General features: G+C 37.7%; 1 protein-coding gene across 1 annotated transcript; it reads left to right on the forward strand.

Annotated features, from left to right (window-relative positions):
* Nucleotides 1-16,322: 16,322 nt before the first annotated feature.
* PCMTD1 (protein-L-isoaspartate (D-aspartate) O-methyltransferase domain containing 1) lies at nucleotides 16,323-41,559 on the forward strand. The gene is made up of 5 exons (XM_010193748.1): nucleotides 16,323-16,751; nucleotides 20,764-20,866; nucleotides 32,143-32,314; nucleotides 33,886-34,009; nucleotides 38,872-41,559. The coding sequence occupies exons 1-5, from the start codon at nucleotides 16,445-16,447 to the stop codon at nucleotides 39,240-39,242; spliced, it is 1,077 nt and encodes a 358-aa protein (XP_010192050.1). The 5' UTR covers nucleotides 16,323-16,444; the 3' UTR covers nucleotides 39,243-41,559.
* Nucleotides 41,560-52,025: the final 10,466 nt, after the last annotated feature.

Genomic DNA, 52,025 nt, shown 5'->3' on the forward strand with positions numbered 1-52,025 from the left:
CTGGAAGTGATGCTCTGTAGCTGATCATTAATTAGCTTTCTGTTTAAGAAAAGTGCTTTGAAGTCAACAGCACTTGGCACTCTTGAATGCAAACGTCTTTGGTTATTATCTCATCTATTTTACCTACTTAGAATGCAAACTCCTCATTGCAAAACTCGGAAGAATGTATATACCATCTTGTTTTGCAAATGAATGATCAGGTATGCGGCATTTATTCAGGTAAAGACATTCTATGAATCTTCCAGTAGGGTCACAAGTTGATCTGTATGGTTCATCTTCTCCAACCAATGAGCGTGGATTTTTTTTGGTAAAGAATTATTTTAATGTATCTGTTTTGCAGAAGTCTTTGACACTTACCCACTTTTTTCTTTTATGGAGTTCTAGAGAGTAGAATGAAGTAGTTTATATTAAATATTATGTGTATAATTACAATAAAATATCAAGAAATAACTACTGTGCTCCAGTTTTTTTGGGACTTATTTGTGTGCACTGTATGTTAACAAGAGTCTTTGGGCCTGCTTAATGCAAGCTCTTAAAGCAGTTGTTGCTGCTATGTTGTTTAAGAAAATTGAGCTGGACTTCTGAGCCCTGAAGAAAGGCTAGAACCTGTGGCATCTTAGGAAGCTGAATGTCATCTTTTGCAGGACTGAAAGATTAGCTGGCTGTCATTTAGAACAGTAGTGTCAGTTCTCTGTCCTTTTTGTCCTGGTACATCGTGCCAACTTCATGTTTCAGAGTTGGTGTTGTTACTGCAAAGTTGGCAGTGATGTTAATCACAAAGAGCTTGAAATCCTGATGTGTGTATATGTGAAATGTTCTTCTGATCCAAAGCTTATTGGAATCATTGAAAATAAGTAAAGTAAAAGTAAAGTGAAAGTAAGGATGTCTTTGAAAATGGCAGTTAGTCCTAAGAAACGTATTTCTAAAAGCAAGAAATATTGCAAGTTGTATCTAGGAGCAACTGTGGTGCCCATCACTTGTATGTTGTGACTGCAATTGGTGTGTGACTGACTTCTCAATAAATTTTATCAGTCCTTTAAATTGAAGCACAAAAATATAGATTGTCCTTCATTGTGAGGAGAAAACAAGTGGTTTAGAAGTCATCATAGAGCAGTTTAAAAAAAAACCCAAAAAACCACAAAACACAAATCCAACAAACAAAACAAAAACCCAAACAAAAAAAGGCAAAAAAAAAGTCCAAAAAAGCCCCAAAAAACCAAACAACACCAAAACCCCAAACTCCACAGCCCTAAAATAGTTGAGAGGTGACATCAGGAGTCACCATGGTAACTCTTAGGCTGCAGATTCTGTTATGTTCTCATGTGGGGGACTTCTAGAGTGGGGAGGTGACCATGGAGCAGGGGTAAACTGCTCCTCTGGTTACAGGGCTGTCTTGTGGCAGGAAAAAACTCATCTTGCAAGCAGTGTACTCTAATTTTGGAACCCTGGCTTTTTATATAGTGTTTAGCAACAAAAGGACATAAAGATCTAGTTTGTTACAAGTGCAGAACATTGAGCTCTGTGAGTTGCATGCAGTTGGAGATTTATGATATTACGATTGTTATTAAGGTGATGTAAAATATTTAGACCTAGAATTTCTTTAAAGTATTGCTTTTCACTCCAGATTGTCTCAAAGTAGTATTTGCTCAGCACACAGTTGCGAAATGAAAGCTGAATTTGCATTTGCAGTGCTTCTAGGATGTAAAAGAAGACAAATGGAATTAATGTTTAAAAACTTGTTTCAGGAAACGATCCATCACTTGCCTACAAAAACTTAAGATTAGGTTTAAAAGCTACTTAGAACAACTAGTAGTCTTGGAGTCAGTTGTTTGATAGCAACAAGGGATGTTTGGAAACCTGGGAGAAGGACATCAGAATTGTCAGCATAGAGCTGTTAGATATGAGATAGGTTTTACTGAAGGCCTACATTTTTCTGAAGTTTGTAAAGAGGGAAAAAAACTAGGAGGTAGCTGAGCAGTTATAGAACGGACAGCCTTTGTCTTGGTTGCTGACATATGTGCTTTACTGGAGGCTGTGTGTTTACAGACACATGCACAAAGAATATGTGCATAACCAACCAGTTGCACGGCATTGTAGTGACTGAATGAGATCTTTAGAACCTGGTGATGACAAACTGCATGTTCTGCTCTGGTTACAAGTCAGAGGGTCTTCAGGTTTGTTCTTTTGGTTTCTTGTTGTTGTTTGTTTTTTAGGAGTCTTTTGTTCGATGATGCCTTAATTTTCATCAGGTTGTTTTTCCAGTCCCAGCTGTTGTCTTCCTTTCAAAAGATGCATCCCTCAGCTTTATGGTGTTTGCTTTCTGTCTAGGAGTCTTAATCACACAGCAGCAGCAGCTCTTCTCACTTATTTGCCGGAAGCAAGGACAGGATGTGGGCAGAGGAGTTTTCTGTTGTGTTACTTAACACTAATTGTTGCCATATTGTAGGCCAAGTAGCCTATAGTTAGCATGAGCATTTAAAACAGCACTGGAGGTCTGTAGTGCACAAGGTCTGTTTAAGCACCTGAATCACATACAAGTATCAAAGGCTTGCTGTTGTTATTACAAAAACTTTTTATTTGCATGATTTCTAAATGGATAATGCTTATTAAAGCTGTCAGTAATCATGATTATGCCTGCCTTTTTTTAACAATTGACTTGTTAAAGTCCTAAATGATAGGTGCGTATTTCTAATGACAAATTAAGTATTTCTGAGAACTTGTTTTCAGGATGAATTGCAACAACTTTGTGATACTGGATAATGTTCCACCAGGAAGCATCCATTGTGGGGAAGATTTTTTAGTTCCATCCAGCTGATGTCTACAAATTTTTTTATAGATTTAGTGATATAAGCTAGAGTTAAATCAGAGTTTTTATACAATAGTAGTTTAAGTTGTAGTGAAAAGCAGTATGCAGTAATACAGTAGACACAAAATACTTGTGCTTCTGAATGTAGCTATTCAAAGTATGTGTATTGGTACTATCGTTCAAGCAAAACAAATAGCATTTGCTATTAGTTCCTTTTCAGGAGTGAAAGGGAACTAAATTTCAAAGACAACACCTCAGAGGTGACATACCTTACTTAGATATTTAATATTTAAAAAAAAAAGTCAAAAAAGTTGCTTTTCCAAAAGAGATACCTGCATCAATGTATGGCTTCTGTAAGTGAAGTGATAAAGTCGTTAGAATTTTGTATGGTAATAGCTAGTGAATCACATCCAGCAGTCGATATTCCTGTGGTATCCCTGTCCCAGATGAAAGGCTTGATTCCTCTAAATGTATGTTTTAACAGTGAAAGAAGAATTTGAACCATGTGGTTGGGAGAAAACGAGAAGTGGTTACTATTCTGAGAACTTACTTGTGTTATTTCTGTAGCAAATGTTTTTAGCGGATATTCAGGAATTACCATGTGGTTTTCTTGACAAGTATTTGAAAGAAAAAGCCAAGTAATACTCCTCAACCCTATGTAATAGTCTATATATTGAAGTTAAAAAAGAGAAGAGAGTTGGAGTCACTATCCTAGAGATTGTATTTTCAACACAATTGTTTCTGCTTGATAGATACAGCTAAAATGTGTGCAAGGTAGCATTGCTGAAAGAATGAACTCTAAAGTTCAATAAAGGAGATCCTTAATTTCAGCAAACAAAGTAAGAGGTTAATATTCCTGCAGTACTAATAATTTCAATGATCAGGAATGCTGTGAGTGTTTTAGGACATCAGTTTGCCATTAAAGGATTTGATTTCTGACCAAAAATCTTTGCCTGAGACCCACTTGTTCTTGTTTACTCTTGTTATTCATGTTGGATTCTGGCAGGTCAGGTTTGTTGGCTCTTCTGCTGGGGCATGTGACCCTGCTGTTTATTTGCAAAACTGTCCCCTTTACCCTTTTGAGGATGAACTCTGGTTTTGTTGCCATTCAGTGTAGTCACCTGCTGTCCAGTTTCTTAAGCCTTGCTGTATTCTTCCTTTAGCAGTCTTTAAGTTGGGCATTATTGCTGTCCAAGAGGCCAGTGGAACTGGAAGGACACAGGAAACTGGAGTTGCTGAGTTTCTTTATAACTTCTGCTGAGCTGATAGTTGCAGCATTATAAATCCCATAAGTCTTCATTTCGCTTATTTACTTCAGTTAATTATGTATTCATTACAAGTAAGACTCATTACTGCTGAATTTCCTGAGATCTTGTGATGTTTTCTGGAGTAACTAGGTTGTCAGAAAAAGTCAATGTAGGATTTGACTTCTCCAGTCTGGGATGCTCTGGATAAACTGGAGTCGTTCAGGTTATAACTAAAACAGGTTATGTGATTGTAGCAGCCTCTTGTGTTATATCTGTAAATTACACTTCTCTCAGGTGATAACCTTGTGCTTTGTGTGACTGAAAAAAGCTTGATGGGGTAGGATTATGGGGATAAAGTTAAAAACACTCTGCAAGCGCACAGCTGCTGCATCAAGCAATGATAGGTTCCATTTCTTGGTGAAATAGTTGGATGATTATCTTGAAATGGTCACTGAAGCTTCCCCAAATGCTCCAAATCCCCTTCAAATCACACCTACTGTTGTTTGTACTGTAAGTAAATCACAACTTCAGAGTCAGATTTGCAATAGTCCTTGATTCATACCTGGAGACAAAGAGAAGCAATAGTGCATAAACGCTTTCCAGTTAGAAAATGTGTGTACATATTTTGGTCCTGCCTTTTAAAAAGGCCTATAAGGGATTTTGTTCAAGAATTTTTACTTCTTAGTTTAGGCATGCGTGGCCTGAGGTCCAGGCAGTAGCGAAGCTAAGCATATTCTCAGTAACACACAAACGTATGTATTCAGCATCTATGCCTATTAATAGGTAGTTTTGACCACCACATCAACACAGAAAAAACAGCACTAATGCAAGCACAAACAGCACCAGTGGCCTTATCCTGTTCCCCTTTCTGGATGGTCAAGCTAAATGTCTGCTAGTGACCAACACATACACATATATGGTATGAGTCCTTCCAGTGAATCATGTGTTTAGACACCCATTCTACCCTCGAACTGCCCCTTGGTTCCATTTATTCCCCATTGCTTCTTGCACAAACACACTCATGTTCAGCCATTCCCACCAAACACCACAGATTCTCCAGCACCTCACTTGGACCCTCCTTTTCCGCCAGCAGCCAACTCCTTCAGTTGCCTCACTGGGACAGTCTGCCCCATCCCTCGCTCCTGGGCTGTGCATGCTGAGCAGAACCCCACAAAAAGAGTCACAAAAGGAGATTAATGGACAGACAGTCGTGATTTGGGGGGGTGGCACAGCTAGACATGTACTGAACTGCAACCTGTTCACATATGACTCATCACTCTTGCCACTACCTGGTTTTCCCATGCTTGTTCCTCCCCAAATCACTTTGATCCCTCCTTTTCCCCACCTTTGGTTCCTCCCCTAAACACCCCATAACAGGACTTGTGCAGTCTGCAAATGCTTTTCCCGCGGTAAATCTGATAGCCCTGTAAGCAGTTGCACCTCTCAGTCTGAAAAGTGACCTGGAGAGGCCTTGTGGGATGGTGTGGGGTGTGTGGAGAGAGCTGATGGTTCTGTGACAGTTCTGGGAGGAGCTGGGCAGGGTATTTTAGGTGGGTTCCCTCACCTTCAAGTGCACCTCTCTGCTCCTCTGTGTGAAGAATAGCTATACATCACATAGCCTAACAGATAACTCTGATATGTGTTAGCGAATAATCTGTTTGTTTGCAAGCACGGTTGAAAATTTATGGTAGAAGTTTCTGGCAGGCCGCAGAGAGGTGTGAATTAAAGTGATACTGTTACAAAAGCAATGCTTTGAAATGTTACCTTACAGTAGGGTGTTTTAATAGTGACAGAGAGAATGCCAGAATGATTGCATGGCAGTTTGTGGAACAAGCTTTGGTAACAGTACTAATGCTGTAACCCTTTAAATGGTAAAAAAAAAGTTGGTTTTTTTTATTTTGACAACTTGCATTTATGTAGCAGCTAAAAATAGATTTATTTCATACTCGATTTGTATGTTTTAAAAGTTTTGGTAAAATACCACTTTCCTTTGGTAAGAACCATGAAGGGATAGTTAATCTTTGTTATATGTAAAGTCAGCATTGGACATCTTAAGAAATAGGGATTTATGGATGAGGTCACATATTTTACAGTATGCTGTTTATGGATTTGTGGTATGTCTGTAGAATGAGGCATGTTGTGACGTGGGCCTTCAAGTGTGGGGTGCTTGGAGATAAGCAGGATTTGGGGATTAAAAAATAAAGTTAAGAGCAAGTAGATATCCATCACTTTTTGATGAGATAAAAGTAACAGCGTGCATGTGTTTTAGTGAACAAGTTACATTTGAAGAAAAATAGGTGAATCCAGTGTGATGCTCCTGGAAGATTGCATCAGTGAAAGAATTTTGTATCATGATTCTGAGGAAGAGAAGCAGGAAACAGGAGTAGGCCTTACTCATTCTTCCCTCTTGAGGATTACAGGCCTAAGTAATAAAGTAACTTCTCAAAACATACTGTTTTATTGCACTGGACTATTTAAAAATCAAGTAAATAGGATCAGGTCTTGATTTTTTTTTTAACTTTTACTAGCATCTCATAAGAAGAGGACACATAAAAGTTAATTTTCTGAGGCTGTGAAAGTAAACATTTTGAAATACAATATGAAAAGTTGTTTATACTCAGATTCTTGTATGATGTTTTACTGCTTTTAGTTAAATTCCTGAAGATCAGAAAACCCAAAGGTTTTAGTGCACTTTTGGCTTGATAAAGTTGATTTTTTAAAAAAATTATTTTATTTTTTTTTTGGGCCTGTGTTTTTTTTGTAGAGACTGCAGTAAATGCATAGCTCTAAGATGAGGTTTCAAGTGTCAGGAATGTAACCATCTTCTATTTTTACACTTGACCTCATTTCTATTTTCTTTTGCTAAAGGCAACAGGCGTATGTTGTTCTGTTGCTGCTCGAAGTGATTTATTTAAATAACTTAGTGTTTATGTGCAATAAGCTTTTGAACTTTAGCACTGGCTGAAATAGTGAATATTTTGTCATGGTCCGCATTTCGCCTACCCAAAATTATGTGAACTGTGACTTGATCTGCTTAAGAACTATTAACTGCAGAAACTACATTTGTGGTAAAATGTTAGGAAAATATGTTTCAGTTGTTGTACTAAACCTGCTTTGTATTTAATTATAAAAGAGGATTCTCCCTTACCCTGCCCCCATGCCACCAACCTGTTATTGGTCCTCTCTGAAGATGAGACTGAAAGTGAAGGAGCATCACACTTTACTGTGGTTTTGTTACCTTCAGGTCACCACAAACTAAATTATTAAGCATTTCCTTCCACGAAGAGAACAGGTTTTGTTTTAAAAAAGTTGAGTATTTGGTTTGTCCTTTATGTCAAGGTGTCTTAGTTGGTTTATGATCAAGATAATGTTAAAATTTGAAGAAATGTTTGTCACTTGTATGCCTTTTGCGTTTTCAGACTAAACAGGTATTCCAAAAGTGAGTTTTTTTACATCTATCTCTACGAGTCTTCTAATCCTTAATATTTGACTGTTATGGCTTATATAAACCTGCTTGAAATGAATATTCTCTGTTAAATACCCATGTACAAAGCTGTGTATTGTGGCAATGAGTTTTGCAGCCTGGTCACTCTGTAGCTCACTAATTCCTGTGAAATTTGTGCACAGACAGTGGTTTCTCTTCTGAAAAAGAGGTGCAATGATACAGACTCAGTGACCATCAGACAACTGTATGTATTAATCATCACTGATTCATATCTGTCTTCTGAATTCATGATACTTTAGTCTTGCCAGTGCCAGGCGCTATTACCTGGTACCTCCTGTTTCTGTGGGACTGTTAGGCCCCCTAGAGAAGCTTCTCATCTTTCTCCTTTCTCCCAGCCAGTCTGTGATAAAGCAGTGCTCTTTGACTAGTTTATACTGGACAGACTTAAAATAGTGGTAGCCTGGGGATAGGCAGAGCTGTAGGCATAGCTCTCAGGAGCCGAGACCTTTAAAAAGAGTGTGCTGGAGGACTGCCAAGTTCTTCCATGGACACTGCTGTGAGAGGAAGGATAGGAGATCTTCTCTATGTTGAGCATTGGGTTAAGATGACATCCTTTGCTTATGATATCTTTTAGTGGAACTTTTGATAGGTCACTAGGCCATCTTGGGTTTCCCAGAGATAAGACCATTTTATGGACTATCTTACAAACACCACCAAATGTTTTGGACTGGTGTAAGTGGAGAAGCAGTGTGAATTGTTTTGAAATCTACAGTTGATGAGATGCTATAGGGTACACAGAATTGGGGCAGAGCTACTGTTCATTCCCTTATAAAGGTATGCATGCAGCCTCTTGAGATGTAATCACTAGTTTGCATATAGCTGAATTCTCATGGTAAGCAACAGACTGACAATTACTATTTTGTTCACATCTTATCACTGTGTACTGTCAGAAAAGCATGGCATGCTACTCTCATCAAGTGCTATTACCAGGAATTCTCTACTTCCACCACTCAAGCTGCTGTAATATGCTGCCATATACATCAGTTCTTGTCATTGTCAGTCAGGTATTCAGATTTTTGTTAGCAGTTAATGCTTCTCTCTGAAATTACTGAAATAAATTAGATTTTTTTTTTAAATCTTGTAGACAGTATCACTAGACTGACACATTAACAATTTTGTTCTTTGTTATTTTCTGATGATACTAGCTAACAGCGTCTTGCTGCTTTGGCAAATGATTTTCAGAGTGCTTCAGAGGTGATTTTCTTAGCGGCACTTCCTTCATCTGCTTCAGAATATGAGGAGAAGCTGGTTCTGGGGACTGAGCAGCAATGGATTGTTAATACTGGCCATCAGTAGTGAACAAACTCTTTATGCCTGACAGGCTGATGTCTTCTGCACAGGTAATAATGTCAGGTGCTTAAAATCTCAGATTTTCACAAAGATGGGCTAACCAGAGTATTCCTGAGCTGTTTATCATCTCACTGGCCTCTCATCCATGGGGACTTTTTTACTTTACAAATAAGAGCATTTCTTAACAAGTGCTTTATGGCTGATACTCACTAAATTAAAACTTACTGTGAAATTAGATCCTAGCAAATACTTTTAAGAGAAGGGAGTGTTTCTCTGCCTGTTCCCAATTTAAAGCTCTTTGTAATATGAATGACTTGATTCTAAAGGGTTGTGGATATGTAAATCCCAATGATCTCCTGTATTTGAGGTGGGAAGCGAAGGGAAAATAATTTTGTGCAGATGACCAACAGATAGTCTTTACTAGCAATTGAGTCACTAAACTAGCACAGTGAGACAGCTTTCCTGTCTCTCAGTAGGGAGTTTTTGCAGGACATAATTAAGAAAGGTCATTTAGTGGCCCAGAGGGCATTTTAGGATGTGAACATAGAAGCTGGGTCTGTGGTGACTGCAGTGACAGCTACTGGAGACAATAAGCACAGCCCTAAATAGCTAAAGAGCACAGCTGAGGACTTGCTCTCTGAGGGTATAGGGCTGTTGTAGTACTAGCTGGGTATAGATCTACACCTTTAAATTTCAGAAATTACCCCATGCTCTAGGTTTCAGCACAGTATTGCAAACTACACTGCTAGCTATCTCGAGTGAAAATGGTGAGCTCTTATTTCTTTGCTTTGAAGTAGGCATTCAGAACATGTTTATGTGGTGTCACAGGTGGGAGATGTTTGAAGAAGAAACTGCTTCTGAAGCCTGGGAGGCTCAGCTTTGCAAACATTTTTTGGTTGCCCAGATTTGAAGCAGTAAGTCAGGATGTGGTGTTAAACTACACATTAAATGTTCCATCCAGGAAATACATAGGATTCTTTGCGTTGTAATAAAAGTTAATGAATTTCAAGGTCTTTTATCAACATACCTGAAAACAGATTTGGCATATAGAACTGGTATATAGAAAATGTTCCTTTTGGCATTCAGTCCTTACCGTCATGGAAGAGGGTAGATAGAATTTCAGATGAGAAAAACAAATCCAGTACAGAAGAAAACATAGACTGAGAAAGGAATGTGTCCGAGGCCAAAGAAGGAGGAAAAAATAAAGTGAGGGGTTTCTTTTTTCTGTGTGGAGAACAAGCAAAATTCTGTGCTGTTCTATTATTTTTTACTTCAAGTACCTGTGAACTGTGTTTAAAAAAATAAAAAAAAAGTTTCAGGAGACATTCAGCAAGGTTGATCCAAAAGTTATGCCCTTGTGTAACTACCAAGGTTAAGGTCATTTGACCATGAAATCTGTGCCGATGTGCTTGTCATTGCTCATACATTTGTGGAGTGCTGTAAGCCTCAGTGCATCTCCTGAGAGGAATGCAGGACTGTGTGTGCTGCTTGATATGTTTAGGTGGCTGGGAGTGGAGGTAGAGTGAGAGCAAGCACACACCTGGAATCCTGTATAAACAGCTGTTGGAGGCCTAAACAGGAGGATCAAGGTTTAAGCTTACATCAGACTTGACAAACATTTTCTGCCCAAGTAGGTCAATGCAATTCAGGTTAAGTGAGTAGTTGTAGCTGTTTACATTCATTTGGCTTAACTTTAATCCTGTGGTCTGTTCCTTGTTCCATTGCTATATTACAGAGCACCCTGAAGTATACGCTTTGTGGAGTGCGTTGCGTTGGAGGGCTGACTACTTGTTTTTGTACTTGTTTCTGTTTAACTTAAAAAGCTTCTTGAAGTGATCCACTGAACAGTAGGTTAGGAGTGAATGTTTTTCAGTGAGATGAGTCTGGATTACAGACTTCAAAAACGTGCAGTGTTTCCAGTAGAGTTTTCCTTAATGCACCAAGTAGTATGTTGGTGTATCCCCAAAATAAGTTTTCCTTCTTGCTAAACTATTTGGAGTGGCAGGATAAATAGCTGTGGCAGTTGAGAAAGCAGTTCAAGTAGCACCTATTTTTCCAAAGCATTTAGACTTCTTGTTTCCCTTAGTAGTAGTTTAGCAGCAAGGCATATGTATAAAAGTTTTTAAAAAAGTTTTTGTGAAGGCTTCATTTTGAAATACCTTCGCCCCACAGTTTATTGTGATTCTTCTAGTCACCTACTACAATTGCCTCCAACACACAGTTTATATTTTGGTTTACTCCAGCTTTTGCCTGGAGAAGCTAATGTTACAATTTCTGTTTTTCCTTTGAGATAGTAACTAATCATTCTGCTTTTCAAAAGGTGCTTCTGAAATCTTACATGCAGCTCTACAGTTGGAGTTTAATTTCCTCTTGTGCAGCACTGTTACGATACTTGGGAGGAAAGGGGAAGCTAAACTAAAAATGAAGTCCTTTTGTTGTAGGAGTTGCTGGACGGGATGAGAACAGGCAAAATGGGATCTTGAGTTGATTACAGCTGCAGGAGTGGCACAAATTGACTCTTAACAGAAGTAGGTCTAACACTCAGTTGGTGGCCTGGGAAACTTTAAACCTCTGAGAGTGGTGATTCTCACTTCTGCCGTGACTAAATGGAAACTGCTCAATGGACTGAAGTGTTTCAGGCCTTTGGGTGCATTTGTCCCTCCTGTCGCCAGTCTCAGAATATTCCTTTCTGGGGAAACTTAGCAGCTGACTCCTATGTCTGTATTAATAAGTAGCCCAGTGGTTTATTATTGTCTCTTCCCCCTTCTGGGTAAGGGAGAAGGTTCACATAGCAATTTCTTATGTCATCTATGAGTTAAAAGTAATATATCAAAGTCTTGATTCAGTGTGGTGTGGTGTGCTCCAAGCTGATATCTTGGTGAAAATAGTTCTGAGGAGGAGACTTAAAATATTACTGATACCATTTATTATATTTTTCTCTTCTGTTTTTCATCCTTTGAAATAAAATGAGTCAAGTTAGTAGGCTCAAATAACGTGTATTTTTAAGGACTATGGTAAGTATGTAGAGTCAGGATGTATCAGTATCACAACATACTGAATTTGTAAGATATTTGATATTGTATGGGTTTAGCAAAGGCAGAGTTTTTTCTGTCAAATTAACTGGATACCTTGCCAGCATGGTATTTACTCTGTATTTAAGAGAGCATGCCGTCCTTAGTAACCTAAGAAATTAACTTGAAGTGCAAATGTATTTGTAAAAGTTCTGAAATGGGCAGAACTTGTGTCCCTTTGAGAGCTGGCAAACAAACCTTGGCAAACCTTACACCTGGTTACTAACTTCTCAGAGAAGAATTTTGCATTGCTTGTAGAATGGTGAAGAATTAAAATGCACTCAATCTGTCAGCACTTCTTAGATTCACATAGCCAGAGAACACCTGCTCAATCAATGTGACAATATTAATTAAAAAAATCAGAAATCATTTATGATCAGGAATTCCAGTAAATTGGGTTACAGGTTGTGATAGCTGTGTGGATTTTTACAGAAATCTGGAAGTGTGTTGACTTTTCATTTTTACTTTGAATATGAGAAGAAACTTAGAGTTCCTACTTCTACAAATGAATTTGCGAATAGTGTAGATTGAGAAAATTTGCTAATTATAGTTGGTTGTAATGAGTGAATGAACTTTTTTATTCAAGACTATAGTGAAATTTTAACACTTAAGCTACAATTTGTTGGCTTTTGTATTCTGAAGATTGCTAAGGCTAAAGGCAATTTGCTGCATTTTGTTAACGTTATGCACCCTTCCTTTCTTCTGAAATTTTTATGCATGTCTTGGTGTAATAGGCATCAGAAAGCTGCATATGTTCTTTGTAAACTGCATGAATTTCAATTTAGGTATCAGTGAGCTTCACAGGATGCTTTCTGTGAGCTTTGCAGCTATGTAAATAGTATTTATGTAGTATGCTCTGCTGTCTTTATCTTTGTGCTGGATCAGCTGTCACAAGGAAGCTCTGATTAACTTGCTGTTCTTTTCCAGCTCTGCTAAGATAGCTTGTGGAGTGGGTTTTTTTTGTGTGTTTAAAATAGTAGAAAGTGTGTCTGACTTCTCACATCTGTTTCCTCTGTTAGAAGCAAGTAACTTTGCTTTCATAAGGTAAAAATCTTACAAACGGAAAAAGCATTGGAGGAAAATAAAATACCAAAAATATTTTCAGAACAAGAGATTACTTTTCATAAGAAGATATTTCTTTAACTTCCTAGGGTGTTTTTTTGGTGTGTGGTTTTTTTTCCCCAACAAAAATATTTTCCACTTGAGTAGCATTTTTGCATACTTGTTGCTGTGGAGTCCAGAGTAGAACACCACTATTGATTAAAGCAAACCAAAACCAAGATACCTAAAAAGTTAGCAATATCACTATCTCTGTCTTAATGTCACCTTTTTCAACTGGAGCAGTGTATCCAGAATAAGATGCAATCTTCAGCCACACTTCCAACTAGTCACTGTTCTGCTGTGTAAGTGTCCTATCCTTGAAGGGGAGGCTCTCTGCTTGTTTTCTCCCCCACTTCCCATAATGTTGTGCTGTGAACCAGACATATGAATAAATTAATTCTGTTTTAATGTAGTGTCTATATTGAAATTAGGAAATTTTATTAATGGGAAATAGATTTTATGTGAACCTAGTAAAGACATTTTTTAATAGAAAAGATAAAGTTTTAAGTTGGAAGAATTGCCCTTTTCTATCGGAGCGGTTCGTGTGTTTGCCTGCTCAGCAGCCGGTGCGGATCCTTGGTGAAGTTCTCCATCTGCTGGTGCGAGGTGGTGAATGCACCCTGCAGGTGGGGCTGGAAGTGGTGCTTCTGGTTCTCAAGCAGCTGCTTTAGTCTTAAAGAAACTCTGACCTTAACATTTACTTTTTCGTTAAAATTTTTTCCAAACGTATCTCAAGACAGTCATGATTTTTCAGGATGAAGGAATGGCAAAAACGATTGTTTCAGTCATTGTAGATTATTTAACTTGCTAACTTTTGTTTGGTTCAGTAGTTCATTCAGCTTTTAGGTGTGATGCAAGTGCAGGCAAGTGATCAGGGCTGGAATATTTTTAGTTTAATTAAAAAATGATCCTTTCTCAAGTTCCACATTTCCTGTCTAAATTGTCCCTTAGTTTTTTCACAAACAGAAAGGGATGTTCCTGTTCGATTGAACACAGAGGCCTACTTATTAACCTCTGGATGTTGAGAAGTGCAGTTTTTCTACGTTTACCTAAGGTTTTCCTGCTTGTTAATAATTGTGCCTGGTAACTTTTTACCTCTTCCCAGCCCAGTCAGTGAGAATTTGTTTTGGTTCAGGGAGAAGCACACAGCTGAGTGGTGAACAGTCATCATTTTACCCATGATTTTAACCAGGGCTCTAGCAGTCCTGAGGATTACACATACCCCCACCCCCTCTCCCCGCTTTCAGTATGTTTGTCGTTAAGGAGAAGCACTGTGGCTGTATGATCTGGTAAATCTGAGCCTGTGGGCTTAAAATTTTAAACCTAGCTGTGCGTCTTAGCACTGGTACTATATGGCTATTCATCTTTATTAGTGACTTGGTGTTTTATGTAAAGTAATGCAAGTCAGGTATAACGAAGTACTGCTGTCTGTCAGAATTACAAATAGAGGTGAAGTTTCCTTTGTTGGAAGGCTGTTTTGTGATGGCCATTTAGACAGGGGAGGGATAAGAATTGTACAACTTTGGTGTTGAATACTGTAGAAAGTTTTTTTTAAAGCAAGAAGAAAATAGCAAGCCAAAACAAATTTCAAAGTTTAATGGTAGTTTTCCCTTATTTAGGATTATGTGGATTTTATATATGCCCTTTCTTCTCAGAACTGATCTTTAATAGTTCTATTACTATTTTGGTTCTGACTGTGGTGTTTCAGAAAAGTACATTTGCTCATTGGACTACAGTCCAGCAGGTGAGCACATTTTTTGCATTTGCAAAGAAGTTACAGTGCTCTACTTTAGAATCATTGCAGTTTGCAGTTTAATCCTTTTAGAAAGTGGTTCAAACTCTGAAAGTCTTTGTATAATGTTGCGATGGGAGGGTGTAGGGGGAGAATCTACCACATTTGAAGTTGCTTGTAGCTTCTGGAAGTTTTCATTTGGTATTATCAAAAAGGTTTATTAGTACTGATTTGATAGAGACCTGTTAAACATGTGGAAAAGGATTCGTTAGTGTTAAAAGAAGGTTCTTAATTTAAAGCATTTAACCATAAAAATTGTGTTGTGGTGATCCCCACAATGTAAACTCAGGAACCAGCTTCATTCTGATAACTTAAATAACCTCGTGCGTCTGGATTGTTTGTGAATTCCTGACTCACGATTTTGCGCAAATAGGCACTTACAAAACAGGAATTTGCTGAATTACATTGGAGTATTAAAAGATTACATTCATAGTTTTAAAAAGAGTGCTTAGTGAAATATGCTTGTTTGAAGAGGCAGGTGGAATTTTTTTAAAGGTGATACTTGCCAATGCAGTTCATGAGTCAGGGTTGAGTAGGGGTTTTTTGTCCTTTTTTTTTTTCTTTTCTTCCTTTGCTAACTAGGTTATCTAGAATGTGCACCAAGATTCACAAGGATCATCTTTTGGCTTTCTAAACTGACTTTGTAGTGAATGTTAAGAACTACCTCACTATGGATGCTCTATTCATCTCTAAGTGGTGGATTAAACTTTCTTGTTTTCCTTTCTTCTCGTCTTCTGTTGCTATTTTACTGGTAAGTCATGCAGCAATAAAAATGTTAGCATATGGATTTCTAATTTAGTGAGTAATAATGTAATAAATACAGATCTGAAGGAATTATTTTGAAGTGAATATACTGTGTAGAATTCATGAAACTTGCTAGTCACTTAGGAGCTGGCAAGCTGTTGAAAACTTCCAGGTACTTAAGGAATTCATAGTCTTCTAGTGAGTATGGCAGGCAGCAGGAGGAGCTCAGATACTTGTGAGGAGTTTCCTGTGCTGAATCCAGAACAGAACAGTGTGTAGGTGTGTCTGCACTGGTATTCTGGTTCAGCTCAAAAGTGGACATCACCACTTACCTGGCTTGGTCTTCCCCTGTGAAGCAACTTCAGAGCGTATCAACCCAGTTCCATTCAAATGTGACTAAGTTGGTACATGTTTCAGCTGCTGTAGGACATTTAGTTCTCAGTGTAGAACTAGGGGTAGTCCAAAGACAGTTGCTATCCCCTCTAAATATATATAATATGGGTAGTGAGTTCTTAGCACTTTTTTCAGTGTCTGTGTAAACTCTTACACTGCATTGCTTGCTAATGTTGACATATTAAAGCTAAGATGAAAAACATTAGACTGAGTTAAAATCTGAAGGGTGGAATTTTGATTAAATACCATCTATCCTGACTCCTAATGGTTCTGCTTCTTAAAGTGATCCAATACTAACAACATTTCAGTCACCTTCCAATATTTGATTTGTTTCTATTTTAAAACTGAAGCTATGTAAACATATCTATTTTCCAGGAGACATTTGTGATGTGCTTCTGAAAGAAGACCTGAGAATCCATTACGTGCTTATCCTTCTGGGGAAGCATTCCTCCTCATGTATTTTGCAAACTAATTGAATTACCATAGCAATTCAGCATGGGAGGAGCTGTGAGTGCTGGAGAAGACAACGATGACTTAATCGATAACTTGAAAGAAGCTCAGTACATTCGCACTGAGAGTGTGGAGCAAGCCTTCAGAGCAATTGATCGTGGTGATTATTATCTGGAAGGATACAGGGACAATGCTTATAAAGACTTGGCCTGGAAACATGGAAATATACACTTGTCAGCACCTTGCATTTATTCTGAAGTCATGGAAGCACTGAAGCTTCAGCCTGGATTATCTTTTTTAAATCTGGGTAGTGGAACCGGATACTTGAGTACAATGGTGGGATTAATATTAGGTAACTTTAACATTTTTGTTTTAATATAGTGTTTCTGTGTATTTTTAGAAGGTTATACAACCACTGTAAAACTTTACTTTAAAAATGGCAGTGCTATACTTAAGACTGGCTGTTTAAAATAAGTTGTTAAAATACTGTGTATTCTCTACAAGCTGTTTACTGACACTACTGTTCAGTGTTATTTCATGGGATGTTTTGGAAGAGAAGCAGTTGTTCCTGCTTGCCTTTCTATAGCCTAAAATTTTCATTTGAAAGGAAACAGTCCTTTTGTTGCTTAAAAGGAAAAGGTATAGGGGAACGATTTTTGAGGGCTGAGATTTCAGTCTGTACTTGCACCATGCTTACCCCCTTTACTCTGTAGGTTATTGTTTTGATCTTCAGTTTATGAAAAGAAAAATCCAAATGATAAAGGCTAGTGACTTGAAGAAACTTAATTGAAAAATAAATCTCTAAGTGTGCAAACAATTCTTTTAAAATGCATTTATTTAACAGCTTGCTTAGTGAGAAAGTTTTGGGATGTAGTCTGATAAGACTGTTTAAGCACTTCAGGTCTGTAGGTTTTAAAACCTATTTTAAAAGATCAGCACTTTGTGTTTTCTTCTGTTTTCAAGTACATTTCCTGTATGGAAAAAAGATGAAATTTAATATTGCTGTCTAAATATAAAAACGTACCTTAGAGAGAAAAATGCTTTAATCTTCTCCCTTTCCCCACCCCCATTTAGAATCTAAATCATGTATACCAACACTTATTTTAAAAAATAAATTAATTTCATTACATGAAATAACTCCATTTATCATAGTTTGTAGTATTCATAGATGTAACTTGGATTGTGTTACATGGAATTTTTGGTTCCTTGGTTGCAGAAAACTTGCTGACAGGTAATGTAGAGGTTTTGCATATATTTACATATATACACAACTAAACTGCAGGGAGTTGGTTTGTTAATTTTCAATTAGTTTAGTTACTTTCTGTTGTCTGCTCTTAGTGATGAAAGAGTAGAGTTATCCCTGATAGTACATAACAAACTTCATTTGTTGTCATCTCTAGCAGTGTTTTTATTCCAGCTAATAAGCTCAGTAGGTAGTATACTGTTCTTTTGCGGAAACAGGAATTATGTTCATTCACAGGTTAAAAAAAAATCTACTCAAATAGTGTTGATTTGCCCTTTTCAAGAGTTTCTGCTTAAGAGAGTATTTTTAATTGTAATATTTTAAGTTCAGAATTCTATTTCAATATTAGAACAATTAGTAACTATGGTACTGCATTTTTTTTCGATAATGTGTGCTCAGGGTAGTGAGTAATGGTATTCATTTATTTCTCTGCCTTGTGGAAAGCTTTATTTCATTAGTCTTTCTTAATTGTGATGTTTAAAAAAGAAATTGTGGTTCATGCAATTGTATCTGTGTATTTATCTAACCTGTTCCGAGTGTCTCTTGGTTGGCTGTTGAATGCTCCTGGGTTTGACCTCTCCTTATAAGCAGAATTCCTGTCCTTCAGAATATTATATACAGAGTTGAAGAAACTAAACAGGAAAAGAGTTGTCTTCTGCAGAGGGCGAGCTTGGCTGACAGCCCCCGAGAAGCGCAGACGGTCCCACAGAGCCAGCTCAGGTGCTGATACTTCTCCAGCAGCACTGAGGAGCCTGGAGCAGCAGCTGCCCAGCTCCTTCCAGAAGCAGACTTGCCGTGTTTCTGGAGTGCTGGACCCACTCTCCAAAGTCTGCTTGGTGTTGTAATGTGATTTGAGTGCTAGGCTGAGGCATGGAAAGTATAAATACAATTTGTGTGCCTTTATTTTCTTACTCTGCTCCCTGTGATAAAATTACTAGTTGCATATAATCATTCTTCTTTATTTTAGTGCTTGTTTTAAGCCAGGGAACAGCTGCTTTAACAAAGAAAAATAAATAGATATAGTTTTATGACAAATAAGCCATATGTATTTTTAAAAGTTCCTTTTTAAAAAATCCTATTTCGGTGTGCACTGCAATTAGTAACAGAGGACTGTGTTTTTTGACAGTAGTTGGGTGTCTTTCAATTTGACAATGTAGTGAGTATTTCTGCCACATTGGCAGTGTCAAAATTACTACATTAAATTAGCAAATAATCTGAAGCTAGTGAATGCTTGTAAGTATAGCAACATCATAAACTCCACCAGTCCACAGAGATTAAATTAACTCTTGTTGATACTGTTAAATGTAAATGTAGTTCAGACTAGATGGTGGAAGTGCTGGCTCATGTTGCTGAAAGAAGCCAGTTGACTTTGGAGAGTAGCAGAGAAGTGAGTTTTACATTTTTAGATAGGCTGACTCTCTGCTTAAATGTACAGCTGTGACTTTCCTGATGAAAAAGAAACATGTTCATCATATTTCTGTTCAAATTACAAGTACTGTGGTGTATCGTGATGTGGTGGTGTCTTGCATTAGTAGGTTTAATTTCAAGCTGTTCTGGCAACTGACATTTACAGGAATTTTTAGTTTTGTTTTTCAAATCTGAGTATCGAAAGGAATGTATATGTGAATTTTGGCACAAATGATGTTGATGCATTTTTAATTTACTTTAAATTATAAGGTTAAAGGAATGGTGATTAATTTTCAATTAAAGGAAGCATAACCTTGGATACTGCTGCATGCTGTAGAACTGTAACTACACTGGTGAGAAACATCGTAGCCTATTACTGTGCAAAGGAACATTAAATAATTAAGCAGCCAGGAAGGAACTGTGTATGCTAATGCTTCTCTTAATATGATAATAAACTAAATTTACAGTAGGTAAGAGTGTCAGGAGAGTAGGAGGTACATGTTTTCATGTAAATTCTAAGAACATCCTTTGCATGATCTACCTACTCTTGCCTGCCATAGGAAAGGTCTTATGAGCACTGCATATGGCAACCTACTGGATTGATTTTATTTTACCTTGTAGAAAATGTTTAAACTATGTTAAGAATTGCAGTTATTAATCAGCTTTGTGGCATATACTGTTGTGGTTTTTTTTTTCTTGAAGTAAAATGAAACCTTTCTCAGTAACCCAAGGTCTGTTTTGTGTCCTAGAAAAGACAAATTGAATTCTGTTTCATTGGAGTAACATCTTTGAGCTAAATATTTAGGAAAGATTTAGACTCCAGTAGAGGATATAAATATAAGTTTTGTCTAATCTTATTGATGTTTACTTTCCCTCCTTCCCCTTCCCTCTCCCTTTTCCAATTCTGTGCTCCAATGATTAAAGTCCCTGGGCTATGAGCGCATGTTAAATATAGAATCCCCACAGCAAATGTGACTATCTGATTCAGAGTCCTTTCTGATGTGGATAATCCTCATAATACTGTCTCATGATTTCTTCTTGTTGCTAAAAAATAGCATTAACTTTTGGCATACAAATTGACTTGGAAATATGCTTGGATTTGATTGCAGGAAAGCAGTGTTGCAATTGTGATGGGATTGTGATGAGTGAATGTAACATAGTCAATTTCAATCTTCTAGATGGAAATTAATTATCAGTAAATCAGGAACAGACTTCTGATTTTGAAACCTGCAAAATAGAAGAGCAGATGTGGCTAAGGAATTTAATACCTGATCTCTGAATTGTTAAAAACTGAATTTTTTTTCCTAACATAAACCTCATCAAAATTTGCATATCAAAATACAGACTAAATTATAACTTGAAATTGTTGTCTTTCAGCTGAATAGTGTTAAAAAGGAAGTTGCTTAGGCTGAGTTAAGTGTAGCCAAATTGATTTTCTTTCTGCATGCTTACTCATTCTATAAAATTGCTTTGCCACAGTTCTGTCTCTTTTCTTTCACTGATCCTTTGTCCTTTTACCTTCTTCTTAAGCACTGGTAATGCAGATGCAAAAAATAACTTGGTCTAGCAGTGTTGGGAGATTTTATGTTTTACGTGATGTTAGTGCTTTTACAGATCAAAGACATAATGCTGTTCCATGCAGTTGTGCTGTGCATAAAGAAAAAAAAAACAAACCACAAGCAAACAAAAAGCACCCTGCTGTTTTTATTTACAGGACCTTTTGGGATAAATCATGGAATAGAGCTTCATTCAGATGTGGTAGAATATGCCAAGGAAAAATTGGAGAGCTTCATAAAATACAGTGATAGCTTTGATAAGTAAGTATTTAATTTGTCAAGTTCACTTTGCAGCAACATTTTTGTTTTGAAACTAAGTGCGTCATTGCCTACAAGTTTAGGGAGGGGAGAAGAATGATACCACACAGCCAAAACAAAGCTTGCTGCTTGTGACACTAGTTCATGAGGTAAGTTAAGGCTTAAGAAAGTACTCTTTAGAAGTGTGGGAGTATGCATGGTGTATAATACTTAAAAAAATTGATTTCTCTACATTTTGGAGGTGTGTATGTGTACACTGTGTATAGAGTAATTTTGTATCCATTGTCAGTTTTATTACATAACTGTATATCATCTTTCTGTACGATGTTAACTTTTTTCTAATCTACCACTGTTGATCTAGACATGAGTAAATTTATCTAATTGTCTTTATGTTTATAACCTGAAGAGATGAACTTGAGAGTATTCGTCTATGCTCATACACCACTCATTTTTACTGGTATACTTCTGGGTTACAGAGCTTTGAACCTTACTTGTTAAGCAATGCTTTATGAGCAGTTTTAAGTTGGCCCATAAGAACCTGGATCTTGTGCCTCTCTGCCTCTGTGAAAGGGAAAACAAGGTTGTAATTAGGGCACTTTTCTGTAAAGACTTCTTCCCTTACAAACAGCAAGTTCCCAACAGTGATTATAAAGTAACTTCTGGAAATGCAGAAGACTTTTGAACTGTAGGAGTAGCCTAAGAATTGCACTTCTTGCACCTCTTATCCAGTGGGCAGCAGCAAAAAATCTTTATATCCCTTTACCTTTGTTGTAATGTGCTTTATAAACTACCATGCTGTTGGTTATGTTGGCTGAAGCTCAGTCTGCTTTTTTCCATAGCCTAAACTTCAGGAGCTGTGGTCTAACCGCAGGGTATTCTTCCTTATACTTCTAAGTAACGGAAGGCTCTTACTTTAAACTGTAACTTTATCCTCTAATTATCGTCCTAGTGTTAACTGTATTTGAATTCAATTTGGTACTTCTGGTATTTGGCTAGATAATTTTAGTACTGTGTTCCCCCATTACAATACATAAAACTACACAACAGAAAATACATGTTTCATTACTGCTGTTTAAATTTTAGTACAAGCACTTAAGTTCGCCGAGGTTAATGTATACAGAAGCCAAAACAAATAAAAATTAATTCAGTCAAGAACTTCATGTTGCACTTCACATAATCTGTCTTGAAAAAAAGTGTGAAATGTGGTCACTTGTGATCATTAATAGTTTTCATTAGTGACCCTACTAAGTTAAGCGTACCTGCCAGCTAATCAATTCTTCAGCATACCTGTACTCCTGCATTCCTGTAGGTATTTGTAGTCAGACTTACAAAAAGCTGGTTTTGATTGAAATGCCTTTCCAATCTGGTGATACATCTGTGTACAAAAATTAAGAGAAATTCAGTTAAGGGATAGCAAGAAAATGTTATCATTTAAACAAAACCTGAATAGGATACTTATGTAAACTAATATCAGAACACTGGGGTTTATGCTTTAAAACATGCAAAAACTGGAAAAAAAACCCCAAAGTTGCTAAGGTTGTTGTGAATGTCAGTATAGTATGTATATTGTGTTTGAAGGAAATAAGTGATTGTACGTAGTAAATGATATACATATCCTTAAAAGACAAGATGTATATTTTCTCATACTTCAGCGAAGATCTGCCTGGGGGACAGTGTTATAAATGGTATGTGCTATTTACAGTGATGGTTAAATTGTTTTTTAGTTATACAGAGTTATTCTGGTGCGGGAGAAGTCAGCAGGTTGGTGAATGTGATCTAAACTTTATCACTAATTTGTGTATTATCTTGGTATATGCTGTTTAACAGTCCACTGTTTCCTCACAACAGTAGAATACTAAGGAATGGCTACAGAAACACCCTTCTGACTGACCTAACAAAAACTATACTTCTGTGAAAGTACTTTTACCAAGTAGATTTGTACCATATAGCTGTATTGCAGCTGACGTGATACTGATTGGCTGGTTGGATTTTGTGTGTTGTGGGGGGATTTGTAACTTGTCTGCATACCTGATTCTGGCTAATTGCTTTCTTTGTAAATAATTTGTATTCTAATGTAGTTAATTAAGATAGTGTGTGAGTTTTCCTGTAATGAGTTCCTTTGATACTCTTTTTTTTTTTTAAATATAGGCAAATTTATACAGCATGTCTTTAATTTTAATCTGCCTCTCAAAGTAATGTGCTCTGGGTCAGTAAGTCTGGTTTTGATTCTTGTTTCTGTAACTTTTTCCTGCATCTTCATGTATAAGAGAGATATTTACCCAAAATTTTGCAGACTGTGGCATCTGAACTTAAATAATGATTTGGTCAGCTTATTATCTGGACAAAAGACCACGCAAGGAAAAGGTCTGCCATGTCTGTCTACAGTTAAACACGGGTGTATACCTAGCAGGCATCATTACTGTTTGAAAATAGATTTTATGTGGCAGACTGGTATGAATAAAGTGAATTGTCTGAGTGGATGTGTATGAGTGATGGGGGAAAAATACCTTACACTTGCCAGCAGCCTCTAACAAGGCACATGTGGGTCAGAAGAAGCACAGAGATGACAAACCATTTTCCTGGTGGTGACGGAGTTATACAGATGGAGAATTCTGTAAAGCTTTGCATTGCCACTTGCCTGTGTTCATTCTTTAGTATATGTTCTTCGGTCTGGTCTGAATATTTCAAGCAGTCTCCTTTTGAAACAAAAATACCAGAGGTTTAACCTTATGGGTAGGTACTCGGAGAGCTTCAACCTAGATCCTAAAGAAATACTTCCTGGTGTTTGCTTGCTTGGATCAATAGGCCATGGTCTTTGCATCTGACTTCTGTGTGGAGCTGGGTCATGATTAGGTGGGTTTGTGCCTGATAAAGCAAGATTAAATACTGCTTTGATGCTATTTTTATGGAGGAATGATCCAGTGTTGTGTGGTACAATACAATCTTTTTCTATGATTTGGGTAAGTGCTTGCCCAAAGACTGGAAGCAATGTAAAAGTAGCATGTCCAGAAGGATCTGAGATACTCTCTGCCTAAAGGGAGGGTTGTCTGCCTTTGGTAGTTGGGCTTCTCCCAATTTTGGACTCCTGAACTGTTCGTTGAAGGAAAAACTTTTCAGGTACCAGTTTCAGAAAGACAAATAATTCCAGTAGTCACTTGTATCTGTATCCATATCTCACCAATCTATAAAAACAGTTTTCCTCTAAATGGAGGTGCAGTTGTTCAATCTGAGCAGTAAAATACTGCCTTGATTTTACTTGACAATGTATATTTACCAGTAGAAGCAAAGGAGAAGTGCTGTCTGAAAGCGTCATCATGGTTGAGGTACAAAGATTTTAGGTATAGACTGAAGAAAGGTTTCTGAGTTTGAAATACATGTAAGGCTCTCTGTCATTCTTAAAATCTTCACAGAATGCATGCCAATGAAGGGGAAAAAAAAATCATTCCTTGAGAAGGCTCTATCTAAAACACATGTGCAAGTACCAGGCCCCGCTTCACCTGTTTATTGAAGGGGAATGTGTTGTCTTTTCTGCTCCCAGTCAACTTCTAGACCTAGAATATCCAGCTCGGAGGGAGAGCCACAGGGCAAGGCTAGGTTGCCCATCTTCTAGCATCCTATCAAAAACCAAACGTGGGTAAGCTGGTGAAGTCCCTGCTGTGAAAGAAAATCACCAACCCTTCTCAGGATCTAAAGAAACCACTTCAATGGTAAGTGATGAGAACCCTAGTACTACTTCTGGCATAATTGTTATGGGTGAAACTTCTTTCTGAAGTCTTGTCGTAGATTGTGTTGGCATTGAAAAATAGTAAGCTTAATCTTCCAACAGAATACTTGTCTTCCTTGAAATCCGGGGCTCCTGCTAGGACTCTGCAGGCTTACTGTCTTTTCATTAAAGCAGATTTGAAACTGAAAGTTCCTTGTAAACACACTAAGAAAATAAAGCTCCTTCCTGCCTGTGCAGCTGGTTAATGATTGCAGTAAAAATCTAAGCAGGAAAAGTAAATTGTCTCCAAAACTCACTGGTGGCTTTCTCAGTTTACGTCTTACTGATAACTTAGTCTTAATTTCAAAAAATGTAAAAGATGGATTTTTTTTTTATTGGCAAGTGAATTCTTGTTGAGGTTTAGTCTTAGCAGAAAAAGGGACTACAAGAATTCCAGGGGGATTCTTTGGTGCCAAAGCTTTATGATAAAATGGAAAAGAAAACAGGCTTTTGGAATATACCTTTTTCATTTAGAGATAATAAAGAGAAGTTCTATTTCTCATCCTACACCTTGTAAACCAGATGGCTCCAAAAATGACAGTTGAATCTACTCTTATCTAGAAAGGAACTAAACCTGCATTTTTTGAGTATTTGATAGTTGCAGAAGTACATATTCTTACCCTCTCAGAACCACACATAAAATATCTTTGAGAAATAAATCAATCTCATGTTGGATACTGCCTTTCTCAGGAAGTCTCTCATTGCTACAAGTTTTGATAGTATTTAGAACATTTGTTAGATTAAAGCAAATTATGACAACACTTAGTGCATAATTCCTATAAAATATATTGCTTCATGAAATCCTGTAGTATAAAAGTGCCAGTTTCAACCTATAAAACCATTTTTCTCTGTCAGTAAAAAAAAGAAAGCAATTACTCTTCTGTTTCTGAAAACAGAGAAGTTGTTTTCCAGACTTCTATCCATGGATGTGTTAGGGCCCTGACAATAAACGGAAGTGGCAGAATTTTTTTTCTTGCCTCCCTCTTCCTGTCCACCTATCTTAAAATTCACTGTGAAATTGATAAAAAATACTCCTTCAATATAGTTCTTTATTTTACCAAAGTAGTACATAATGAAGTTTAAATTTTGTAAACAAATGTTGACAGGAGAGGGAGAAGTTAGTCATGAGTAGTTTTAAGAACCAGTGTTTGGATTTTTCTTCAGAGATAGTGTGTTTTGGACCACTTCATTGAAACTGCTGAGATGAATATCAGAAGTTACAAACAATATATCTGAGGTGATACAGTAGAAGAACCAAGACAATTTTATTCAGAAATGGAGATGACAAATAAAAGTAGTAATACAGGTTTCCCACAGCATTGTCTGGAAGCTGAAAAATACATTTAGGACAAAAATCACTGAATAGAAATTTTACCAGCAACACTTTTGGCTGCTAGTGTAATGCTGATTAAAATAACTATTACTGTAATTGGATGGAAGGGACTTAAAACTTCTTGTTGTAGATTTTGCACTGAAAGGTTTAATACTTTTGTGTTTCTGTTTATTCTGTTTGTAGTGTACATGCAGAAGGACTCACAAATAGCAGTAATACTAATAGGTAAAATGTGTGTAACTTTTCAACAAAACACGGTAACAATCTATGAGTATGTTATCCATGAACCAAAGACTTGTTCAAATATCTTGGAAAAAATGTTCAAAGGAGATGGAGAGAACAGTGAAGGAGAAAAGAAAAATTAAAAAGGTGGAAGGAACTTCCCATCTTGCCTTGCCATTGTCCTGCTTAATTGGAAAAGAATTAGCACACTTTAAAAATTGTTTTCCCATACTAACTGTTGCAGGTTTTAAGTTTCCTGGCTAGTGATGAAATATTTAATGGATATCACTGACAGGATATAACATGGGAAGTATATATTGAGAAACAAATGGGAAAACCTTTTCCTGCAGTATATAAGCACCACCTTTGAATCTGATTGATACTAGCTCTAAAGCCCTTTTGCAGTTGAGTAAAATGACAGGCTAGTGAGGCATAGAAATCAGAAAGTTTTTCTTTATTCTGTTGCACACTAGTGGCATGCTGTAACATGCAAAGCCATGTGAGTGTGATCCTTCATTTGTGGTTTCCAAAGAAGTTAAGTTTTGTGTCAGTTTAAAACCTGCAAAAGGACTAAATGATCTCAAAGCTTCTTCAGAGTTTTTCAGTAAATGCACTTGTGTTTAGACAGGTTCTAGGAATACTTGAAGTAAGATTACTGATTTATGAAATTCTCATTTGACATAGGAGAAGCTCTGAGAGTATTGCCTTTTTCATGCAAATGGACAAAGGAGCCAGAACTTCCTGGATTAAATTACTCCTAGCTTTTCAGTCCGTGTCCACAGGAAACACTTTTTTTCTTTTCAGCTGCTGTAGCTGTTCTTTAAAAAGATAGGCCAATTTTGTTGGTGAAAAGAGTAAGAAACTTATAAACCAATCTGCCAGAACTCAGTTTTTTATTTTCCCTCCCTTCTTCCCGCATCCTGAGGGGTCCTTTTGCTGAAAATATGGTCAGCAGTGTATTAGTATAGGGCAAAAGTAAGTAGTATTTCCTTGTCACAGTAGCAAAAACAGTTTAATATTTTATAATGTGTTTTCAGAGTCTCTGCATTTTACAGAATTGTTTCAATGTCTGGTCATTAACGTACTTGATGGTTTAAGAGAAGTTTGATATATAGCTAATTTCATGAGTTCATGTGCTCAATTTAGTACTCTGTTATGGAATATGTATTCAAATGTGGGGTGTTTTTGTCTTGATGTTTTGGGGGTTTTTTCCCCCATAAAGGGTTATGCATGAAATTTTCCCTGCAATGCTTTTGAATTCTTTGCTCCAATGTAGTGTCATTGTAGTTCAAATGGCAAGTGTTAACAACTTGCCAGCCTTTTCTTATACACCATTAAAGCTAAAGAGTAGTCCTTTATGCCCTCGATTTAAATAAATTTCCTATTAGAAGGAAATTACTTGGAGCAACTTGATGGTACTGAATGAAATCTTAGACTTTTTGGAGGATTTGAGTTGACTGACTAAAGGAAATGAGTGAGGTTGGGGAAACAGTATGCTAAATTCATACTGAAATGGGTTTTCTTTCTGTAAGGGATGTGAGCAACAAGCTGAGATATGGCTGTGGTTAATAAATACAGGATTAGACAGAAGTGTACTATTAGATGATATTGTGGTATGAATGTAGCAGTTCTGTAAAATGTAGCTGGAGTGATGGTAGTTTTAAGAACTAATTAGTTTTTCTCTTAGGAAAAGACAGGTGTAAGTAGTTTAAGTGGTTCCTCAGTATTGCTTTTCTTTAAGCATCTTGTAAGATGTTTTGCTGTTTCCTTCAAACACAAGTCCATGGATATTAAAAGTTGTTTTTCCATCAAAGTACTTGATTTTTGTCTGCAGTTTTCTTGACCTTGTTCCTTTTTAAAGGCTCGAGTATGTATTTTACATAAAAGACAGTTCATGCCTACTTGCACCTAGTTTTATCTTCTAAAGACATCAGGGTAACATCCTGCATTTATGAAGGTTGTATATATGAGAGTTTAGCCCAAGAAGCATCCTGCATATCCTCAGAGTTAGAGGTAATTAAAGGGCAGGTTCTGTGGGTGTATGCATCCCCTTCTAAAAACAAAAACAAAGAAAACCCCAAACAAACAATCAAAAACCCAAACCAAAACCCCTTCTATTAGGGTACGTTATTGTGCTATGTACTCTTACTTTTTAAAAATTAATATCTTGTTATCACGCAAATACTAGATTGGTGGATATGGATACAAGAGCAATAAACTTTAATCTTAGTTCTTTGCTATAAATGTTTTTGTTGGGTTTTTTCAAGTGAATGTTCATTTTATTACAATAATAATACTTCATTGTGTTGATATCTATGGGGTATGTTACTTAAAAGGACATGGGCAGTAACAATCTATTACTTGATGATTTTCATAAGTTGCTGCAGCAAAGACAGAAATGCATTTAAAATTCTGCAGAGAATTTTTGGCATTTAGCTAGAAGCAAAGTCCTGTGGTGATGAGGACGAACTTGAAACACCCATCCTTGAAGGATAGATTACAAAAATCTAGAAGATGGAAGGGCAGAATTGTGTCAACAGATGTTTTATGTTCTTGAAACTGCTTGATTATCTTGGACCATTGCTAAACATGATCTTAAGTTAATTTTATGCTACGGCTAGCTTTTGTTTAATATTTTCTATTGCTATTTTATCTATAATGGGAACTCTTAATTTCTGTTGTGTTGGCTGTGGGTTCTCCAGTAATAAAGATAGCAGATTCAGCTGAAGAATCTAATGTGATTTAAACTTATCCAGATTGTTCCAGCACTTCATTTTTGCTTTTTTTTGGCATCTGAGATATGAAATGACATAAGTGAAATATTACCTCATGCAATGGTACATGCATTTATCTGCTCTTTCTGATTCAGAGATCTGTGTATCTTTTTTGTGAAAATGGAACCATCTGAAGATTTGGGAAGCAGATCTCGTTGCATCACTGATGAGGCTTATTTTACATGGGAGTGTGGAGGAGTAAAGCTGTGTACAACTTAACTAGGTTTGAGAAGTCCATAATGCTCTACTAAGTATGAGCTTTTTATATCTTTATCTCTGGTATTTTCTCACTGTTCATACCATAGCACATGAAGCAGTTGGTTTTGTGGGCAGTATGAATGATGAGGGTTGGCTTTTTTGACCTTGCTTGTTACCATGACCAGGCACTGTTTATAACCTTTTCTTTCCATTTCTTCTACCTAGTTTTATTTAGCTTTCTGGGTAACAGGAAGCTACCTATGGCAGTTCTTGAACTGAGTATGTTTGAGAGGGCAGCTGGCAGCGCAGTGCAGGTCAGCAGGGTATCACCTTTGCAACACCCAGGCGAGCTGAGTAGAACCTCTTGTTTTTCATCTGACATGGACTGAAGAGATGTCTATCCTGTACATGTAATTCCTGTAGGCCCATACAGTGTTTAGGTTTGCTGTGGGAAGTTAGTCTTTTGGGAGACTCCTGCTGTTGACAAAGCTGAAGCTGTGTTGGGGAAGAAGGTATTTTTTGAAGTAAATGGACTAAAAAATAACTGACTGTTTACCCCATGCTAATAATGTGGAGCACAGTCAAGCCAATTTAAAGAGGGGATGCTGTAGACAGAGTTGGTCTCTAGTGCTTAGCCCATGTCATTTTTGTATGTGTAGCAGAAAGTTGCTTCTGTGTCTTTTGAGCCCTTCTGGTTGCAAGCTATGGAGCTAAATGATAAATTCTCTTCAGCTTTTACTGTATTTATAAAGACATTTATTTTCATGCACAGCTCACATAGAGTATTTTGCATCTGAGAAATGTTTTGTGGGCTTTTTTGTCTTGTATTTTTTGCTTCCTTGGAGTTTGGTGTTCCTGCTTGTTTTAAGAGGGTGTGACCAGTGGCTTCATGAGGTTTAGGGTGGTTTCTAGTAGAGGAAGCAGTTCAGGAGTATCTGGTGATAAGCTCGTCAGCTTTTAGAGGAGTGTTCTGAGAAGATCAGAAGTTGTGAAAGTTGCCAGGTTAGGCAGACAGGCGGTCTTTATTTTTCTAAAACTAGCCAGGGACTGTCTCAAGATTGAAAACTGCATTTTTAGAAAAGTACCATATTCTGACTTCCTGCCCTCCCACCGCCTTCCTCTTGTACTTTGGAAACCCACAAAGGTACTTTGCTCAAACTTTCAAATTAAATTGATGTGGTAATGCTTGATTTAAACTGCAGGAAACCTGGAATTAAAAATATAGCTTGAACTGCCTGATTGAACTTTACTGAATATAGAAAAATACATGATAGTCCAAGTGCTCATGGAATGACGTAGCTTCTTCAGCAAAGTGATCATAGCCTTGTTTCGTTTTCTTTCCAGCATTTACCCTTGCTAATGTATTTATAAATCTTTCCGTGTTACTCTGAAATTATTTCAACCACAGTTCATGCTGGCGTAGCTACCAGTTGTGTGCACTAAGGCAGTCGTTCCCCCACTCCCCCTCCCTCTCCCTTTTTTCTTTTTGATCTACCAAATTACAGTTTTTCCTCTGGATTTGGATGAGGAAACAACATAAGGGACTGTTGGCCACATATAGCACACGAGAGCTAGGCAGGAGTTGGTAAAGGATTCTGGGGTCTGTCTGACTAGTCAAAGAAGGAAGCATTGCATTTTTTTCAAGACCAAGCATCCCATCTTGAGGGAAAAAATATCCTTCAAGCAGAAACTTCAGTTTAATAGAATTCTGATTTGTTAATGGCAGTGCAGTAGATAGGAAGGTCAGCCAAGCCTTGCGAGCAGCATCCCCAAGCAGTGAAAGCTGCCAAGCTTCGCTGTAACTGAAGAAATATTGATTTCAGTGTTGTCAGGTGTTGCACTGGGATTTGCTACTGCTAGCCAAGTAAAAAAAAAAAATCTTCTCCAATGACAGTCAGCTGCAAAGTTCATAAAATGGCTACATGTAGTTGTAGAAATTTTTAAAAAAATTAATTCCTTCTGGGTGAAGTTTGAGATGCACTGTCTTTTCATACTGCCAAGTGAAGTTTACAAACTACTTCATGCAGCAATGAGGTGTTAGGTTTTACTTCCCCCCACACAAAGAAAACCATAAATCCTTTCTATGAGCAACTGTGTAACCTCACTTCTTAATTTTAAAGTGCTTGGGAAAAAAAAGTTTTATTTGCTGAAGGAGTTTTTTACAGAGAAGTAAATTACATTCATTATGGCATTAACAGCTGGAGCAGTAAGGTGCTGCGGAGATCTGAAAACTGTGAGAAATATCAGCATAATGGAGACTATTTGCAGCTTTGACAATAAAACTTTATCCTGTATATCTTTCCTTCAGTATTTTATGCGGTGACAAAGAGTACTTACAGTCCTTGCAACTTCTGTTATAAACTTAGGTTCACTTAAATCAGTTGTATAGCTTCATTTGCTGATGGAAATCATAACAGATGTTTCTGAGAATTTTATTTTCTTTGCTTTGTGTGTGGTCAAAGCATGACAGACTTTTCCATTAAATTTGTTTTTAGGGAAAAGTGGATTGGGCTCAACATGGAAAATTGGAAAATACAGGAAAACTAGTCTTCTAAAAGCCTACTTTTATTTTTTTTTAATGGAGGAGGTGGCTATTAGGAAATGAACTGTTTCAATATTTATTCAACAACCTGGATATTACACATTGTTGATAAATGTATTATTTTAAAGACACTTGTACGGCTTGTAAGATTATTTAGCAATTAGATTTGTGTTGCAGTTAGGAAGTCTGATGCTTTGAGACCTTTTATATAATACTTGCATATAGCTTCTTAAGAAGTTTTTCTTTGGTGGTCCTTTATATGGCAGAAAAAGCCAGATTATTTTCAGAATAGTATTGCTGTAATACAAGCTCTTAAAGTCTGTGTGCTAATCTTTTTTCATTACATAAGGGAAGATAAAATGTTTTTCTGTCTTTATCTGGACTGGCTTTTCTTAAAAGTCCTAGTTTGAAATGTGTCCGCTCTTTGTTTTGTTTTTTTCCCCTTAGGTTTGAGTTCTGTGAACCTGCCTTTGTGGTTGGTAATTGTTTGGAAATAGCCTCAGACAGTCATCAGTATGACCGGATTTACTGTGGAGCTGGAGTCCAGAAAGACCATGAAAACTACATGAAAATTTTATTGAAAGTTGGAGGCATTTTAGTAATGCCTATAGAAGATCAGGTGACTTAGTGACAATTTCCCCTTTTTACATTTCTCTTTCAGTATGAGAAAAATGTAATTTAAGGAATGCTTTTAAATGTTTATTTGACTAAATTAATGTTCAACTAATGAGATTTTGATTCAGTGTATTGCTGCAGTTAAGCAGATAATAGTCTTTAATGAAGTCTTGAACTTTTTTCCCTTAAACTTGTAGGAAAGCTTCCATATCCTTCTTCCAACACTGGCAAAACTGTGTCTTCAGTGAACCTAGAACACTATTTTCAGTGTATTAAACCAGTCCCAGAACTGCTTTAAAATCTCCCTGCCACACAGACATTTTCAGTCAGTACTTCAAAACAGAGAAACCACAATCGAAGCCAAGAGAGTTTATTTCAGAGAATTATAAAAATCTGTGATAAGTGGGATATTGTAAGGGGAAGAAAAAAAATGAAGGAAAAATATTAATTATTTCCAGCAGATTTCAGTTTTGCTTTTCCATTTTAGATTAGAGTTTTTTCAGACAGGTTTATTATTTTAATAATACTTCGCACTTTTATCACTTTCATCCTTAGATCTCAAAAAGCTTTACAAAGGTAAGTATTATTCTCCCTGTTTTACTGATAGGGAAGACACATTGTGATTTAAGATGATGTCCTACTAAATTCAGCTAGTTACTAAAATGCTTGTTGATAATCATACTAGTTATGTTATCTTCTGGAAAGAATTATCACATTATGTATCTGCTTGCTTAAAATACCAAAGTGATATAAACATAGCCTACATAGTTCAGATCATGAATGCTCTTTTAGTATTTATTGGACTAAGATACTGTCAGTTGAAGTTGATTAAAAGTAGTCATGATTTGAAAGCAAAATTAAAACTGAATATTTCTACCATTATATACAAATGGTTAGGGGGCTAGACAATGTGAAAAATACAAAGAGCAGCTGAAAGATCTGTGTTAATTTACACTGGAAAAAAAAGACCTAAGAGATCATTAAATTCCTGATGTGGCTTACTAAAGGACTGGAGAATTTACCTAGTAGACAGAAGTCCAGTTATCCTCACAAGTGCACAGCAAACTGAAAGAAGAATGTTAGAAATGGCAGCAAGGGGGCATTCTGCCTGCATATATAAGAAAAGCAATTTTTCATAGTGAGTGGTTGAACACTACAGCTGGTTGCCTAGACAGGTTGAGGAATCTCATTCCTAGGAGATATTTTTTTAACTTAATTGGAAAAGCTTCTCAGTTGCCTGATTTAACTGTGAAGTTGATCTTGTTCAAGCAGGAGGCAGCACTCCAGAGGTTGCTTCCAATCTAAAGTATTCTGTAATCTTTTGGAAAAATCAGAAAAAGGAAAACTTACCTTGTGCCTTAATTTTCCAGCTGCATCTCTTCCCATTGCCAAAGAGCTTTATTTAGTACTCTAGTGACCAAATGATATTTCAAGGAATATGAAAGTCCTTTCTGTTCATAAAACAGCCTCTGTAAATTAATTGTGAAGTAAATCAAAATAGCAGTGTGTTTGAACAGCAGTCAGAATAGTATTGAGTATGATAAAACTGTAACCGCTGATTTTGTTTTTATGCAGCTAACACAGATTTTGAGAACGGGACAGAACACGTGGGAAAGTAAAAATATCCTTGCTGTTTCATTTGCTCCTCTAGTGCAACCAAACAGAAATGACAACGGCAAACATGACACTGTGGGACTGCGTAAGTGTCATTTGTGCTTGCTCCTATTCGCACGATGGGTTGCTACAGTGCTGTAATAGTCATATAGTGATATACTCACACTTGACTGTTCTTTAGTAGTCACTGGGGTTGGGTTTCTAGCTGCAATGCTTTGAATTAGGTTAGTAAAGGTATTGAGAAAGTCTCTGAAAGTACATCTGTTGCCGAGGTGATAACATAGCATGATAGGGGGAAGGGGAAGAAAGTGGCAGGAAAAAGGTGTGTAGGGTTGAAATTTTCTGTCAGAGTAGTCAGGGCTAGGATTAGAGTAATACACAGAGCTTCAGTAACGTGTGGGAACTTAAACCCAACAAAGGGCCTAAAAGATAACAGCTTTTCTCTCCTGTTTTGTTCTTTTAATGTAGGACCAATGGGAACTAACCCTGTTCTCTTCACATTTCTTGCCTCCATGCACATTTTTTAACTGTGAAACAGGTATAAACCCTTCAGGAGTCCAGGATGTCCTATCAGGTTGCATTGCCTGTAACTACTGATCAGGCTATTAATTCTAAGAGTGTGTGAGCTTGTCAAGGATAGTTCCTTATTATAGTTGCCTTTACCTTTTTTATTCAAACTATAGATGATCCTTTCCTTTATATAATCAGTTCTTTTGCAGAAATAATAAATTTTGGTTGTTTTAATGCTTGCTTTTTGAGACCTTGGAGGTTATTTCCTGAAATTAACTTATAATCATAGACTAGTTTGTGCTGGAAGGGATCCTTAAAGGTCATCTAGTCCACCCCTCTGCAATGAACAGGCACACCTTCCACTACATCCAGTTGCTCAGAGCTGCTGTGCAGTCTGAGCTTGAATGTTTTGAGGGATGGGACATCTACCACCTCTCTAGGAAACCTGTTCCAGTGTTCCATCACACTCACTGTAAAAAAAAAAAATAATTTCTTCTTTCCAGTCTAAATCTACTCTCTTTTAATTTAAAACTGTTACCCCTCATCCTATTGCAACAGGCTCTGCTAAAAAGTCTGTTCCCAACTTTCTTATAAGTACTGGAAGGCTTCTATAACATCTCTCCAGAGCCTTCTCAGGCTAAACAACCCCAGCTCTCTCAACCTGTCCTCACAGGAGAGGTGCTCCAGCCACCTGATTTTCATGGCCCTCCTCTGGACTCACGTGAGCAGATCCATGTCCTTCTTAGGTTGTGGGCCCCAGCGCTGAATGCAATACTCCAGGTGGGGGTCTCAGCAGACTAGAAGAGCAGAATCACTTCCCTTTTGACCACCCTTCTTTTGATGCAGCCCAGACTGTGTTTGGCTTTCTGGGCTGTGAGTACACATTGCTAGCTTGTGTCCAGCTTTTCATCCACCAGTGCCCCCAAGTGCTTCTCTGCAGGGCTGCTCTTAGCCCTTTATCCCCTGGTCTGTATTAATACTGGGGGTTGCCCTGACCCAGGTGCAGGACCTTGCACTTGGCCTTGTTAAACCCCATAAGGTTCATGTGGGCTGGCTTTTTGAACTTGTCCAGGTCCCTCTGGATGGCATCTCATCCCTCAGGTGTGTCAACTGCACTGCTCAGCTTGGTATCATCTTCAAATTTGTTGAGGGTGCACTCAATCCCACTGTCCAGTACTGGTCCCAATACAGACCCCTGAGGGGCATCACTTGTCACTGATCTTAATATGGACATTGAGTTGCTGACTGCTATCCTCTAGATGCAAACATCCACCCAATAGTCTATCAAATCCATCTCTCTCCAATTTAGAGAAGGATGTTGTGGAGACTATGTCAAAGACCTTACAGGATTCCAGATAGATGACAGCTGTAGTTCTTCTCTTGTCCACTGATGCAGTCACTCCATCATAGAAAGCCAGTAGGTTGGTGAGGCAAGACTTGCCCTTGGTGAAGCCATGCTGGCTGTCTCGAATCACCCCCCTGTTCTCCATGTGCCTTAACATAGCTTCCAGGCCTTGTTAATACGAGATTATTCTATTTTCTTTGAACTTTGCTTTAGATGTAATCCATAATAAACAGACTATATCAAGACTATACAAAGGTGGCTTGAGACTTTCTGGTCTGATTTTATACACTCTTAATGCTCTAGAAGACAGAGAACACTTGAAAATCCTTCTCTGTCACAGTGTATAGTGACAGAGTCTATGTCAAACCCACATACCTGTAAATAACCTTAAAAGTTCAAAGTAGTCTAGTAAATGTGATTGTTCTTTAAACTTTATTCAGAAATTGCAGATGTCGCTAACTAAACATGGAGTTTGTGCCCTACTTCAGACAACCCTTGAATGTCTTCTGATACATATGTAATGTTATATATGGACTACAGTTATAACTCTCATATATACATAAGGCTTAGTAAAATATCTGTCAGCCAGTTATTCTCAAAGCAGAGTCTTTTTCTCATGGAAAACTACAGAGGTGTTGGTAAAAGGATCATTTTACCAACTTAGTTACTGGTTAGGACACAATTCACTGCTTCTAGACAATTGGAACGAAGCAGACATTAAACATCGAAAGATTGCATCACATTCCCCTCATTTAAAAAGAAAATATTCTTAATGTGAATAGTTTGATTATTGCTTTTAGTCGAGAAGCTATGACAGATTGGAAGTAAACCACATCCAGATTCTAGTGTAATGTGTAAATTATTTAAGATCGTTTATTCAGCACCACAGTGATTACACCTGTGTGGCATGTTGCAAGCAAGGATGAACTTTGGGTAGACTGTAAGCTGTGATAAAGGTCAAGCACCACTAGCATTGGTAAAGTAAATATTCAGCATCTCAACAAAGTTCTACATTTGAGCAGGATGTTAATGTGATCACGTATCTTCATGCTTTACTTAGTATGGGAAGTGAACTTGGGTTGACCTACAGTATACCGTATGCACTAAAAGCTTTGTCTGATCATGAGACCAGTACATCACTGATAAGTCACAATGATCGATTTTTAAAGTCTTATTTTTCTTTATTTAATTATAATGAAGGAGTGAAGGTGAAATTTCATAGATTCAGTTAAGTTTTACTATAGTTTGGTTACCTTCAGATGTAATTTTTAAACATCAAGCAAGGTTGAGAAGATCACTTATCAAAACAAAAGTGAGTTGTATTTTTTTCTCAATTTGGCTTAAATCCATTAATATCAGTGGAACCTAAGGCTACTTCTGTTATTTGAAATCTTCCCTAGGTGTTCTCCTGAGTAGTTCTGTATTCAAACAGATCTTAAATTACCTGCTTAAGAAAGCTTTCTGGCTGTCTCACTGTAGGGCTTCTTAACGATCCTTCCTACCTATCAGGCATGTATTACTTTTTTTTTTAATAGAGCAAGTCTAAAGCTTTCTAAAAGCTCATTTCCTTTGTTACCTGTGTGTCTGTGATTTCTGAACACAAGTGCAGGAGCTTTAAGACCTTGAACTCCTTTATGTAGTATGAATTGCTGGTAGTTTCCAGTTATGGTTTTATGATCTGGTGTATGACTGTGAGAAGCTTACTTTGTCTTTAAACCTTTTTAGATGCTGTTGTCTTCAAAATCAAATAGAGTATAATCAGTTGTAACTAGCGCTAAAAGTAATATGGTTGTTATGTATTATCTTACAGGATAAGAAAGCTGAGAGGTTACTGCTTTTACATCTTTTTCAAGACGCAGTGTTTCAAAATATTGTTGCGTCTTCTTTTGAAGGAAATACCTTTTTTCCTTCTGATTTTATAAAGTCTCTCTTACACAGTTCTGTATATGGGACAAATGCCTGCTAGTCAATTACTTGAACTTTATATACCTTGTGCTTTTATTTACTATGATTGCCATATAACGTGCAGTCACGACTTGTTTAGCCTGATCTTATAAATGTGTTTTGGATGGCTAGATGGAGTTTTGTTCTTGAATTTTAAGTTGGTTTTATATTAAACAAGTGTGGCTTGGGTTTTTTTCCTGTTTCTCTTAGGATTAGCTGAATTCAGTATTGCCAGTCATAAACATCCTTTTTGTCTGAAATATGAGTAACTACGATGCAACTGAAGTCAGTGTATGAAACAATAGGTTTTGTTTTAAATATTTTGAATGTTTTTTAAGCAGAATGCAATATTGGAAGTGTAATTATCAAAATTTTTTTCTTCACTAACTTCTTCCTTGATGTAGTTTCCATTAATGTTATGCTACTTTGTATAGGAAAAAGACAAACAAAAAAGTTGAACAGGCTGCAGTTTTGGTTGGTGTGCTTTTTTGTTTGTTTTCCTTGGAATTAGCCAGCCATAGCTCATCTAGGGCAGGCATCCACCAGCCCAGCAATACTTGGTCATCACCTGCCTGTCTGTCATTGGAAAATACGTGGCTTTTTCACTTTTTGTTACTTGGGGTTTTTTTCAGGACTTCAGTAATTTTGATTCCGTTTTTGCTGCAAAGATACGGGTGGCTTACCTGGTTGGTCAGCTGTGAAGTTGACATGGCCCTCCCTCATCAGGTGGATTTAGTAAGAAGTAAGGAAGAGCATAGTGAGTGGAAGAGGGAGGCAGAAGGTGCTTGCCTAAACGTGTCATAGCACTAGAAACTCTTTTCCAGCAGCAGGATCTTAAAGCAGGGCCAGCAGTAGGTCCCAAAACTTGCCAAGTGCTAAAAGATGACAGTATTTGTTGTATGCTTTCTTAAACTTGTTTTAATAATCTGTTCTACTTTCTACTTGCACATCCGTCAAAAGGTCTCTTAATTTCTTGGACTGTGCCACGGGGTTTGTTAAGGTTTCTCTATCTGCCTTTGTCTCCTTTGCATATTGTATAATGTACAAAAATGTCAATTGTTCTTAAACATTAATTTGACTGCCTTGCAGCTAATATTTTTTGCTAGAGGGAAATTTCACTTAATGTAACTTCTTCTGTTTCATTTTAGCTCCGTGTGCTGTTAGGAATCTACAGGACCTAGCTCGAATATATATCAGACGCACCCTTAGAAACTTCATAAATGAGGAGATGAAAGCCAAGGGTATTGCTCAGAAGGCTCCTCCAAAACGAAAACGCAGGAGATGTCGTAGACGCAGGATTAACACCTATGTGTTTGTTGGTAATCAGCTCATTCCTCAGCCTCTAGATAGTGAAGAAGATGAAAGAATGGAAGACGATAACAAAGAGGAGGAGGATAAAGATCACAATGAGGCCTTGAAGCCCGAAGAGCCTCCTCGAAATCTGTTGAGAGAAAAAATTATGAGTCTACCATTACCTGAATCTTTAAAAGCATACTTGACGTATTACAGAGAGAAATAACTTGTTTTAAGTAGAAATAATGCCTACTGATAGTTCCTTTATTCTTGAAAATGTAGCATTTATTAAGAAGTAGGTGGACAAATTATTATTAGTCTTTCATCAAGACTGAAGTACAGCGATAAATCATAACTTGTCTCTATCTTGTCTTTGCTACAAGGAAGACTTGCATTCAACAGTAGAATCCCTTTTTAAGAATCTATTTTTCTTTAAATTTTGAAAATGCTGTTTTAACTCTGATAGAAATATATATTCCATTATGCAGCACTAATCAATATTTTGCATGGTAAGTCTTTTTTGATCCCTAACAGATTTGTATTGATAAAAGGATGAGTGAAATTTTATATATACTAAATAATTGTTAAACATGTGCATCTGACTTGATGAGCAATTTGTCTGTATTTATTATTATTAGGGGAACATTTTAAACATGCAGACGCTTATCCTTTAATGTCAAAATCAGACCCTTTTAAAGTTTATTTTACTATGGCTTTGTTGCAATCATTATTCCTATGTTGGTATAGATGTATTCCAACAATACAAGTGCAATAAATGTATACAGACACTGAATGCGCTGGCTTTAATGAAATACGAAAATACAAGTTCTGAAACATCAGATGACCCTGCTACTTCTGCATTTATATCTTTTGCCAAAAGATCTTGAGAAAAGTAACAGCTTCTCTCAGAGCCTTAAAGATACACCATATTGAACAAGAAGCAAAGCAATGCTTACTTCAGCTCTGCTTATATTTAACTCCATTCTACACTTGCAGTATTTCTGACTAGAGGCACTTCTCATTTGTGGGAAGTTTAGGACAGTACGTTCTGTTTATTTCTACAGTTCACAACATTGAGTCAAAATGTTTGGTAATATAAGATTGTAATTTAGACTTCAGTCATCTATATTTACTGCTTTTAAGTAGAGGTAGAATTTCAACAAAGTTTAGTTTGTATTGCTTATTGGGATAGCTATGATAGTAGAAGTTAAAGTTTGTTCCGCAAATGCACTTTAGTAGGTGAGTTTTATACTTAACATGCATCTCCAAGAAGGTAGACTTGTGCTAGCCTATATTTTGTTTCTGAGCATGGCTCTTAGCACAAAAATATTTATAAAATCATACGTATCTTCTGGAAACCTAAGAGTAGCAGTGCAACTGTGGGGACCCACAATAGTGCTGATTTAAATCCTCTTATGATTTTTTTTTTCCCCTCTTCTAGTTGTGAAGTTACTTGCAGTTCTCATTTTTAACTTTGTTTGCTTTTACCGTCATAATTTCTTCATTCTCTGTTGTAACATAACCATGAGGGAAAACACTGTTTATTAAGAACTTGGCATGATACACATTAAAAGCCTCAGTCGTTGGAAACATCTGCCTGTTGGACCCAGTGAAAAACATTCCTCTTGAAATATCCTGCATGTTACATTTTATAATATTGGTAACATTTATTTGGATGTAATAACCATAAAAATTATAACGTCTTTCTGAAAAGGTAAATGTTCCATGTCCAGATATTTATTAACTAGACAATATTCATGTGGTCTAACATTCAAATACTGACTCCAAATTATATAAGCATTTTGTTGCATCTGAGAAGGAAGATAATATGTAAACCCACGACACTGACACTTTATAGTGCATTTCATGCTGTAGTCCTTATTTTTTTAAGGTACACCGTAGTAATGTTTAAATGGAACTTCATGAAGGCCTGTTGTACCAGCATGTGGAGTTACTTTCCGCAATATATTTACAGTATAGGTAAACAAAACTATTTGACATAGGTATTCTGACGTTATTTGAAAAGCAGGAAAAACTAATAAGTAGTTTTCCAAAATAATGATACTAATACAGTAATTGTGATGCTTCAGCTATAAGAATTGAACATAATCGTGTTTTAAATGAATTCTTTTAGATGGAGTTTAATTAATCTGAAGTTTGAGATGTTTTTTGTCTCTCCTTTTCTTGGAATCTACATCCTTAAGCTTGAGAGTATGAGATTACTAAATATAACTTAAATACTTTAAGGACTTTATAAGAATGCTTTTGGAGAATAAATTTCTGCATTCTTTCATGCCTGTATACTTGGAAAAGTGAGCAGCGGGTGGCTTGTCATGATTCTTCAGTATGTAAGGTTTTTTTTGGAGTCGATGAAAGAGAATGTTTCTTGTGTTTTATATGTGGTTTTATTTTACACTCTTGAATTTATATTTACATAAATAAAAAGGTAGAAATGCAAAATGAATTAAAACTTAATTTTTGCCATCTCAGTTGATGATGGGGACACTGTTGCAATAAAATGGATTTTTTTGGTGGTTTCTGCTTGCTTGAATTTCTGTGTTTCTGTGCAAGTATTTTCAGTTATTTGGAAATTCAAATACCAGTTCAGTAACTTTATTTAAAAGTCATTAGAAAGGCTGTTCTTGAATTTCAGAAATACAGTAATACACAGTCTTGCTAAATTTTGATTTTTTTTTTTTGCAAAGGTTGGAAGATGGTATGTTACTCATGACACAGAAAAGCTGTTTGGAGCCCAGCACTACTTTTGAAGTACTGGTAGAGTTAGTTTCTGGGCTCTCCAGAACAAACTGTGCTCATGAACAGTTTTATGGCTTGTTTAGATTTTTTTCTTCTAAATATTTAGGTTATTTTCACCCTCAACAGAGCAACTGTCTAAGTCTAAATAAGACTTTGAGGTAAGAATAGCAAGGGTGGTGAGTGACAAGCAAGTCACACTTCCTGTTGAAACTTCCTGTTGATGCTGTGTTATTTTCTTAGCAGTTAGAGGAAAAAAACAAGGTGGGTAGGCTAAGCTGACTAGCAATACTGTAATTGTGGTCACTGTAGGGAAGGATGTGGTGGATTGGAACTTCCAGAGGTTTTGATCTTCTTTGGTCTGGAGGAAAACGTGAGACCAGTGCAGTCTTCAGAAGATCTGGAGTTTTTAGTCCGGTATTGGTCAAGAAAAGCTGAACATCTGCTTCCCAGACACTTAGGAAACAGTTTTCGTTGAAATGAACCTGAACAGCTCTGTTCAGCTGAGCACTGCCTCTTCCTTGTTCAGGTGCTGGCAACTTAGTCTTTTCTTTTTTTCAAATCCTTCAACTTTTTCTCTGAACTGCTTTGTAAAATGCATCTTTACCTCTCAGTTTGAAAACTAGGGAGTGTAATCTAATGTGCTATGTTCTGATTAAAGCAGTTTTAACTCATTAAATAATAATCCATATCTTCTCGAGAGTGTCTCCTGTCATTCATGTAATTGGATAACACTGGAGGCTTTTACCTTTGTTTGATTCACTGATCATTTATAAAGAATAAGGGAGTTCCCTGCTCCGTTCTTGGAGGTGTACACACAACTCCTTAATGAGCTGCTAATTATTTTGATGACACTTGAATCATGTATGAGGTCCTTTCTATAAAGCTGTTTTGAGAAGATCATTGTAGTGTAACTGGAGCAGTAAGGCTTTAAAGTTGTGTGTTTCTAGATACCCTTCAGTAAAATTAATTTCAGTAAAATCTGGCTGGCACCTTTGATAAATGACTGTCTCTTTGCCTTCTCTAGCTTCACAGTGTATGTGTCAGCTTGTTGAATTACTCTGTTCAAGGAAAGCTGATTTGTTTAGCCACTGGCTTGCACCATGTTTATAGTCAGTATGGAACCAAGAATCTAACGCTAATTCATCAGAGCTTTCTAACACAATGGTAACTTTTTCTTTCTAGAGTCTTCCAATTGCCATCCTTTGTATTTTGTGATGCTTTAAAGGGGTTTGTCAGGGGATCTGAGGGAACTTATACCTCCCTGTTTTAGCACTGTCTTCTACTCTGAACTAGGAATCTGTGTAATACCTTGCCAGGATATTTAACAAAATACTTCAGTGCTGGAGAGAAGCAAAAGCATTGCAGAGAACACTGAATTCTCTCCCTCTTCCTTTATGCATTTACAAGCAGCCATGATGATCATAGGCTGAAAGGAGAGAAAACAGAGGGCAAAAGTGCATCCATGCATGCTAAAAGCTGGTTTTTATGAGCATTTGTGTCATTTTGCTAGGCTTTTCCTACTGACTGAAAAAACAATGAAAAATAATTCATTAGAGTTTCCTCCTGCACAACTGTTTGAATGCCCTACTTCAGACATCTTCAGTACACATGGATGATCTCATGGAATCACAGAATGGTTTGGGTTGGAAGGGACCTTAAAGATCATCCAGTCTAACTCCCCTGCCATGGACAGGAACACCTCCCACTAGACCAGGCTGCTCAAAGCCTCATCCAACCTGGCTTTGAACATTTCCAGGGAGGGGGGATCCACAACTTTCCTGGGCCACCTGTGTCAATGTCTCACAGTAAAGAATTTCTTCCTAGTACCTGGTCTAAATCTACCCTCTTCCAGTTTAAAACCGTTCCCTCTCATTCTATCGCTACCTGCCCTTGTATTCCTTGCAGAGAAATAGACCTACAGGGCTTTTTGTTGATACGCACTTTGCTAAGTCTTTTCTCAGACACCCTTTTGAGATTTTGCACCGTTATATTCAATTTGATCAGGTTTCTGTATGCTTTCATTTTGAATCCTAGTGGCTTCTATTGATATCATGTTTCTGAAAATAGGCTATTTAAGTAAGGAAACTAACTAGTTCAGGAGCCTTACTTTATACTCCTGAAATTGTGTTGGTAAATTCCAGATCTTTATTACAGATCTAGATGACAACCTCTGTGTGCAAGATCTTTATATCCTCTGATATAAAGAGCCATGACTGAAGTGGTCATTTTTACTAACGCTTTCACCTGATTTCTGGTAGAGATCTGGAGACTCCCTAATCTCTGATTCCTAGAAAGGGGTAGGTAGTTTTTCTCTTTGCAAGGTTTTCCACTCAAAATCATAGCTTTAGCCATAGGGTTCTACAGCCATGCGCATGCTCTTACACTCATATTAACAGTCCAATTTAAAAGAATCATGGTTAGTCTAGATACATTAGAAAAAAGTAGTAAAGTTAGAAAGATTCCCCTGTGAGAAAATCACAGTAATAAAGTAATAAAATTATAGCATGTGCATGTCTTTGTTTCTTTTCCTTCTCTTGGAGCTATGGTCATCCGCTTTCCCCAAGTGTTAAATCCACAGCTTGCAACTGCTGGAGACTGTAGCAGTTTTGTGCTTCTGCGGTCCTTCATGGGAGGAATGTTGTCTTGCTGTTGCTGGTTCCTTCTTACACTTCTGCGTTCAGTCTGGGAGTCATTTGTATGTTGAATATTGTGCTTTTGCATCTCTTTTACTGTTCTGTACCTCCAGCTTGTATCCAAATTTTATACATATATGGTAATCTGTCTATGTTATATACTATATTTTGTTACTACTACTAGTTTTGTCAAGATTTGGGTCTGCATTTTTTTTAATTGCCTGCTGCAGACCTGTACACAGCTGTGGGATCTCCAGCACCAAATGGTCCCCCCAGCCCTTGCTGCTGTTCACCTATGCTGCCTCCTGTTTCCCTGCTTGTCAAAGTCTCTGCTCTCGTACCAGGTCTGCGTTTCTCTGCATCTGTAGTGGTGTGTGATAATGATAAATACCTTGTTCTGCTAACAATAATAGCTTGTTACTGTTAATGTAGAACTAGGCTTGTACCACACAAAGATAAACATGAGCAAAACGCTTTAAATAGCTCGTTTTAATCTTTCTAAGTTTAGTTTTCATCCCGGCCTTCACTTTGTCTCCCTACTAAATTGTACGGTGTGTCTTTGTGCTGTAACCAGTAAGATCACACCTATAATGTACTATTTTTGTACTGTTTGTTCCACATCTCACAAATTATTTGTTAGCTTTCAGCAACATAACAGCAGTGGCCTTCTTACATCAACATCCTACAAACCTAAGTCTGTTATTTGTAGTAATTAATCTGTTTTAGGTTTTTCTTCTTTCAGAACTCAATGGGTCAGCTTTCTACAAAGTAAAAGAAATAAGTAGTACATCCCTGAAAAATGCTTTCTAACCTTGCTGAGGAATTATCAAAAACATTGTGCATAAATGTCACCGAAAGAGGGCAGTGTGGCTTTATGGGAATCTTAAAGGCTGTGTGTTCACAATTGGTAGAAATGACAAATACAGTAAATGTAGATATATTTCATTATAAAAACATAAAATTTCTTTGAGTAACTTGCTTATATAAATATCTGGAAGATGTACAATCACTCACTGAGTCTTATGATTTTAAAATCATTTTCTGAGATTTCTGTTTTAGAGGTACAGTATGATTTTTTTTTTTCTGGCATATGCCTTGCTGTAATCTGAGACCTTTTCAAAGTTGCTGATGTGGATAAAGCCTTCCATTCAGAGAAATTTAAGGTACCACTCTGCAACAGGCTCTGTAAGGGCTTGACTAGCTGCGTAATTGGGCATTAGATGTCTTCAGCTGCCAGTGTTGTTCTGGATTTCATACTAATGCTTACTTGAGACCATATGTGAGGACTGGACATTTGGGCATGTGAGGAAAGCACGACTGTGCAGAAAACTGCTGTGCATTATATAATCCATAGCTGTTCATGGCTCTTAGAGGCCCATGTAACGCAGTACCAGTGGCTGCGGTGCCTACTGTACAGAGCAGCGGCTCGTACCCCCCATTGGGGAGCAGTGTGTGTGGCAGAGGCATGGGCTGGAAGGGAGGCTGTAGTTGTGAAGCAAAAATGCATTAAATGTTATGGAGCGTGTGGTGCTAAAGCCTGGTCCAAGCAGGATGGCATTTCTTAAAGTTGTAACCTGAGGGGAAGCACCTCAGAGCACCACTTGCTGCTCCGCTGCCATGGGCCCCAGCATGGGTTTTGTGCGTGCCAAATCCCATAGCTATGCCACCAACAGATCCCAGTTCTACCTTTGGTGTTTGCAGCAACAACCGAGCTGGCTAGCCAAACCTCTGCATTGTGTAAACTGGCAGTTTTGCAGTCCTGAGAGTTTAATCTCTGGCAGTTGCTGATTTACTTTTGAAAATTGGGAAAAATATGAAATGGTAGCCAAAAAAGCAAGTGTCATATTTAAAGCATGAGAGAAACAGATCTGTCATGCTGTTTCCACAGCATGATCTCAGCTATGCTAATGATGCCAGTGCTGAGATGAGCATTGGCAACAATCTTGCTCAGATGCAGTTTCAACTTCTCTTGGAAAACAAAACACATTTCAGAACTATTGTGGTAGCAGATAGAGGACGCAAATGCCGAGTGCTCAAAGGCCAGAGCGTGGCTTTGCATGGATGCAAATACTGGCAGGCTTGGTAGCTCAAATAGCACAAACTGCTGCTAAGCAGCCTTCAGACCAGAGTTTGTATATAGTGAGATGTGGAAAGGGATAATGAGAGTCATCTCCTTATGAAAACCTCTAGTGCTTTGTTCAAGAGCTCCTCTTTTCTACTCTCAGACACTCCCTAAAATAGGGATTGTGTGAATATGTTGTAGAAAGCTGTTACAGGATCATCATTTTAAGTACCTGCACTCAGTGACTTCTCCAATATCCAGAAACTGGGATTTTAGGTTTTCTTTAACCCTTACGGAATCTTTTTAATAATGACATGAGTCTCTGTGACCTTACCTCACCTCAAGAAATTGGGTTTAAAAATGAATCAGACTATTTATTTCTCCTCGAGCACAAAAATATATCTCAATTTTCTGTGGAGAAGGGGAGGCAACTGACATTTTGGGAAATGGTAGTGGTGTGATATTAACTTGAGATTAGTAATAAATTCTGATGTAACTTTTTCTGTAAACATATCTCGTTTTACTGTATTAACATCATCACACTAATGTCCTTTTCTCTGCAGAGGTGTTAGCTGTTGTGATGTGATAGATTTAGTTCTGTCACAGTAACCTTGTTGTTTGTTTTGTTGTTTGTTGTTTTTTTTTAATCCACTACTGATCTTTCACTTTGTATCTAATCCATGGCTTCCAGTGGTTGCTAATGGCAAGCCACTGCCTGTATAAGATGCTGGGAGAAGGAGGTCATTTCTGGGAACTGATCACAGGTGGAACATTGAATGCCAATGGATAATGGAGTTATGAGATCTCTTTTGGGGAAATTAAAAAAAAAATAAAAATGAGAGAACTTGCAAATCATGTAGGCAGAGGTCCATAGAAGAGTTCAAGTACCAGCTGCCACTTGAGGCACCTAAAATAAAAGTCTGCATGTCCATAGCTTCTAAACTCAACTGCTACTGCCAGTTTTCACCTGCCTGCTATGAGGTTTAATGTAACTTAATAATCATCTACATCCCAACAGGGATCACGGAGCAGGTATTCCCCAGTTCAGTTTGTCCTGAAAGCTCAAAACACTCCTGCTGAGTTAGGCCTTGGACATTGGAGAAGATGAATGATGCTGATGCCAGTGTTCTCTCGAAACCAGGAAGATAAATGTTTTCAATGAAAGTTCCTCTATGATTGAGGAGAGATCTAACTTCCATGTTGGGAGAATTTATGGAACTAAGTAACAGCCACCTTTTCCTCTCCTAGGCTTCAATATTTGTAGTTGATTGAATTAGTTCCTGTGTCATCATGCTGATGGCTGTGTATCCCATGCTCTTCCCCACAAGTTATCTCAGTAGCGTGGCTTCTGCGAAATGGCAGGATACTAGGTCTCACTTATCTATTTAACCATTTGGGGGAAAAAAAGCCCCACGATGGTCTTAGCACTGTAGAGCAAGATGTGTATTTGCTTGCACTTGCTTTATGTTAAGTTCAAATATTTTTTTTCCTTCCTGCCCCCTCCCCCCTTTTTTTTCCCCAGGAATGATAGCTTTTGTAAGTCAATTGCCTTTAATGATGCAGCCTTGCTTTGCTGTATCAGTTGCTTGGAGATTTCAGAATCAATATTAAAAAAAGGAGATTGAAAATGCTGTTGAAAGTGTTTGGTCACAAACAAGAATTACAAAAACGCCGGCTATGCTGCTTTGACAATTTTTAGATCTCTGTGTCAAAGCAATTTCCTAATTAGTGCCTGGGGATACAGCTAGGAACAGACAATAAAATCATTGATAAAAACAGATGAACAAGAAGCTTCTCACTGTGGTGTTCTCTGATATACTAGAAATAAATATTCTAGAAACTTTATCTCTTTAAGCAGAATATAAATTTCTGACTTGGGATTTTACCTATAACATAAATGTGCTAGCAGCTGCAAATACAACTCTAATGTATTTTGATAAAGAGTAGCAGTCTATTCAGAAGTAACTATGAAAAAGATGAAATCCTGATTCCATTCAAGTCAATAGGAGTTCTGCTATTACCTCAAATACTGGATTTCGTTGTTCCAAAAATAAAAAAAATAAATTTCTGTCTCTGAAGATTTTGTAGTATAAGACAAAGAAGACATGAAGTGTGTAGGAAAGGAATTTGATGTGCAAGTAGTGTGCAGCCAGTTTCACATCACGTTAGTTTTTACGGTTTTTTTCTTAAAAGGATTTGTTCAAATTCAAAGCAAGGCCTTTTCTCATTTGATGTAAAGTAGAGCCTTCATAGGAGCATGAAGGTTTCGCTAGGATATGAGCTGAGCAGATGAAGCAGAACGTGAGAAGGAGGAGAGTTGGAAGGTGAGAGGGAACTGTGAAGAACAGGCACAACGGATGGACCTGGTTTGCTCTGGGATTCTACCAGTAGGAGGAGGCGTGGGACCAGTGAACAACACTGAAAGAAAAGATGCGAAATGCTGTTGACAGTGTCGTAGCTTGGAAGAGCTGCTGATTTTCATACCCTGCGTAGGAAGCTCCTGAAGCTTTGTAAACCTCCAAAGCCCCAGCGGAACCTGTTGGCTCTGGTAGGTGATGGCTGGGCTGCTATGGCAGAGCCTTGCATGGCATCTGACCTAGTCTGACTAAAAGGGATACCAATTCATTCTCCCAGGTCTGTCCAAATAGCTCAAAGGAGGGCAAAAAAATATGTTCAAATGCTTATAACCTTTCAGTGACACAAGTCCTTATGTCTAGAGTGGGTTGGTCTTGTTCACAGTGAAACCCCTTGGTTCTGCCAATTTTTCTTCAGCTTTCTTGCTTTTGAGGTCCAATCTAAAATGTAAGGCCTCAAAGAATAATGCACTAAACAGTAGCCCACTGAATGTATGTGATTTGCACTTGCACTTCTGTGCTAGATCAAAGTGTTTGAAAATCCTCTCTGTCTTTTGGAGGTGCTAACTTTTGAGCTAGATTTTTCTGTGTGGAAGATGAAACAAAATGTGCTTTTTCTGAGTCTCTTCAACTGAAATAATTTTCATTTTAATGGAGTAATTCAGTAAGCATTAGTTCAGAGATAACTGAAAAATGTTTTTGGTGGATAGGGTCCTCTATGGGGAGAGAAGAGACTTGAATTTCAACCTGCAATCCATTGTGTTTAAATATTTTATTTTAAACACCCTCGCAAGGAACAAACTAAATCCAATAAAAGCCAGGTAAATTTTCTATCCAAAAAGGTGCAAATGAGTGATGGAGAGACAAGGGTTTGGCTGAGACATCTCTAAATGCAGCTCTGAGGAGGGAGCAAGAGACATGGAGATGGAAGAGAGAGGAGCAAAAAGTGGTGGGAACTGAGCAGTACAATGGTAGGGCCATGAAAACTGAGACTCTTCTCACTGGAAATGGGTAAAAGTTAGCAGATAGGCAGAGATCAAGGGCAAAAAACCCCTGGGCTGTGGCTGTTCTCAGAGAGGTATTTGGATGGACTCACTGGCAGCCACAGTGTTCTGATTTGGGCACCAGCTCCTGCTTCCTGAAAGATCTGGCCAGCCCTTCCCCAGCCAGATGGGGTGGCTCACCATGGCCACCCCATCTCCCACCAGCACAGCATGTCTCCTTCAAGGAAGCAGAGAAAATACTAGAAAACTGCTCCTGTAGCAATCCAGCTACTGAGGAAAGAAAGAGCTTATGTGGACACGTTTTTATTTTTTTCATAAGAAAGGAGCAGCACAGGCATCTATCCAGGTGAATGCTCAGCCCTTTCAGTCTCCATGAGGATAAATGGTAGGACACAATGAAATACTCTGTTCCTAAACCTGTAAAATTTCAGACTCGCATTCCTGTCCCACCTTTTTTTCAGCACTTCTTTTTAACTAAGTAATCTGCCTGGCCTTTGCAGTTTCCCTGGCCTCAGCTTTGGTTTTGGGGTCTCACAGACACAGAGAGAGGGACAGTGCTTCATGCAAGGTACCAGGCATACCTTTGCATCTGCAGTTAAACATGGGCCCGACTGGAGGCGGGTAGACGTCTGCTGTGGAATATCTCTTTGGTTCAGGGCCCAACAGGAGACTGTGAATAAATATAGATGCTCTACACCATGGTCCAAGGGAACAATACTCATTTCCTCTGAAGATGCCACTATATTTCCATCAGAATGCAAAGCTGAAAACAAAAACCCTCATCTCCAAAGTTTTCTTCTTAAATCTTGTCATGGTTTAGGGCTGGGCTGGCCACTAAATCCTGTTCAGACACTCTTTATTAACCCCTCTCTCCTACCCAGAAGGGAAGAGAAAAGAGAATAAGGGAGAGAGACTTTATGGGTTGGAAAATAAGCTAACAGATTTAATGAAACAATAATACTAATACTACAGGATAATAATGTAAATTGAAAAATAATTAAATATATATACAGATATGTACAAATATATACAAAGCCAGTATAAAGTCCTTCCTCCACCCTCCCCCCAATGATGAATACGTCACCAGAGGCTCTGCGGAGCCAGGCACTGGAAAAGTCCCAGACCAAACCCAGCAGCAGGTGGGAGCAAGATGCAGAACACACTAATCAGGATCAGTGGCAGAGAACTAGCAGGGTTCCGCTTAGGCCTCAGCCTCTGCAGGATCGAGATGGACAGAAGGGTCCAAGATGGAAGAAGGGTCGAGACCCTCGTGATCCCTCGGCTTTATACTGAGTATGATGTATGCGGGATAGAATACCTAGTTGGTCAGTTTTGGGTCCACTTCCCCCCTTGTAGGCACAGACACGGCACCCATAATGAGGCAACTGACCTTGAGCATATCTTCTAGCAGCGCTGTTTGGGAAAAACATGCTGCTAGTTTTCAGCAAGTTCAGCCACTTAAAAGAGGCTGAGCTGAAAAGTAAAATCACTAAATAGAAAATTAGCTATTTAGCTCAAACCAGGACGAATCTTTATGTTGCCAAGCAACGTTGTCATCTGTAGACAGCAGGTCTGAAAGTTAGGGAATACTATATAATGCTAATGCTAAACTTGTGAGATCTCAGCTGTTTAGTCGATCTGGTCACAGATTTCAAATTCTGCCAGCAGATCTGAGGAAACAGCCTTTCGTAGTAATAGGGATGCAAGAGATCTGGGAGAATTGGAGGCTCCTTCAGTGGTCTCTTGGTGACCATACATGTCATTAGCTCATGTCTCAGTTTACCCATTGGTAAAATGTGCTTTGTGTCACTGAACCCCTTTGGCAAATGCTTTTACAAGAAGGACTGCCTTGCTATAAGAAACACTTTATTATTTAAATGAGACTTTACACCAGTGGTCCTAGATCCTGGTGCAGGACCAACCAAGTCAGCGAGCTGGTTTCCTACTAGTTTCTTCTTTTTGGAAGGAACAGTTAAAGACAGCCGTGAAAGACAGAAAAATGAGAAAGAGCCAAAGAGAGGGGCTTTCTCTTCCCAGGCTGCAGAGAATGTGATGTATCTTTTACACTTTTCATCTAGATAGCTGCTTGCTGGTCACAGCCTGAGGTTGATATTATCTCTGAGGAATTTTGGAAGCAAACTGCACTTGCCAGCTCTCCTTTTGCAAGACAATTTGGCATCAGCAACATTTGCTCTCTTT

The sequence above is a fragment of the Mesitornis unicolor genome, unplaced genomic scaffold (assembly GCF_000695765.1).
Source record: "Mesitornis unicolor isolate BGI_N332 unplaced genomic scaffold, ASM69576v1 scaffold671, whole genome shotgun sequence".
NCBI lineage: Eukaryota > Metazoa > Chordata > Aves > Mesitornithiformes > Mesitornithidae > Mesitornis > Mesitornis unicolor.

What these genes read in the sequence shown, in the direction of transcription:
- PCMTD1 (XM_010193748.1), top strand. Translation starts at nt 16,445, where the DNA reads ATGGGAGGAGCTGTGAGTGCTGGAGAAGACAACGATGACTTAATCGAT. An exon ending in AATGGTGGGATTAATATTAG is followed by an intron (nt 16,752 to 20,763) that starts GTAACTTTAACA and finishes TTTTATTTACAG; the next exon opens with GACCTTTTGGGATAAATCAT. An exon ending in TACAGTGATAGCTTTGATAA is followed by an intron (nt 20,867 to 32,142) that starts GTAAGTATTTAA and finishes TTTTCCCCTTAG; the next exon opens with GTTTGAGTTCTGTGAACCTG.